Source organism: Crotalus tigris, unplaced genomic scaffold (genome assembly GCF_016545835.1).
Source record: "Crotalus tigris isolate CLP2741 ecotype Arizona unplaced genomic scaffold, ASM1654583v1 scf7180000017850.1813134, whole genome shotgun sequence".
Taxonomy (NCBI): Eukaryota; Metazoa; Chordata; class Lepidosauria; order Squamata; family Viperidae; genus Crotalus; species Crotalus tigris.
Window position 1 is genome coordinate 1,162,622 of NW_024096672.1, and position 72,089 is coordinate 1,234,710.

General features: G+C 39.0%; 2 protein-coding genes across 5 annotated transcripts; one reads left to right on the forward strand and one right to left on the reverse strand.

Moving 5' to 3' along the window:
• Positions 1-542: 542 nt before the first annotated feature.
• On the reverse strand, positions 543-30,095 carry ALG12 (ALG12 alpha-1,6-mannosyltransferase). 3 transcript variants are annotated; one of them, XR_005556720.1, is made up of 11 exons: positions 29,444-30,095; positions 25,307-25,488; positions 24,152-24,284; positions 23,804-23,977; positions 22,978-23,172; positions 20,308-20,411; positions 16,477-16,700; positions 15,071-15,240; positions 8,899-8,974; positions 7,547-7,784; positions 1,003-1,133 (listed from the first exon to the last, which is right to left on the reverse strand). XR_005556720.1 is itself a non-coding variant. In XM_039343431.1 (10 exons), the coding sequence occupies exons 1-10, from the start codon at positions 29,613-29,615 to the stop codon at positions 896-898; spliced, it is 1,668 nt and encodes a 555-aa protein (XP_039199365.1). In that variant the 5' UTR covers positions 29,616-30,095; the 3' UTR covers positions 543-895. The 3 variants fall into 3 exon arrangements, 2 of the variants coding, with proteins under 2 accessions (XP_039199365.1, XP_039199366.1); XM_039343431.1 differs by lacking the exon at positions 7,547-7,784 and having other exon boundaries at positions 543-1,133; XM_039343432.1 differs by lacking the exons at positions 7,547-7,784; positions 8,899-8,974 and having other exon boundaries at positions 925-1,133.
• Positions 30,096-30,144: 49 nt separating this feature from the next.
• Positions 30,145-52,017, forward strand: CRELD2 (cysteine rich with EGF like domains 2). 2 transcript variants are annotated; one of them, XM_039343434.1, is made up of 10 exons: positions 30,145-30,163; positions 32,208-32,290; positions 35,966-36,076; positions 38,893-38,984; positions 44,841-45,017; positions 47,067-47,162; positions 47,839-47,922; positions 48,453-48,548; positions 49,066-49,206; positions 51,520-52,017. In XM_039343434.1, exons 3-10 carry the CDS (start codon positions 36,030-36,032, stop codon positions 51,570-51,572), a joined length of 786 nt encoding a protein of 261 aa, XP_039199368.1. In that variant the 5' UTR covers positions 30,145-30,163; positions 32,208-32,290; positions 35,966-36,029; the 3' UTR covers positions 51,573-52,017. The 2 variants fall into 2 exon arrangements, with proteins under 2 accessions (XP_039199368.1, XP_039199367.1); XM_039343433.1 differs by lacking the exon at positions 30,145-30,163 and adding an exon at positions 30,452-30,677.
• The last annotated feature ends 20,072 nt before the right edge of the window (positions 52,018-72,089 follow it).

Here is a 72,089-nt window from a genome sequence, read left to right on the forward strand (position 1 = left end):
AGCGTAGTTAAACCAGTTTTACAGGATGGTATTTCTTGCATCAAAGTCAATTTGCACCCTACTTGTACTATGTAAAGGTACACTGATGAATGATTTTAAGAGTTATGTAAGATATTTTTTTGCATATATTCAATTACAAGTTGTAGATCATCCACAATTATACTTTCTAACCCATTGCTTTATCTGGCCACTGAGAACAGTCAGTATAGCTGACTTAAATAATTAGCTATATATTTAGAAATTACCACTTAAAAACCTGTAAGGAATTAAAACAAATGGCATTTTTGACACCCAGCATTATTTTTCTTGATTTATGCTTGGCTGTCTCTTAATATTTCAAGGCCAACTTAACTTTCCCATAACACTGCTAATGTTTACTCCATAACTGATAATTGACAAAGGAAACCTGGTCAAGGAATGTTATCGGGATGACAATATGGGCTTGTATGCAAATATTGTCTATGAGCAAAACCGCCCAACAGATAAAAACAGAAATAGCATCCATTGATTTCCAGATTTTGTTGAGCCTAATGACATTCAGGTTTAGGTATAAGATTTTTTTTTTATTGACATATGAATTTTATATTATGGTCCAAAACAGCACATTATGCTATTTTTCAACATGATAGAAAACAATGTGAAAACATTAAACCACATATAGTGTTACATAAAGACAACTATTTAGTAGATTTCCTATATAACTGTAGAAAAAAGTCTTGAATGTATGTACTTTGTATTGAAATATAGCTGGCATTACATGTAATATATATTATATGAAAGTTTTTCAGGTACATGAAATGAATAGGATCAAATAGTATTGATCTTTCATTGACATGTCAAGGTTTTGAATCAGTGCAACACAACTTAGGAAAAACTATTTCAAACTTGTTAACGTTTATTTTCCAAAAGAAACGGGGAGCTTTTCCAACAATACTAGTTTGGTTTTCAAATTTAAAGTAATAGGGGGCAGTGCCGTAAAATTCAACCCAATTCCACTGGTGCCAGGAATATGCACAAGAACTTTGTGAGTTGTCTTGTAATGTGACAGTTGAGCTGAATTCATCTCCATAAGTACATGTGTATATAAGAGCATAAGTGGGTCGCCTGGTTTGAGGTCTTCCCTTTTATCATATCTGTAAGAGAATGAACAGTGTAAGGTAAGAAAAGACTTGAACCATATTTCATTCAAGAGACTTAGGTTGTGGCCAAGCAAGAGGAAGGATCATTATGAAAACAATATAGGAAACAACTATGAAGCAGAAAATAATTACATAGAGCAGTGAGGACTCTTAAAAGAGCATTTGGTAACTGAATGGTTGAGAGATTACTTTGTCAAAGAACCTGATTTTTTTAATACAGGATCATGTTAACCATGGCAGAAAATAGGAAGGTAATACAGTATTAAACTACTTAAAGTAGTTCCATCGCCGTTGGAACAAATGGCAAACAAGTTATACAGCACAGAATGGGCACAGAAATAGGTGATTTAAGAATTTGGTGGTTCAGAATCATTTATTAGCCACAAAAGCAAAAATACTACAGGTAATGGAATGCTATACAAAAAGTAAAATAGGCCTATGGAATGGGACAGAGCTACCCCCAATTGTAGCTATGGCAATCAGAGGAAGACTAGTGATGGCCAGATGAAATCTAGTTAAATAAAGTATGTCTCTTGTATTACTTTCTAAGTTCTCTGTTATTTGAAACTAGTTCTCAACACCTACAGGTAACAGCCATACTGAATAGGATTTTGGGAGGTTTTCTCCCAGCAAATTATTTAGATCAGGGATGGCTACTTACAATCTTGGGACTATAAGTTGCCTCCGACCACTTCCTAGGACTCATTCTGAATGTAATTCCTGAAAACTGATGGTAGTGATAATGATTTTTAGACAAATGAAATAGCCCTCAAAATTTCTCCAGCCGCTTCCCCAGAGAAGGAAAAACAAAACACTTCCTCTCAGTTCTATGTGTACCACTCTTTACCCTTTGCAACCTTCAGATTGCCGACTTATTGACTGATAAGTGTGGCTCTCAGCAACAGTAGGCTAAGGAAAATGATTGAGAATTCAATTTCTCAGTACAATGCAACTCCCTAATTTAGGTAAACGCTTTTTTATGAGCAAAAGCTCCAATAAGCATTTATCTTAACAGAATAAGAGCTGGAAAGGATCTTAGAGGTCTTCTAGTCCAACCCCCTGCTCAAGCAGGAGACCCTATACTATTCCAGACAAGTGGCTGTCCAGTCTCTTCTTAAAAGCCTCTAGTGATGAATCACCCACAATGTCTGGAGGCAAGCTGTTCCACTGGTTAATTGTCCTCACTGTCAGGAAATTTCATCTTAATTCTAGGTTGCTTTTCTTGTTGATTAGTTTCCATTGTTTCTTGTCTTGCCTTCTGGTGCTTTGGAAAATAAGTTGACACCCTTCTTTGTGACAGCCCCTCAAATATTGGAACACTGCTATCATGTCACCTCAGTCCTTTTTTTCACTAGATTAAACATATCCAATTCCTTTAACTGTTCTTTGTATGTTTTAGTCTCCAACCCCCTAATCATCTGTGTTGCTTTTTTCTGCACTCTTTTCAGAGTCTCAACACCTTTTTTATAATATAGTGACCAAAACTGGATGCAGTATTCTAAATATGGTTTTATTAAACCTTTATAAAAGGGTACTAATACTTCACGTGATCTTGATTCTATTCGTGTTATTGCAACCTAGGATTGCAACGGCTTTATAATTTATATCTTACTTTATATAATATAATATATAATATAAATGTAATACTTTATATATTATACTTTATATAATAGAATATAATTTATATCTTACTTTATAAGTAATGTTATAATCCAATGGACTTAGTTCTCTAAGAACACATAAAATAAAAGCAATTTGTGAATTATATACAACTTAGATTGTACGCAACAGTCACTGGAGTTTCGCACCAACTGCCCAACTAATGAATTTGGAAAAAGAAAAAAATGGAATGAACCCATTACTTCGGTTTTGAATGGGGTCTAAACATTTAAATAACTATTAGCCACAACTACTGTTTGTTTCCAGAACAGTTTTGCAAGCCAACTGATTCTTCAATCAATACTATAAATTTCTAGAATGAATCTCACGTTCAAGGTCTTTAAAAACATATCCTTTGCAGCCTTTGGAAGCTCCCGTGGCTTAGTCTTTTTCACTGAAGCTCCTGTTACAGACCTTGAATGTCTGTATATGTCTTTCTGCTTCACTGGCAAGATAATTTGAGTGGGAGGAAAATTATTCCAAGCAACCTCTCTGTCTTCATGCACTGACTATCTCAGCGTCCTCCAACAGTGAAAAGGATGGAAGAGAAAAAATTTTGTGGAAAGAGAAGAGAGACTGAAGGAGCTAATAAGAGAGCCTGGTTGGCTGGCTCCAGTTAATTATACCAATTAATGCCTTCAGTCTTGCTTGGTATTTGTTCTGCTCTCATCCATCGTTTCCGTTTAATATTTATGAGCTCAAGAGCTACAAGATTGCCAAATTCCTGTCTGCCAACTTCTAGTCTCACTGAAGAACATATGCAATGAAAATAACATGGCATCTCTAAGCCCCTGGAGTATGCATATAAATGGCATACAATTTGTACACCACATTAAACTTGTGAACACATGCTGTATCTCATTTCCCCTGTCCCATTCATAGCTCAACTTTATTGGATGACTCCCTATGATTAAGCAAACATGGATGAGCACCATTCCTCATTAACACTAACTAAAATTTGCACTCAACTAATAAACCAGGGTTTCCAGTACACCAGAAGCAGTGGACATTCCATCTTCAAAAGTCACACTCCCTACTAAAGGAAATATATATTCACATAAATTAGAGTAGATAAAGGTGTGGTGCAAAAACATCTACAAACCAACGAATAGCCATGCTTTAACATTCTAATCAGACATGGTGACTATTCCGTGTTTTTGTATTACAATTAACAGAGAAGTGGTGCATTCTGATTAACCTAATGTAATTATTAAGGTAAGAATGTAGTATATGCATTCACATTAACTAGCTGGAGTAGTTTAACATGTTGTGTAAATGTGGCCTTAGAGGGTAGTCCAAGGAACCTCTTTTCCAGCATCTACAAAAATCTCCTCCAGAATTTCATATTAGTTACCAGGTTGATATGTCAGCTTTACCTTTTAATTGAAAGAAGGACTTTGGGCTAGCTGCTGGGTGAAACTAAGCAATTGGCGAACGCTTCGGGCAGTGCTTCCCTTTGAGTAAGCTGTTATTAGAATACAGATTCTCTTAAATATTATTCTAACATTCCTGACCTGAATAAATCCTTTCATCCCAAATCAAAACTTGTAATGCTAAGAACATCAAGCTTGGCCAGAATCAACTTTTATGTCAAGCCTACTGCAGTCCATCTTCAAAGCAAGGCAATAAAATGTCTGTAATTTCTTAAGGTTTTGCTATGCAAGAGAATTAAACATCAGATGGCTCCAATAAGCTCTCAATTTATTTTGATCATCAAGACTTAATGAACATGCATAAAAGAATGGTTCTCCTATAGATCATCTCAGATCAACATGAAAGGCTATTTGAGATCCTCTAAGGCAGCTGAAAGTACTTACTCCTCTACTTGTATTGTGTCTACACAGAATGGGCTACAACTGATTTTTTTTATTTTGTGAAGTATTTCCTGCACCATGATATTCAGGCAATGTGGATGGATAGCCAGAACAATTGGTAGCTCACTTTAGACAATTTACATCACTACTTATTGAGAATAAAGAGTTATCTGGATAGCAGTCACTGAATCAGATTGTAAGGATGTAACCTTAGAAATCATTTGTTGTCTTATTTTGTATTCTTTTCGGTTACAGACTCCAAGGAGAATGTGTATGGATAAGGACTAACAATTGCTTATTTGTTTGTTGCTCTCTTTTAGCTGATTAAACAAAATAGAGGTTAAGAAAAGTGATGAAAAATATCTTGTGAATTGGAAGTACAAACTTTTGCTTAAAGGAGAGCCAATTGGTATAGTGGTCAAAGCACCAAGCTAGAAACCAGCAGACAGTAACTTCTAGTTCCATCTTAGGCACAAATCCTAGGACCAGTCTCTCTCAGCCCCAGGAAGAAGGACATGGCACCATTTCCCCCAAAAAATATTCCCAAGAAACAGCAAGGATTGGTCCAAGAGTCAATACTGACTTGAAGGCACCAAAAGAACAAAACAAAAAATCCTCTCAACAAACAAACAAACAAACAATAAAACCCATTCTTGACCTACAAAATACATGCATTTCAATCAAACTTTCAGCCAAGAAATTGAATTGAAACTGTTACGAACACCTTAGTGCAGTGGTTCTCAACCTTTTTAATGCCGCGACCCCCAACCAGTCGTAAGTCGAGGACTACTCAACTGGTGCAGCACTGTTTGCAGAATGGGACTTTTGGCGGGTTCAGCAGGGCAGAGACAGCCTGGACAATTCCTATTGGCTTTTGAAAGCCAATAGAATTAGACTCTATTCAAGAGAGTCTATTCTATTGGCTTTCAAAAGCCAATAGAATAAGAGGGAGTAGTTCAGCTAAGGAAAAGGGGGAAAAAAATGGCGGACTGCATTGTCTGGCGACCCCCGTGAAATGGTCGTTTGACCCCAAATGGGGTCCCAACCCACAGGTTGAGAACCACTGCCTTAGTGTTTGATCCACAACAAAAACTGAAACGTATTGCCCTACTGGTTCTCCCAGATTCCTTCAGTAATGGCATTATGCTGCATTGTTTTTGTGGTGGTTCTGATCCTTTCTGCTAAATCATGTGCAAAAAGATACTAGTGTCTCATAGGATATTATCTTATCTGGCATGCTCTTCAACATCTACATAAAATAATTAGGAAAGGTCATTTGGAACTTTGGTGTAGGGTTCCATCAATATGTTGATGTTACTGTTTCTACTGCTTCTTATCATCCAATTCTGTTACCTAAGTTCATTAACAGCTTGGAAGTATACAAATTGAAATTAAATCCAGGCAAAGCAGAGCTGAGGTTGGTTAAATGTAAACTGAATGACTGAGATTCAACCTTTTGGGGATGAGGCTACACTTCCCCTATAAATCAAGTAAGGAATCCAAAGTGCCAACCTGCTCCTTGCTGCCAACTGGAATTGCAAGTGATACCCCTATTGAGAAAATTTGCACAAGTAAGGCTCATGACTCAGCTCTGTTCAGTCCCAAATGGGTCAAATTTGGGCACCCTAAGTTCTATGAACTTGCATAGGTTAGCCTGGAAAAATCAAACAGAAGTTGTAACTAATGGAAAATGCTGCCAGAAGGCTGCAAACCCGTGCAAATTATGGAGGTCATGTAGTATCCATGCTAAAACATTGCCTATTACTTATAAGGCAAATATTGTTGGTGGTTAACATTGAGGAGCATGACCAATCATTAGGAGCTACAGGAAAAGCCTTTCTGAAAATGCCCTTTCTGACAGAGATTGATCTAACTTGCATGTAGAAAAAGGCCTTCTCCTGAACCGCTTTCAAGCTCCCTCTGGAGTTGCATTTAATCACCACGATTTCAGTATATAGAAAGGCAATAGAGGCATATCTTTTTATCCAGGGTTTTATCTTTTAATTAGTTTAGTATTTATTTTAATATTTTTATACCTTTTTAGCTATCTCAAATGCTTACCTAAACAGAAAGAGAAGTTATAAAACAAATAAGTGCATTCTCACTTGATTTGCATATATTTAATTGATGACTGAGATTTTTGAATGAGTAGTACACCCTGATTTTGAAATGTGCAACATCGTTATCCCGATTTCTATTAATGTAATTTGGCAAGAACTATGAGCTCTTGGTTTTGTGTTTAATATTCAGTGATATGAAACTTCAACTCTGGGGTTAACTTCAAGTTTTTTTAACCTATGCACACAGCAGTATCCCAGATTTATATTAATTGGAAAATATCTTCCTTTGATGTTTGCAAAAATCTAATAAACCATTTTAAACATCTGCCTACAATTCCAAAATTACTTTGATTTCATAAACAAAATATAAAGAAACCATAAAAAACTTGTTTTTAATTGTTAGTTTGCCAGGAGGTAGTTTGAACTTAGGTACATACATTGTATAAAAGAAGCAGCTCCTTATTTGAAACTAACCCTGACACACATAAGTAATTTCTGACACACCCCTCAAATTAAAGGGGTTCTGTTTAAATATAAATACCCTTCGTCTAATAAACACTCTGGAATACAGAAAGCAAATGTCCTTAACTAGGACAAGAAGCTATCAAACCATGTACCAGGCTGGGCAGAATTTTGATGCCTGGTGGCCATATTTAATGTTTTGGAGTGACAGGGCTGGATAGTGATGAAAAAAATGGACTTTTTTTTCCTGTACTAGGTTTGCAGTACAATGGTTGTGTTTCCCACCTCAAAATGGTCAGAGTAATAATGAAGTAATAGAGGGCTATAGAGATGAACAAAAACTAAGTTTGGAGGCCACACACTACACATTTCTGCCTCACAGAAGCTAATTAAATTTAAAAAGGAATCCTACCCAATTAGAGGTGGACGATCTCTGACCTTTCAAGGATGTTGCTGAAAATTGATGCCTACCATCTTCCACTATAGGTTATGCTTATTAGGGCTGCTGGGAGTTGTAGTTCAGCAATGTTTAGAAGGTCACTGGTTCTTTTACTTTGATCTATATAATAGGGTCTCAATTTTTAGATAATTTGCATGTTGATTCTTAGTGTATGCTTGGCACCTCATCTTCACTGCAAAGAGAAGGACTCCTAGGAGACAAGGAATATACAACCTGACCTTTACTTGAGCCTTGCTGTTGAATTCCAGTGCAACATTCTAACTAACTAAAAGCTTGAATAATAGTAGCCCTGAACACACAAAAACAAATATAAGAGCAAGAGATTATCATGATGATAATTTCATTCATATATAAAGAGGTGTCCAACCTTGACAACTTTAAGACTTTTGGACTTCAGTGCCCAGAACTCCATCACTGGCTGGGAAATTCTGGGAGTTGAAGTCCACAAGTCTTAAAGTTACCAAGGTTGGACACTTCTGATATATTTGTTGTTGTTGTTAATTGCGAAGTCATGTCCGACCCATCGCGACCCCATGAACAACGTTCCTCCAGGTCTTCCTGTCCTCTATCATCTTCTAGAGTCCATTTAAGTTCACACCTACTGCTTCAGTGACTCCATCCAACCATCTCATTCTCTGTCGTCCCCTTCTTCTATTGCCCTCAATCTTTCCCAGCATTAGGCCCTTCTCCAGTGAGTCCTTCCTTCTCATTAGGTGGCTAAAGTATTTGACTTTCAACTTCAGGATCTGGCCTTCTAAAGAGCAGTCAGGGTTGATCTCTTCTAGGACTGACCGGTTTGAATGCCTTGCAGTCCAAGGAACTCGCAGGAGTCTTCTCCAGCATCATAGTTCAAAGGCCTCAATTCTTTGGCGCTCAGCCTTTCTTATGGTCCAACTTTCACAGCCATACATTGCAACTGGGAAAACCATGGCCTGGACTATACGCACTTTTGTTGGCAGGGTGATGTCTCTGCTTTTTAGTATGCTGTCTAGATTTGCCATAGCTTTCCTCCCCAGGAGCAAGCGTCTTTTAATTTCTTGGCTGCAGTCCCCATCTGAGGTGATCTTGGAGCCCAGAAAAATAAAATCTGTCACTACCTCCATTTCTTCCCCATCTATTTGCCAGGAATTGAGAGGGCCGGATGCCATGATTTTGGTTTTCTTAATGTTGAGTTTCAAGCCAACTTTTGCACTCTCCTTCTTCACCCGCATCAAGAGGCTCTTTAGTTCCTCTTCACTTTCTGTCTGATATATAACAAATTGCTAAAAATTATCTTTCTTACAGACACAAACACAGAGACTTACTTCCAATCCAAGTTGACTTCTAAAAATCGAGACACACCAGTCTGTGCCGCAGCCCCATCAATGTGGACAGAAACATCTTCAAAAAAACAAAAACAAAAATATGTGAAAGCAACGAACAATTCCAGTCTATACTAATGGGCAAACTTGTGGATTTGTATTTATTTTTTTATATAGATATTTTATTAAGTTTTTATCATTACAAATCTTTAATGCTTAATAAACAAATATGTCTGGGTTGCATAGTAATGAAACTTCCATTTCTACTCTCTACTCCATTTTTCTAGCTATTTGTAAAAATTATCCCATGTTTGAAAATATTCTGTATCTTCTTTCCCTTTCATTTTCAATGTAAGCCTATCCATTTCCACACAATCCAAGATTTTACTAATTATGTCTTCTTCCAATGGTGTTTCTTCATTTTTCCAATACTGTGCAAATATAATTCTCACTGCTATTAATACATGTAATATTAAATTTATACATTTTTCTCATAGTTCTCTGTGATTATTCCTAAAAAAATAATTCTGGCTTAAAATTTACATGTTTTCTTAACATTTTCTCTAACCACATATGTATTTTTGACCAACATTTTTTTGCTTTAGGGCATGTCCACCAGAGGTGATAGTATGTGCCTGGCTTTTGCCTACATTTCCAACAATTACTAGACTTGTTTTTAAACATTTTTGCTAATCTTGCAGGTAGTAAATGCCACCTATAAAACATTTAATATAGATTTTCTTTATAAGTAGCTGCCCTTGTTATTTTATAGTTTCTTTCCCACAAGTTTTACTATTTTTCTAATTCTACATTGTGCCCAATTTTTTTCCCCAAGTTATCATTGTTTAACTTCTTCATCTTCCATCTTCAGGTTTAACAAAAATTTATATAGTTTCTTAATCAGTTTTTCATCTGATGACAATAGTATCTGGTCAAACACTGTTTGGTTTTTATAAAAAACATATGTTTTAGCATCTTTTTTGTATCTCATTTGAAAGTGTGGCCACCATGATAGCTCAATACCCTGTTCTTCCAATTCTTGTTTAGTTTGTAATTTTCCATCAGTATTCAAAATGTCTCTGTATGTCACAGGTTTCTCATAGTTGATTAGATTTGGGTGTACAAATGATTCCATTCTCGAGATCCATCCTGGTATTTTCATATAAATTTTCATTTTTATCTTTTCCCATGTCAAAAGCAAGACATTTCTTGTATAGTGATTTTGAAAGTATTTATGGATTTTGTTCTTCCCATACCATAGAAAAGCGTGCCATCCAAGTTTTCTAATTGGGATTTCAAGTCATGAATTTCTTCCTTCATTTTATCAAAGTTATCTTTCGTCTCTTCATGATTTCTCTTGGTGTCTTCTTTGGGTGAGGCAATAGCTCCTGGATTAGTTGTAGTGTGGTTTGCATTTCCTTCTGGAAGCTGTTGATTTTTTTCTTGCTATAACATTGTGTCAACTGATCTCTGATACATAGGACTGGAGGTAGTAGAAGATGGCACTGAGGATGTTTTTTTTTTCTAATTTTAGCTAGATTAGGAACACTCATTTTTATTCCCATCCTCCAGACCTTCTCAGTTCTAATATATTCCCCAGTTATCAATCTTATACAAAACCTTCAATCTTATAGTCAGTATTACAATATATCCTTTAAGTTCATTTCAAAAAATTCTTGTAGTCTTTATCTGTGGTCTCTTGTAATCTAATCTATTAGACTCCCCCAAACGGGGAGAAAGGAGAAAAGAGAGTTTGTAGTCCATTTCTGTCTTTCAATCTCAACTCCAAATAATTATTCAAAAGTCCAGCATTATCAATCAACTCCAATTTGTAATCCAAAAAGTCCTGTTACATAAAGTTAATAGTCCACAAGACCTCTCCCAAAGGGAATCACCAAGAGTCAGCTTTCCTCTGTCTCTAGATAGTTCTTGAAAATAAAGATCTATAATCCAATAGGTTCCCCATAAAAAAAGAAGAAAAAGGGGGGGGAGAAAAAATTTATAATCCACTTTTGTCTTTCAGCACCAACTCCAAGCAGTTATCCAATAAACCAAAATCATCAGTCAGCCAAGATTTATAATCCTCAAGGCCTTACTATTCCGAGTTAATAATCCATAAGGCCTCTCCCAAAGAGAATAACCAATTGTCAATTTTTTTCTGTCTCTGAATAGTTCTTGATACTGCAGCTCAAGTGATGTTTATAATTCAGGAAAGCCAGCTAGCTTCAGAGTAGTTTATATTTATAATCCATCCTGCAGAAAAACAGTCCAAAGAGTTCCTCTTCTTTTCCAGCTGCAATCTGCAAGGCTGAGAAGTTCAGGGACATCAAAGAGCCTAACTTGCTATCTCTGTCTGAGTTTCAAGCAAAGGTCATTCTTTCCAGAGTACAAAACAAAACAAAACAAAAGTCTTAGCGCTGTTCCTCTTTTCCACCACTAGATGTCACTAAAAGTCTATCTTTCAACCAGGACTTATTTCTCAAGAGTTCAGTCTGATATTTTTCAAAGCAAATAAAGTTTCCAAGATATTTTAAGTCTCCCAATTTTTTCAATGTTACAACTTTAAATTATTTCCAATTTGGTTTTATAATCTGACTACTTTTCTCCCCAAATATGTTAAACTGCCGCCGTTTTTCTAGGGGGAAGGGCACCAAGAAAACCCCTACCCCACCATCTTGCTTCTACGAGCTTTGCCTTTTGGGATTCTTTTTTCCAGGGAAATTTTTTAAAATAGTAGAGCAGGAAAAAAAATACTCTTACCCAGTTCCAAATGCATTGCTTAAATTTTGCTAGTTGGTGCTTTTTTCCCTGGCTGTCAGTAGCTGTCAGTCTTTCACCTGCCTTTTCAGAGGGCTTCCTCAGATTGAACGGATTGACTGCCGTCTCTCCGTGATCTATGAAGGTCCCCTCCTTTTTTGTCGCCTCTCTGGGGTGACTTTAGGCCCTTTTCGGGGGCCCAGCAGGACAAAATCGAACGTGGAAGGCAAAGCCCTGCTTCCCTGTATCTGTCTCACTACAATGTGAAACCGGAAGTCATCGAATTTTGTATTTATTTTATTATTTGAAAAAATCCTACTGCAAAAATAAGACTGGGTCTTATTTTCAGGGGATGTCTTACGCACTTACCTCAGCACTGCCACAACCAGGCCTTCAACACCCCAACACCTGTTGCGCCACTGCCTGATTTGTTCTGCGGCTGCTTACAGCAGGACACCATTTTGCATGTTGCTCATGGTAGGACGCCACATGGCGCATCACGCTTGGTGCCACCGTTCACGGTAGGACGCCACAGGGCACACTGTGCCCGGTGCCACCGCTTGCAGGATGCCATGTAGTGCATCGCACCAGTACTACAACTCATAGCAGGACGCCACATGGTGCATTGTGTTGTGGCACATGTGAGCGGCGGCACTGATGTGATGCGTCACATGCCCTCCTGCCATGAGTGGCGGCACCAGCATGACACACCATGTGGCTCCTACTGCGAGCACCCACCAGTAAACAGAGGTAGGCCAGCAGCCACGCAGACTCCTGCTAGATGGGGCTATTACTGCTGGTGCCGCTGCTGCAACATGAGGCAAGGTAAGTGTGGGACATGGGAGGCTTGACTGTGGGGCCCTGAAGTAAGCAGGTACAGGGTACGGGGACAGCTCCACCCCCCACTCTAGCTTGTATTTTACATTTGTGCCTCGCCCCATCTCCATCTTAGGCCCAGTACTCTTCAATATCTTCATCAATGACTTAGATGAGGGATTAGAAAGGGAACTCATCAAATTTGCAAATGACACTAAACTGGCAGGAATAGCCAACACTCCAGAAGACAAGCTCAGGATTCAAAAAGACCTTGACAAACTGGAACAATGGGCCCTATCCAACAAAATGAGTTTTAATGTGGAGAAAAGCAAAGCTGTACATTTAGGCAGGAAAAATCAAGGATATAAGTACAGATTAGGTGAGACCTTAAAAACAGTAACTGTGAGAGGGATCTTGGAGTCCTAGTGGATGATCACTTGACTATGAGCCAGCAATGTGCAGTAGCAGCCAAAAAAGCTTATACAATCCTGGTAGAATCAAGATCATATGAAATATTAGTACCACTTTATAAAAACCTAGTGAGACCACACCTGGAATACTGTAACCAATTTTGGTCACCATACTACCAAAAAGATGTTGAGACCTTGGAAAAAGTTCAGAGAAGACCAACTAAGATGGTCCGAGGCCTGGAGACTAAAACATATGAAGAATGGCTGCAGGACTTGGATTTGGCTAGCCTTAAAAAAAAGAAGAAGAAGAAATAGGGGTGATATGATAGCAGTATTCCAGTATTTGAGAGGCTACCACAAAGAAGAGGGGGTCAAATTATTCTCCAAAGCACCAGAGAGGGTAGGACAAGAAACAATGATTGGAAACTGATCAAAGAGAGAAGCAATCTGGAATTAAGGAGAAACTTCCTAACAGTGAGAACAATTAACCAGTGGAACAGTTTGTCTTCAGAAATTGTGGGTGCTCCATCACTGGAGGTTTTTAAGAAGAGACTGGACAGACACTTGTCTGAGATGGTATAGGTTCTCCTGCTTGAGCGGGGGGCTGAACTAGAAGACGTCCATGGTCCATTCCATTCCATTCCCATTCCTATTCTATTCTACCTCATACAACCAGATGGCGGGACGGAGTGGGCAGGGTCTTAACTAGGGCTTATTTTGGGGGGGGTAGGGCTTATATTAGGCGCACATGTAAAAACAAGCTAGGTCTCATTTTTCAGGATAGGTCTTATTTTCGGGGAAACATGGTAAATTCCAAACATGAGTGAAGTAGAAAGTATTGGCTGGCTACTGTACTGGAGATGCTTGGTGTCGAATTAATATACTTAAAATTAATAGGGTGCTCAACCTAGAATTTAATCCATTTTTTAATGAATTAAAGGAACAGCTGACATGAGGGAAAAAAAGCAAAGCACCGTCTAGTGACTTGTTTACTCATGGAGTGCCTTTGGGCCCCAACAAAATGAAAACAGCACTTTCAGTGGAAGTTATCTCCTGCTCATGCTTTCACTGGAAAGAGGCCCTGAAACAGCCATATTGAACATTCAAAATACCCCTCAATTGTCTGAGAAGACTCTTCGCTGAGCTCACCACATGCTTGCGTGACCCTTGCAATCCCTTCCTATATAACTTTGTAAAGGCTCTGCTAAGAATGACAAACCTTTCCCATCACCTGATTGCCAACTGTCAAAATACTAGGATCAAATAGTTAGGACTGTGGTCATCAAATGAAAGTGGCTGGAAGACTTAGAACAGGAAAAGGAAAGCAATTCTTGCACAGATTGAAATAAATCACTTGGATTAAAAGCAGATTGGATATATCCAAGCAGGGCAAGTCTACTAAGGGATAATACTTAGTGTCATCTCTTGGTTGTGGGGGAAAGGAGGCATGATGTCTCCAAATACCATTTGCAGGGGAACAATAGAAGGATATGGCTAGCTCTCTATTGCCTGTTTGTGAGCCCCCAGTATAATATGAATTATATGGCAATGCCTATCTGAATGTAAGAAAATCTTATATTCAGATAGCCTTGCCATATAATTCACATTATAGTGCAAGAGTGCACACACTCTTCTTGACATCACAGTTAACAATCTCTGTTCTCACTACTGTAACCATCATTAACGAAGCTAATTTGATAATGTGTACCAACATCATGCTCTCTTTACGCCACTCAACATAGGTAAAGCACTACAGCTTTAGGGACTATGCTGGCTGGGGGAACTCTGGCACTTGAATCCACACACCTTTAAGTTGCCAAGGTCGAGAAACACCATTCTCTGCTATTAACATTCTATTCCTAATTGCCTTTACAGCATCGCTCCTCAATTCCACAGGGGGTTCAAAATGTACACAAATGTGTAATTAATAGGGCTTTCCAAGTTATTTTGCTTTCTGGGCTGTGCTGTCCTCCTCACACCTTTTCACCCTATCACAGATCACATCCTCAAAATGGGAAAAGGCAGAATAAGGCTTAAAAGAGCAAGCTTTAAGACTGTTACTTTATCTCTTGAAACCTCACAGAGTGCCAAAACAAAAAATGGCCCATGTGTTTAGTCCCATCCAATCTGCAGAAGGGTCTAAAAAAAGTACAAGACACAAGATGGCTTTTCATCAACCCAGTTTTACTCACCTGCTGTTGGAGGTACCAGCTGGTGTAGTTTTTGCATAGCAACTCCTCCAGGGTAATTGAAGTGGGACACATAGAGTGATGTTCCTGAGTAAGCAGCATTAGCGAAAATGTGTGCTATAACAAACAGAGTGCCTAATTTGTATAACCATGATTTCTTGTAATTGTTTAGACTGTGAAGAACAGAAAAATAGTTATTTAGTGGGCACAATATATCCAACACCAATACGCAGCTGTTAAAACATCACATTGAATGTTAGATTACATGAATTGTAGATGTCATTTTATATTGTATTAAACTTGTTTACTTTTGGAGGCAGGAGCCCTGGGATTACATCCTACATGCACAGTTTTCCTTTGAAATTTGCATTTTCATCTTCAGTTAAGTATGATTCAGCATGATACTCAAACTCTCAACTGCAATTAACCCTAGCTCTAATATACAGGTCAAAGTCAACCTGATTTAGAATATTATACATTGGTCTAGTCAATTTATTTAGGTTGATATCCCAAAGATGCTTTTTCAGGAGGCAAGTGGACTTTCTTGTTTTTTTCTTTGAAGACGTTTCATTTTTCATCCAAGAAGCTTCCTCAGCTGAAGAAGCTTCTTGAACGAGAAGCAAAACATCTTCAAAGAAAAGCAACTGCCTCCTGAAAAAGCACCTTTGGGATAACTATGACCTGGATGACTGAGAATCTCCATAGTCATTCGGTTGATACTAAACCCTGATTAGATAGACATGAAAGTAAAACTTTATAATCATGGAAGTTCAAACTTTTAGTGCAGGGGTCCTTAAACCCTGGGCTATGCACCCCATTGAGAGCTGGGCCATGCAAGCAGTGGGCAAGGGTGCAAAGCTTCATTTGCACATGAGCGGGATTAGATTGCACACCCAAACCATCCCTTCCCCCTCTCTGTCACCGATCCATGGAGCCATAAAGGCTGGGGACTGCTGTTTTACTGGACTTTAAAGAGCAACAGGGGGACAGAATTTACTACATATAATATGCACTAACAAAATGAATTTGTTTTTATGGGGATTTTTTTTCATCCTTTGTAAAGACAGAGATTAGTTTGCTGTAGTTTAAAATTCATAGTACTAAACAGCTTGCATATTTTCTAATCCAAAAGGTCATGGGAAATTTCACTGTTAATGCATTTTACATCTTATTCACTAATTCACTCTCATCAAGTCTTAAGGCCAAGTGACTGATGCCCTGAGGGAATGACAAAATAAGAATCTTTTATTCCAAGTCAGCCCTTCCCAATCTGGGGCCGACAAAATGATTCCCAGAATTCCTATCAAGGTTATTTGGAGAACAATGTGATAGACAAACTAGCAAGTGATGAATAATGAAGTCCAGATCTTGAAACAGAAATTAAATATAGTACGTACAAGTACACTTACATTCGTGAGCAGCCTTTGGCAGCCACTATATTCAAAACTGGAATTGTGTATATTATAAACCGCAGCTCTTTGTGTGGGAGAAAGGAATACAAGGAAATAAAACCAAGTGAAGGTAGAATTAACATCCAACATCTTCGATCTACTGCTCCTAGTGGTAGAAATACAATACTGCAACCCAGAGCCCGAGGCAAGGCAGAGTAAAAATACCACAAGAAAGGGGAGGTCTTTAAAAAGACAGTTAAGGATTTTTTTTGTTGTTGTTAAAAAAAGACTATTTGAATTAATAATTTTCTCAATGTGGTGTCTTCTACATTTCTAAAATTGTTTAGGAAAATGTCACATAGCTACTAGAAACTTTCAAGAAAAAAATACCTGTTTTTCAACATTTTCTTATGTTTATGCTTCTTTGCTGCATGAATAAGGTACTTTATCATACATAAAATTATAAAATATATTCAGTGAGATACAAAATCACTTCTTTCATTTAATTCTTGTATGAAAAAAAGTAGAAAGCATATATGCCAATGCACCCACACACAAACATTCCCCATTCCCAATTCTCATCCCAGATACCCCGAATTTGTCACTGAAAAACTTGTGATTTTATGTAACCAACATAACCACACAATACACCGTGAGAATAAAATCACAGGGCTTAGCAGAATTTCATTGTTTGAGATACAATGCATCTACAAATTTTGAACCAAGGTACTTCAAATGGGCTAACTTTAAGAATGCAGCCAAAATCTGAGACCCATGACTTCCAAAGGAATGAAATTTGGGGAAGTTGTGGCTATGCAGTGCTACTAGCTGCTGTTACACTGCTGGGCTGTTGCTGCGATCACATGATCTTCATTTTCAACATTCTGTGACAGTTTCCCAGCCAGTCTCACAACACCTCATACCTTCTCCAAGGCAGCAGCAGATACTTGCTGGCAAGGGAAAGGAAGGGAGAAAGGAAGGGAGAAAGGAAGGAGGAGACAGACCTTTTCCAGGTGAGTGATCTGCATCTTGGAAGCTCCCTAAAGCAGTTTCTCCCCCCCCCCCGTTCCGTAAAGGGCTTTCAAGTGGAGTCGGAGCTGTGTGTGAGTTCCGGCACCTTTTTTTTTTTTAACAAAAAAAGCACTGTCCCAAACTATGCCGCTCACCCACGTGACCTCCCCAACCAATATGGTATCTCTGGTGCATACCTATACACCCTTCCCAATCCATGCAATACCTCTTGTGCAACTCCATTTATCCCCCATACACCCCATAGTTCCCTTCCCCACCCAGCAACCACCACGTACCAGTCTGCAGGTCTTGCAACTTCCTGCTGGCTTCCTCACTGACTTTTTCCTTATGAAGTAAATGAGGAAGCTGGCAGGAGAGGGAGGGAGGGAAAAAATGACAGAGAGAGGGAGGGAGGAAACGAAGGAGGCAGGAAAGAATGGTAAAGAAGTATCTCTGAACTGATGACCCAAGAGTGTGCAGGTTGTCCAGTAAATTTTAAAATTGCCACTGAAAACAATGAAATAATACTGTAATTAAGCGTGCTTAGTGAAGTCTTGCCCCTATCAACAAACATAGAACTGAGACCAGCAAAAAACAAACAAACAATGGCATTGCTCTCACTTTAACCAATCTATAAATATAAAAACATCTCTTTTGCTGTTAAACTGAAGCCTTTTTCATAATGATCATAGCTAAGAGCCATGGTGGCGCAGTGGTCAGAATGTAGTACTGCAGGCTAATTCTGCTGACTGCTGGCAGTTCGGCAGTTCAAGTTTCACTGGCTCAAGGTTGACTCAGCGTTCCATCCTTCCAAGGTTGGTAAAATGAGGAGCCAGACTGTTGGAAGCAATATGCTGAGTCTGTAAACTGCTTAGAGAGGCACTGTGAAGCGGTATATAAGTCTAACTGTTATTGCTATTACTGTTGGACTTGGCAACCCAAAAAGTTATCAGTGTAATTATGCTATCGGCTATGTACTGTTCTGCCTTATGTACCCATTTCCATTTGGAAATTTGTCAAAAAAAAGGCATAACACAAGGTTCATGAACTGAATAATGCACTTACATTTGACAACCAGCCTCCCCCCCCCCAAAAAAAGCAGAAGACATGCAAAAATAACAGGGATTTTATTGGAACCTGTGAACTCTAATTTTCAATTAGGAAAAGGTAAAAGAAAAGACATACATACTAAGCAAAAACCAGCACACAGTGATGTTTAAGCTTTTGAATGTTCAGTATTTTTCCATGAATACAATCTAAAACATGATCTAACTTCTACACAATTCCTAAAAGTGGAGAGAGAGAATGCAATTAAACAAGGCACAAACATTTAAGCACCACCATATGTTTACTTAATTCATCCTCACTACCACCCTGTCTATTACTTCATCTTATTGCAAATGACAGCAAAGATGGATCTGTGCCTCCTGGTTGCATTCGCCAATGTACTTTCTAGATCAGCGGTTCTCAACCTGTGGGTCACGACCCCATTTGGGGTCGAACGACCATTTCACGGGGGTCGCCAAACAACGCAGTCTGCCATTTCCCCCCCCCCCTTTTCCTTAACTGTGCTACTCCCTTTTATTCTATTGGCTTTTGAAAGCCAATAGAATAGACTCTCCTGAATAGAGTCTAATTCTATTGGCTTTCAAAAGCCAATAGGAATTGTCCAGGCTGTCTCTGCCCTGCTGAACCCACCAAAAGTCCCATTCTGCAAATGGTGCTGCAAGTTGTCTGCAGCGAAGGCGAGCTGTCTGGAAGTTTCCACCCCTCCCTGCTGAGCAACTACTAAAAATGTAAGTAAAAGAGGGCCAGGGGTGGGAGGTGGGAGGCTGGTGGGCGCAGGGAGGGTTGCTGGCGCGTGTGGAGCCCAGCGGGTGCCTTATCTCCCTTGGACTGGGCTAGCTGGTGGTCCAGCTGGTAGTCGGCCTGCTCCGTCTCTGCCGCTTGCCAGCTACGCCTCGGCCACGCAGGGGGCGGCACCACGCATGCGCAGCGCTCCCGGGCAGGGAAAGTTCTCGACTTATGACTGGTTTAGTCCTTGACTTACGACCGGTTGAGTAATCCTTGACTTATGACCGGTTGGGGGTTGCGGCATTAAAAAGGTTGAGAACCACTGTTCTAGATCTTCCTACTTTGGAGAATTAAAACAATAACAAGCACGCTGGCTGAGGAATTCTGAGAGTTGAAGTCCACAAGTCATAAAAGGGCTAAGTTTGAAGAGCCCTGATTTAAAGGCTCCAGCTTTTAACTCAATAAGAGAGAAAGTCTTTTTTTAAAGCTGTATAAGAGTCTCCCTATTCTGAGCAAACCGAAGTTTGTAGCACCAATAATGCTCATGTCCTGTTTATAAGCGATCACTTCTATGTCATTTTGAAAGTGACGAATCTGGGCTGAAAAACAAAATCAATATTAACTGGGCTGAACCATGGAGCCCATCACTATTCTCTCCATTCCAATACTCACACTCTGGAGGGAGAAAGTATATATCCATCTTTTAATATAAAAGGAGCGTTCTATAGAAGCTGAAACCTTGCATGATAATTTAATTTTCTACCACCAAAGGTATCCACAAATCAGTAGAATAAGATAAGAAATGTGGAATCAAGTGTAAGAAATAGAAATGGCTAAAGATATTTTGTATTTGATTCCATACAAATTACAATTCTTGCTATGACTAGAAAGTGATGTGGCTTGGAAAGGATGCAAAATAAAGAGTTTTACGAGAAAACTTTTTACCTCATCTAGTTATTTGAAGTTATTCCTCTCATATTGTGAATATTGAATTCATTTACATTGTGCTACAGAATTTTGCTTCCTCCGTGTTTAAAAGGATACTCCCCAGTTGGAGCTTTTATTTAAGACAATGTTATACCAAAGTACCTTTCCCTCAGGCCACAAGAGCTGCTTCCAAAACACAGAATCCACACCCACTGTGAGTCCTAAAAGGAGAAAACAGCCAAAAGTGAGGAGCTATGCAGAAATCATTTAAAATAGCAACAATGTTGGTTCAACATGCCTTGGAATCAATAAATATGACGGCCATTCCAGAACTGGATGGAAATCAGCCTATTATCTGAAATATTGATTGGAGTGCATAGGCTGCAGAATCACAAGGCTGTGACTTGAAAAGGGCTCTAATTACTACCCCTTCTGCCTGAAGTTAAGAAATACATTGGTTTGATTTCACAGGATTAAAAACATGGAGGCAAGGTCCGCCATTCAGATAGGATTTTGGGAGACATCCAGAGCCACACTTGGAATTTTCAAGAGAGCCTCTATGTGCAATAGGACTGGCTAATTCTCTTTTGCATTAAGCAAGATATATTTCCATCATCTTCTTATAAGCTAAGTAAGTCCACAGGCTAAGATGATCTAGTTGCACAACTGATGAACAAAGGGCAGGGTCCCACAAAGGGCAATAATTGCACACTAAACCGCAGTGCAGAATTTTTACTTACACTCAGCTTTTGAGTAATGTAACATGACCCACAGTCCAAAAGTAGTTGATAAGACCAAGAAAATAGGTATCATTTATTTAAAATTTAATATAGTTATGATTAATTACAGTTAAGATTATTATTTTCCAATCATACAATCAATAATTTTCCAACTCAAACATATCAAAAGTAACAATTTAGGAACATTTTTTGGAGATCTTTAGGGGTCACATTCAAGCCCCTCAAGGACAGCATGTGGTCCTGGGCTTCAGGAGATGTATTTCTGATGCAGTCTACATGCTCATCTTATTCTACCACCGGCATAGGCAATAGGTATGCCCTTGAAGTTATGGAAATTATAGTTTTACATGACTAAATGATGCCAAGACAGTTCTACCCACTCTAGGATTTGGAAGAATCTTGAGTGTGCACATAAAAATATCAATTCATCATGAAAACAGTTTATCAGTCAGGAGTTAGGCATGCACACTAAAATGGATTATTCAATATTCCAATGTTCCCATCCATATCACCTTTTTCTCATATAATGGTCAGATTGAGATAAGCAGAGCCTTCCTTATCTGCATAAGCTTCCTTCCTGCACATCTGGGATGGGCAACTTTCCCAAGATCAGGATCATAACTGTCTCTCATGAGCTGCTGGAGCCTTGCAAAAGATATTGACAAAAAAGAGAAAATGGGATAGGTCTGATTTTTGGGGGGACGTGGGGGAGTTCATTTTTTTAGTGTTTCTGGATGGAACTGAAGCAAGAAAACTTCAGGAGGAAAACCATGCCTAATTCCACTCTTAAAAACTCAGCAAATGGCCAAAAGGTATGCCTTTCAAACCCATGTGCATGTTAGCCGAATACTGATGGTGCTGTTTGGGGATGCTTTGGGGAAAGAATTAAGAAATGGGATAAATTTCCTGTATAGATAACTCCCATTGCTATCCCCAAATATCAACTATTTTGCTATCAAATCTTGTTAGCAAGATCTCAGGTTACTATAAATGAGCTGCTGAAAGACAAGTTATACAAATAAATAGAAAAATCCACTGAATTGGAAAAACTTTTTTTTTAAAAAAATGGTAAATATGCATGTGTGTGTACACACACACACACACACACACACATATACACATACATACACATACAGATACACACACACAGTGTATATGTAGTAAAATGGCTAAAGGCAGCAGTCTAGAAACTGGTAGACCAGAAGTTGCAGCTCCATGCTCAGCAAGCAATCAACTGGATGACCTTGGGCCAGTCACTCTTTCTTAGCTCTAGAAAGAAGGCAATGGCAAACCACTTTTGAAACTGTTCCAAGAAAATTGCAGGGACTTATCTAGGTGGCAGTTTCCCATTCTTGGTCCTGCTCTATCTGAGATAGATAAGTAACATGATACTTTCTATGATGATAAATCTATATCCCATAAGCCATAACCGGCTTGGTCAGTAATGAAGAATAATGGGATCTCCAATCCAACAATACCTGAAAGTCCATCTCTGATATAAAATATGTAACACAGGACCAAATCACCTTAAATTATAAATCACTTAGCGAACACTTAAAGTTCTGATGTTCCTATCTGGGGGGGTTCTTACAACCGAATTCAAAGCTTTGACCGTAGGTTCCCCCGCTGTCACATGACTGCATGTTGGGTATTCAGCAATTGCATTGTATTTATGGCCATAAGTAGCATCCTGTGGTCATATGACCAAGTTTTACAACAGTTTTGCCAAAACCACAGCATAACAAAACCACAGGTTCGCTTAATGACTGTGATGTTCATGTAGTGATGATTCACATGCAAAAAAGGTCATAAAATCAGGTCAGTCATGATTATGACTATCATGAGTGACAACTGTGATGGACAGGTTCCCTTATGGTCATATCTTGTATATCGCTCACAGTTCACGTATTTTAGTACATGTCAATTTTAAATTGATTCCTCTCCATCTTTTAAAATGAGATTAAGAAGTAATGTAATTTAAAATTTTGCAGTGTAGGTTTAGAATAGCCATTTCTGAAGAAAATCCCACTAATTCAAAACCACTTACCTAACCAAAAAGCCCCTGCAGGAACAGCATAGAAAAACATTTTCGTAATGGAGAGTTTTTTATTAAATAGAGTTATCAGCAGCATAAGGCCCAGGAATATGCAAAGCTCTGCTCTGAAGACAATGATTGCCAAAGCCGAGAACCAAATAAACGGGCGGTGCTTTTGTTGTATCCAAGATGTAACTGCTAGTAAAACTGATTAACAAATGAACAGAAAAATCAGGTATTAATAACTTAGCATGTTAATCGCGATCAGGATCTAAATATATCAAAGCAATTAACAAATCTACTACATAATCAAAATCAAACTTTCAGTAAACTTTAAATTCATTCCCATTAAAGCATATGGTTGGATCATAAATTGCACCATTGGAAGAGAATAATTGGAGGTGGGGGGGTGCACATAATATTTTAAAGAGAGAGTTCTACAGGTTGGAGTAACGATCTCAACTCAGTTGGGTTAGAATTTTCTGATTTATTTTACCTTTGTGTTTAGGAGTGGAGCTGTTTCTAAATAATATTAAGCCTATTTTAGTTTCCCCCCCCCCTGGTATTTTACGTTTCTGATTTTCAAAAATTTTGGTGGGAAGAGGCTTCAAAAAATGTCTGGGTGGTCTCCCATCCCACAGCTTGGTGGGTTTAGGCACTCCCGTTCTTCATTTATACACATCAGACACAGAGTGCATTTATATCTGCTGACCTTCTCAGCTGTGGGCAAGAGAACATCTCAAGCCAATCACAACCCCTTTTACTATGTCATTGTGAACACTGCTTTACCATTATTTACTGATCAAGGAAGGTTTTCAAAAGCATGCTCAGTACTTACCAATAGGCAGTGCAAATATATTGGGGAGGGTACGAGTGCAGTAAAACATCAGGTGGAATTGAGTAACTGATATTAGGCAGAAAATCTGGGATACAGTAAAACCAAACTGCTTTCTCACTTCTTTGTGTAGCCGCCATAAGGCATAAATCACAGTCAAGCCTAGGGTTCCTCGGACTGATGGCAAAATAACATGAATAACAATGAAAAATCAGCTTTATTATCCGTAATAGAAATAATACCAGGTAATGTTCACGTCTAACTAACTTTGACTATATAACAGTATTAGAAATTACAATGATTTACAATACAATAAAAACACCCATAAAGAAAAATGGTTCCATCTCATACCTATCAGTTGGGAGTAGAATTTTGACATTTGTAAAAGGGACAATATATAGATAGCTGGACTGGAAAGAAGAGCAATAAAAATTGGACCAAGGAATGTTCTTGGGACAACTCCAGGAAATTCATGATGATCATACTGCAATAAAAAAAAATCCACAACACAGGTATATAAAGTATATACAAAAAGAAATTCTTTCATGTTATTATATTTGTTCTTTAGTTAAAGCAAAGATGATTCAAATTAGTCATCAATGTGTTTGCTCCAAAATTCATAAGACCAGGAATGTCTTTAGAGGAATAGTTACTGGGATTTTATCTGGGAATAAATAAAGAGGTTCTACAGTTTTTTTGTAAAGATTTTTCAGAGGTGGTTTGCCATTGCCTCCTTCCTAGGGCTGAGAGCAAGCAACTGGCCCATGGTCATCCAATTAGATTTGTACCTAAAGTTGAATTAGAACTCACAGTCTCGCAGATTCTAGCATGATTCCTTAACTACTTCACTAATCCTTCTTAGTTTAATGTCTCACTGCTTTGTTAGTTCTTCCAATTATGGAAACAATCATAGAAATTTAAGTAATATTTATTTGGAACACCAATTCATAGAGTAAAGTTCTTCACATGATTCCAATATCAATAGTTCTAAAGGGTTACATAGAGATTTTTTTCCCCTAAGGTGGAGATCAGATCTTCAGTATTTGAGTCCAAGAATCAGTTGATCTGTAGATTGTGCTATTAATTTTTACTTAATTGGAAGCATTGCAGCAAAATATGTTATTGGCAGATAAAGTGAGCAAGATAACAGCAATGGTGCCTCCGAAAATCAAAAAGCATGGGAAATTCTGAGAATTACATATATGGGTAATTGGAGTCTACACATGGCCTATAGATGGCCTAGTCTTTTTTTAAAAAAAATATACTCGATGAACAAAATACTAGAATTAAACACTTAATCCTGGATAATTTCTCAATCAGATAATCCAGCTAAATAATTAGCTATTGTTTCTAATTCTTCTATATTCATGCAAAAACATGTGACAAGTAATAATAATAGAGCATAATAGAGTATTAGTATAATTACAATCATTAAGATGCTACTGGCTTTGAAAATAACTCAGTAGCAAACTAAAAACAGAACAATCAGAAAATAACAAGATTTACCTTATCTAATTCCAGCTTTTCATACAAAATGTCATGTATGGCTTGTAGATTAAAGCTCTCCTCTACTTTTGTAAATGGGCACACAACTAAGTGAATGAAGGCAACAGCAACGATCAATAATAGCAGCCATGGTTGCCCGCGGGATGGTTTCTTCTCAGCCATTCTGGATCTAAAATTCCCATCTACATTGTTAGTTTAGAAAAAAATGAGAATGAGAAAAAATATCTGCTGTAGAAGGCAAACAGACATTGAGCATATAGCAAAACCAAAATCAGACCTGAGTAAGCACAAACATTTTACCTGTCAGTAAATGCTTTTACTTATTTCCTGAAGCTCAATGAAGCTACTATGTTTCCCCAAAAATAAGACCCGGTCTTATATATATTTTTTGCCTCCAAAAGAGGGACTGGGTCTTACTTCTGGGGGGTGTCTTACCTTAGGACCACCACAGCCAGGCCTCCCACACCCCGACACTTGTCGCGCTGCTGCTTGACCATGTGGCACAATGTGCTGTTGCTGCTTTAAGGGGGGATGAAGCGGCCCTTTACCAGTAGAACCACCACAGCCAGGCCTCCCACGTCACACCAGTGCCGCTGCTCATGGCAGGAGGTTGCACAGCGCTTTGGGACATTGCTATTGTTCACGGCAGGATACCGCATGGCACTTTGGGCCATTTCCGCCACTCACTGCAAGAAGCTGAGCGGGTCTTCAGGTCATTGTTGTTTCCGAGCAGCAGAAATGGCCTGAAGAGCTGCTTGGCTTCTTGCTGTAAGTGGCGGAAACGGGCCAAAGCACCATGCGGCATCCTGCCACAAGCGACGGAATGCAGCGTTCTGTCATGAGCAGCAGCAATGGCATAAGCGCTGTGCAACCTCCTGCCGTGAGCGGTGGCACTGGCGTGACGAGCCACATGGCTTGACAAGTGTCGGGGAATGGAGGCCTGGCTGTGGCAGTCCTACCAGTAAGGTAAGCGGTACGGGGCGCATGGGGCAGCTTTACCCAACCCCAAACTAGAGCTTACTTTTGGGGGGGGCTTATATTAGACCCACACCCACACATCAAGCTGGGGCTTACTTTCAGGGGGGCTTACTGTTCCGGCAAGCAGTGCTATCAGCTGAGAGATTCGGGATGCTGAGTTCTTCAGCTGAGTTTCTTCCTGTTTGGGGACCCTAAATGGGCCAGAAGCCGCCCCGGAGAGGTGGCAATGAAGGAAGGTAGACCCAGGGACCTAGGAGAGATGGCGGTCTCCCCGATTGTCCAGGAGAAGCCTCCCAGAAACCAACAGGAGAAAGGCTAGCTAACTCCATTGTCTAGCCCCAGCTGCAAGCAAACGGAAGTCAAGAAGCTCTACTTAAGCTGATTATAGGCACAACATATTTTAAACATCATACCACCTTGTTCTTTCAGAAAACATAATGGATCAATCGTCATTATTGTCCTATTATTGGAGATAATGCAGAAGCTACAGTTGGTCCAAAATATGGAAGCTTTGGTAATTACTAGACAACCAGTGATCCATTGGCTCATCCTTTCCAATATATGTAATAATGTGGATTAAGGTATTATATTTTGGAGCAGGGGGACAAAGATTTACACTTAGTTGTGAAACTTGCTGTCTGACCTTGGGCCAGTCACTCTCTCAATCGAACCCATCTCACAGGGTTGTTGTTGTGGGGAAAAAGAGAAAGAAGGAATATTAAGTATGTTTGCTGCCTTTAATTACTGATAAAGTACCAAAGATGAGACAAAAATGGAAGGAAGGAAGGAAGGAAGGAAGGAAGGAAGGAAGGAAGGAAGGAAGGAAGGAAGGAAGGAAGGAAGGGAAGGAGGGAGGGAGGGAAGGAAGCTGTTTCCCCTTCTCTCATGATCTTCACTAGATTCTTCTTTCTCCTCACCCTCAGCTGGCCTGTGGAACAGCCTGTCACTTTACTGGGTGGGGTGGGGAGGAAGCCATGGACCTGGAGAAAAACTAAACCTCCATCCCCTATTCCAGAGGTGGCACTCAGAGCCCTGTCTGTGGTCACACGCGCTGCCACCGCCAGCAGCTCACATAGGTCCATTAGGCCACCGCCGGTGCCCTGAGCGGCAGCCCTGCCCAGCACAAAAGAGGTGAAGCGGCCAACTAGCAACCTTGAGTAAGGTGGTAAGAGCATGCCAACGCCCAGCAAGCCAAAGGCCACCCCAAGCAAGGAAAGCCAGATCCCCATCGGCACCATGCCCCCCCAGTCCCAGCTAAGATTGGGTGCCTTTCCCCCATCTCTGTTGGGCCTGGGCAGCCATGACGCCAATGGGGATTTGCCTCTGGCCTAGACGTGCTCTACCACCTCTATGTAGGGCTTCCTAGCCAACCACTTCATCTCCTTCATGCTGGGTGGGCCTGCAGCTCTGGGCGGTGGCTTAATGGACCTGTGCAAGTGGCTGGCAACCGCGGTAGGTACCAAGGTGTGCAAGGGGAATGTGCTCCACCTGCTGAAAGCGCATGGGCTGACAGAATCCGGCAGCAGGGGCTGCATGGCCCTTGGCCTGCGGGTGGAGTGCATTCCCCTCGCGCACCTTGGTACCTACCATGGCTGCCAGCCGTTCGCACAGGTCCATTAGGCCACCGCCCAGAGCTGCAGGCCTGCCCAGCATGAAGGAGGAAAGGCGGTCAGCTAGGAAGCCCCACGTAGAGATGGTAGAGCAGGCCCAGGGTAGCAGGAAAAAGGCCACCCCAAGTGGGGAAAGCCGGATCCCCATTGGCATCATAGCTGTCCAGGCCCAACAGAAGATGAGGGGGGAGGAATGCAATCCTAGCTGGGACTGTGGGGCCATAGCGCCAATGGGAATTTGGCTCTCCCCGCTCGGGGTGACCGCTCAAAGTGGCCTTTGGCTTGCTGGGCATGGGTGTGCTCTACCATTTCTAATCAAGCTTGCTAGGCGGCTGCTTCACCTCCTTTGTGCTGGGTGGGGCTGCCGCTCTGGGCGGCGGCCTAATGGACCTGTGCAAGCTGCTGGCAGCGGCAGCCTGAGGCAGAGCCATGGTGCATCAGGTGCATGAGGGGAACAGGCTCCAGGTGTGGACCAAGGGCAAGATCTGTGAGGGGGCCGAGATGACCAGCAGCAACCTGCTCTCCAACCGCAAGCAAAAACAGATGGGACGGAACACAGGTGTCGGGCGGTCTGCATCATGTGCCTCCCCCCGCTGCTGGAGGGCTGCCCTGGTATTGGCATTGGGCTGCGGATCCCGAGTGCACTGGTCGAGAGGCTGGCAGGCTGTGGCCGCTGACAGACACCACTGGCCTCTATGCGCTCACTGACCTGTGTGGGAACCAATGATGTCAGGCAGCAGCCATCCCAGCACCTGCCTCGCCTCACCCCGCAGGACGTGCCTCTTCCCACAGCCCTACCCTCCAGAGACCCCCCTGGATCTCCCCCAACCCTGCCCAGCCACAATCATTCCCCCCCAGCAACATCCAGGTGGCCACGCTCATCCCAGCCACGCCCCCAGTGCTCCCCTCAGGGCACAATGCTGATGCAGCCTTGGCACTTTGATAAATAAGTGGGTTTTGGGTTGCAGTTTGGGCATTCGGTCTCTAAAAGGTTTGACATCACTGCCCTACTCCACCATATCCCTCTTCCTCCAGGCAAGTAAGATTCCTTCATTATTTCTTAAACAAGACATCGCTTGAAGGAAACTTGAGATAGATATTTTAAATGCAAAAGTGGAAAGGAGAAATTCTTTTTAATGGAGTTGATTTATCTCCTGCCTTTGCTCAAGAGTTTAAATCAGACAAATATAGTACTCTTCTCCATTTGTTGATCCCAATCATCCTGAGAGCGAAGCTGAACTGAGAACGAGAAAGAGGCTCAAGTTCCCCCAGTGGGCTTCCGTGGCTGAGAACGCTCTACCTTCATCCCATTTCCCTCAAGTCTTAGACACCCCACTTTTAATTTCTCTGCCAGCATCTTCTTCACCGGAACTCTTTTTAAATCTGATTATTCCCATGAAGGCGAGTCTCCCGCGTCTGCTCCTTCTTTCCCCACCTTCCTCCCGATGCAACTGAGCAGCCCAAACGAGAGACCCACGTAACCCTCCAGGGCCAGCCGGGAAAAAACCAGGCGCTTCCACCGCCCTCTTTCCAACCCAGCCGGACTCACCCGGAAGGCGCCCACGTGGACTCTCCCGACCGATCCCCGAGATCACGTGACACTCCTCGGATCCAGAGGCAGGGGGCGGGGCCGGCTTTGTCACGTGATTTGCCTTGCTCGGAGACTTGCACTGAAGTTCCCCGTAGGCTGCGCTTTTCCTTTTTTTCCTCGGGGGCCGCATCGGAAGAGTTAATGAGAAAGGTTCGCTGGCTTTTCTCCGTCCCGTTCCTTTAATCGGCAGGTTCTGCAATGTTCTCGGATAGGAAGAGATATCATTTCCTTCTGTCACTGTCCGGACTTGACCTGAGAGGCGACTCCAGTGAATTGGGGGTATTTCTTGCACTTCGGGCCGGCCCTCCCCATCCCTCCCTCTCCCATCAAAAAGTGGTCATCGTGAGCCCCGAAAGTCTGTTTCTTAATCTGTTCTCTCTCGTTGCCAAAGTGCAGAGCTTCTTTATTCCTTCATCCTTCTTGACTGACCTCTGCGCAGCGTCCTGGCATTTTTGAACGAATCCTCATTACTGGCAACTCCCTGAGTGAAAGATCCTTGAAAAGAGAGGGAGAAAATAACGCTCCGCTCAACCATTCTATGTCCTGTAGGAAGGTTCTTCCCTTTTGGGGGGGTTTATTTTATTATTACGATGGTTTCTGTTTATTTTTCCCTTCTTTATAGGCAGCCAATGGGACGTTAGTTATCCTAGAAATTGGGATGTTGGCAAAGTGTATTGGGTGAGTAACACACTTTCTGCAACGGAACAGATTTGCATTTACGGGAATGACCTCTACTTCTTCGCTTTAAAAACAAAATTCTAAGGAATGACGTCACAAACCTGAAACTAGAACTCAACGTGCATCTATGGTTCAGTTCCTAGCTCTTCGCTTTCCTTCTTTACCCCTACGTGGAATGCTCATTGGCTCGGAGCGTGGCGAGCTGCGATTGGGCCACGTGCCCTGCTTACTGGCACGAGGGTCCCCACTGTGGGCCGAACGATTGGCTGGAGGTGAATGTGGGCGGGCCTAAGGCATAGTTCTGAATGAGCCCGGAGCAGAGCCGGCTTTTGGAGCAGGAGGGCTGCTCGCCATGAAAGCCGGTTGGGCTGCGTGGAGATGGCTGGAAGCTTTTGCTTTCCTCATCCTCCTGGCTGCCTCTCTCCCGCCCGGGTCGCTGGCTCTGGGCACCTCCGAGGAGAGGCTCCGGCAGGCCTGCAACACCTGTCGAGGGATCGCCGACCGATTCACTCAGGTGGGAAGCAGGGAAACTGGGTACCTTTTCTCAGCAGCTGTAGGTAGGCAGCTAAGTGTAAAAAGGAGGGCGGAGTGAGAGACCTTAACTGAGCCTGGCGCGTACTTTAAAATAGTCCAAAATAATAGGGGAAAGTTGGCTTTCCCCGCCCCCCTCATTAAAACTAGTCCTTTAAAAATTCTAGCACCAATAAGTTATCCTGTGCGTTGGCTTATTTTTAACAGCATTATAGTTAGGGGTGTGTCCTAACAGGTGGGCTTCAGCATTAACCCAAGGTGGTGAACTTTCTTAATGTTTCCTGCGTCCTGTTTTCCTCATAACAACAACCCTGTGAGGTGGGTTGAGCTGAGACCGGCCCAAAATCACCCAGCTGGCTTTCATGCCTAAAGCAGACCTAGACCTCACAGCCTTCTGGTTAGTCCTCCACTTATAACTATTCATTTAGTGATCATTTGAAGTTAAAAATGGGGGGGGAAGTGATATGACCATTTTTCACATTTACAACCGGTGCAGTATCCCCCCTCATCATGTGATCAAAAAGCAGACAATCGGTAACTAGCCTGTATTTATGACATGGCACTTTCTATTGTCATGTGATTATCATCCCCAGCTGGCTTCCCAACAAGCTAAGTCAATGTTGGGAGCTAGGTTTGCTTAACAATGGCATAATTCACTTAACAATTGTGGCAAAAATGTAAAACAACCGCTTTGCTACCTGTACTAGCCCCTCTACCAATGCACCAAACTTGCTCTCATGTTCTAGAAGCGTTTCTTTAAAAAGTAATCCTTAAATTTTAAACCATAACAGAAAGCATTTGTTAAAACCTTAACTCTAACCCTAATTCAATTTTATGGTGTTACTGATAGGGATATGGATTTATAGTTAGGCTGGTGCATAACGTGTGAAAATCAGATTCCAACCATTTAAAAACTCAAACATGTAGTACCTTAACTTATGACTTGAGAAAATATTAGTTGAGAACTGTACAAAATTAGAATTCTTTCATATTGGGATTAATTATTGGAAAGAAGAGTACTGTTAGGTGCACTGACACCAATGAAATTTTGAATTGCTGTTTCTGATTTCAGAGCATGCTGATAAAAAGAGTGCTTTCAAAAATGCTGCTTAATATTTGCCGGTTTGGGTGCAAACAGGTAGAAAGAGCAATAATCTATCAATTAATAGGGGTTAATCTTCATATGGACTTGTATGAGCTTTCAAAAAAGGGTAAATTAATTCATCTGCAGAGTAATACATTTCTGTATTGCATGTACACTTTCTGTAAATATTTCTTACCAGACCTTGATATAGTAAACTGTAAAAATAAAGTAACCTGTTGCTTTCAGATTTCTTTAAACTATTCTTCAGAAACAAGGAACTAAAAAAATAATATTTGTTATTACAAATATATAATTGATTATAAAGTATAGTGTACTGTAGGCTAGAATATATATTTTTAAAACAAATGTCTGCTTTTGGTAAAAACAATATTTTGAAAAATGTCATTTTATCAAACTTGTGTTCTGAAGGGTCTAACAGACACAGCAAAGAAGAACTTTGGAGGTGGCAACACAGCTTGGGAAGAAAAAACATTATCAAAATATGAATCAAGGTATAGCATATATTATTTTTCTCAGTGTGCTAATAGGGTTTTCAGTGAGCAAGATCAAGATGCCTGGGACTGAATACAGTATATAAAGCAGAAATGCTGTTAATTTAGAGTTATGTACCTGACTCTGAAGACAGTAGGATAGCAAACATACATTTCACTTTCATGTTGACATATTTAAGTTTGACCCAAGTATCATCATGTAACCTGGCCCATACTGTAGTTTTACATTCTCAAATCCAACACAAATATCACAGCAACCGGAAAAAAAGAGAAATTTGTACATGCAAGGATACAAGCTTTAAACAAGTCCAGATGTTGATGTTAGCTGCTGAAAATATCTAAGCCTGGAGTATACCTTTCCTTCAATGTTAACTCTGCATAATGCTTCAGTCTGTTTGTTGGTTTGTTCAATTTATTTGTTGACTGTCTCACCATGGGGCTACTCTAGGCGGCTTACAAAAAAAATGGAAAAAAATGTAAACATAACAGTAGTAAAGTAATGAAACAATAGAATAATAAAAAGAAAACTGAGTATACAATGATATGAGAATAAAAGATGGGCAGGTGGGGAAGCAGGAAGCAAGGAGAGAGGTGGGGTTTGCTACCAGTCTAGTAGCCACTTCCAGTGTGGTACTCCCCCATTAGATCCCTAGACCAATCAGCAGAGCCAGATCTTTAGGCTCTTATGAAAGGTTAGGAAGGTGGAGTCAGATCTCACCTTGGAGGGTAGGATGTTCCAAAGAGTGGGCACTATGGTAGAGAAGATTCTTCTTCTGGATTCCAATAGTCATTGTTCTCTGACTGGATCCACAGTAGGCCCTCCCTGCCAGCACAAATGGGGTAGGCTTGTTTTAGCAGGATGAAAGTTCATCACATAGCCTGGACCTATGCCATTAAGGCTTTTAAAGGTCATAACCAACACGTTGAAATGCATCCAGAAGTAGACTGGTAGTAACTTCAGTTTGGGGACCAGAGGTATAATACGGGCCATTGTAGGGACCCCAAAGACTGCTCTCACTGCTTTACTTTGAACCAGCTGAATCTTCCAATTGGATTTCAGGGCTAGCCCTGTGTAGAGCACATTGCAATAGTCCAAACGAGAGATTATTAGGGCTTGAATAACTGAGTGCAAGGAATCAAAATCCAGATGCATAAGCTGGAGCTGTGTAAAAGTTTCCTAGTCACACCCCATCAGTTGTTCTTCAAGCAGGAGTTGTGAGTCCAGAAGAGCCCCTAAGTTGCAAACTGGATCTGAATGGGGCAGTGCAACCCATTCAGAACAAGGAGGACAAAAACTCAGATCTTGAGGTTCCAGGCACCCAAGGGTTCTTTTGCCAGGGTTCTTGCAAGGTTCATCTGAAGCCTGTTGTCCCCCATCCATGTCAATACCATCTCCAGACACCATGAGAAGGTAAAGACAGAAGCACTCAGATCACCAGGTGTAGAGATTGTAGAACTGAGTATCATCAGTATACTAATAATATCTCAACCCATGATAGTGATGATCTGATGGTCTCATCCAGCAGCTTCATGTTGATGTTAAATTGGAGAATAGAGAGTACCGAGCCCTGCAGTATACCACAAGCGGGGGGTGGTGGATCACTCACTCCCTATCAACATCTATTGGGACGAGCTCTGGAGAAAGGAGCTGAAACAGTGCAAAACCGCCGTCTATCCCCAACTCACATAGCCAGCCTAAAAGGATCCATGGTCAATGGTATCAAAAGCCATTGAGAGGTCGAGGAGAGTAAGAATGTTTGCATTACCTTCGTCTTGTTCTCACCAGAGATCATAAGTGCAACAAACTGTCTCTGTCCCATAGCCAGGCCTGGATTCTGACTGAAGGGGGTCCAGAAAATCTGTTCCAGCCAGAACCTTCTGAAGCTGCCAAGCAACCACCTTTTCTACCACCTTCCCTAAAAAGAGAAGATGAGAAATTGGACAAAAGTTGCCCAAATACTATAGGTGGGGTCAAATGATGTTTTTTTAAGGAGAGGACTAATCAGGCTCTGGGAATGGTCCTGGTCCCCTCTTGCAGTGAGGAATTTATCATTGTACGAATCTACCTGCTAGTCACCATTCTGGAGGCTTTCACCAGTCAGGAGAGACAAGGGTCTAATTGACAGGTAGTTGCACTGACAGTGCAGAGGGTCCTGTCCACTTCCTTAGGGCCAACAGGATCAAACTGTTCCCAACTGTTCCCAGGTCTTACTGGGCAAGACCTGCTCTATGCATGGATTCTAACCAGGAACGAATCTGAGTGATTTTATATGACATGTGTTCAAAAATTTTTCTTCATGGCTCTGTAAAGAAATACATAAACAGATGATTTCCCCTTCATTGCAAGTATGAATATTTCTTCCCCTATCCCAACTCTTTATCTATAAACAAATTTTTAAAGCCATGTCAATCCTGATATAGGCAAAAATCCATTAAGGTTAACAGATAACAGTATACTAATTTTAATATAGATCAAATAAGCTAACTTCCATTTATTTCTAACAATCTTGATCTTTAGTAGCATCAATTAATGTCATAGAAATCTTTTCACTTGTTCTTTGTCCCTTCTCACAAAATTCTTTAAAATTTTTTACAAGCCTCTTTTGTAAATCCAATATTTAAAAATTTATTGGGTCACTTTCTTGATTTGCTGTTTGCATATCCCTATTGATTATTAAGACATCCATCAGTTTCTTTTGCTTGTCCAATGTAACATCTCCTTCCATATCATCCTTGTAGCCTGCCATTTTAAAATCTGCTTTCAAATCAATCTTGATCTTTGCTGTGAGGTGAGAAAAAAAAGAAGGAAGGTTGTTTTCTGGAATTCTTATCTGTCCCAGCCCTTACAATCCTCAAATCGCAATCCCAAATTTTAAAAAACTATCTGTATTATGTCATAATGAACATATATATTTATCGGTGGTTCTCAGTCACTCAGTATGTATTAACAGTAGCCTTGGAAAGGATGTGATAGCCTGTAAGGCACTTCCAACCATGACAAAACATTGGTCTCCCCTGTGGTCATGTGATTTGGATCTGTGTGCCTGACAACCTGTTCATACTTAGGGCTTGCACTTCATGATCATGTGATTGCTATTTGCAATGTTCTCTGCTGGCTTCCCCTGAAAGTCTATGGGGAAACGATTAGCGTTGCAAGGTTCCCCCTTGTCTCCAGGTACTGCCTGAAAGAGCTCTTTAACCTTTGTCACAGCCAGTGGCATAGTACAGTGAAAATATGCAACCCATTCATTGGAGAGAGTCCCACAAGGACTTGTACGTTCAATTTAATTTATCAGTCTGCTGATAAGGAAAAGAAGACGAAGGTGGCTTGTTGCATTATGTTGATGTGTCCATTGTAGGTTAGCTGTGTAGCTGAAAGCCTTCCATGCAGGCAGTTTCCTTTAGCAGAGAGCTCTTTGCAAAGTTTTCCAGTCTTGGGATGCTGAACATGTTATTACAAGCTTAAAATAATTGATTGATTATTTCTTTGTTTGTTTATTTGTTTTTCATGTTTGTTTTTCATGTTCCTACAAGGACATTATAGTTATAGATTATATAATATTAGAAGTTAATAGCAACACTGTTGATTTTTTTTAGACATGGGCTTTAATTTTTATAGACACTTCAGTCAGAAGTCAATAAATCAACTCCTTGGGTTTTTTTTTTCCTCTCTAGTGAAATTCGTCTTGTAGAAATTATAGAAAATCTGTGTGACAGTAGTAACTTTGAATGCAACAACATGGTAGAGGAGCATGAAGAACATATAGAAAATTGGTGGTTCAAATGGTAAGTAAAATTACAATAATATTTAAATATTGGCTGTAAGAAGTGCATGGTAAAGGTAGGAATTTTTTAAAACATATAATCTAAAGTAGCATTAAATGCATTAAAAGCCCATTTTGAGCTGTAGTTTGATAACATATTTTCTCATTTCGTTGTTAATGATAAGGCATGCTTATTTGCTATATACTTTAGTTAAACCTACATGAGTAGGATAAATTTGTTGTTGCTGCAAAATTTGTGTTGTGCCAATGGTTTTAAAATGTATAAAACTATTTTCAAAGATCTTGTGCAGCATAAAAGTAGATTGCATTTAGTGCCGCTATTTCACCCCTTCTCCCCCCACCTTGTTAAACAGTATTATTCAATGCCCTACAGAATTTTTGGACTACTACTTCCATAATTCTTCAGCAATGACCATGCCAAAGCATCTGGAGGGTATCTGGTTGGCTATATCCATTTAGGGTGCAAACATCTAAACAAAGCAGATGCTTTATGAATGACACAGTATAGTGAAAGTATACATCATGTTCGTTGGAGTGTCCCGTTGAGACATATATTTCCAATTTATCAGTCTGCTGATAAGGAAAAGCAAGTAATGACGGCTTATTGTGTTAAGTTGATATGTCCATTGTAGGTAGACTACCCTGAATTTTTGCATCATCAGTGGATGGATATAATCATTCTTGAAGTTTTGTGAACAAACTTCAATATCCTGCAGAAGCCTGGCATATTCTTTATTAGTGGCATTTAGTATTGAGATTTCCATAATTGTTGCTATATATGGTTGCTAGATGCTACAGTAATGCACGTGATAAGCATTCTAGACATTATTTCTTAGGATTCCATGATAAGGTTCTTGTTAATTCCAGATCACATCTGCTCCATTTGCAACTAAAGAAGAGAATTTATCTAACTACCAGCCCTGACAGCACTACCTGGGATCAGAAGGGCAAGTTGTTCTTCCTTGTTTATCATCACTTAGCTGCAAATCCAACAAACCAATTTTTGGTCCTGAGATACAGCTACATTTTGCTCAGTATTTTTTGTTGAATACATATGTTCAGGGTTTTGGTGTGTGTTTGTGTGGAACATGCATTCATACTAATTCATTCTTTTACACATTTGTAATGATACCTTGCCCTTGATTAGTGATCCCTGGTTAAGTTAGGTTAAAGCTTCTCCCTTGTCCTCTTCTGGTGATTTTGAACTTAATGACATTTTCATAGACTCCACTGAGAGACAAAGGTCTTCCCATGTAATATCTGTAACTGGTTTTTTTTTGTTTTTGTTTTTGTTTTGTAAAATTCTGCCGTTAAAGATTCTTATGCCAAATAAGAGGAGGTTGTCATTTGTCTCCAGCTGCTGCTGCAAAGCTACTGAAAACTTTAATAATATTTTAAATATGAGAGGGGTTGAAAAGATATGACTTTCTTCTCAAATGAAAGTATCAACAGTTAACTAATGATCAGATTGTAGCTTCAATTTAAAGTCCCTTTATTATTTAAAAAAAAAAAAAAACTTCTTGGACCCAGCCCTTTTTCTTTTTGCCTGAAAACCTCTGACATATTCTATTCTCTCCCACTTTCTTGCTGTTCTTAGGTCAAAGTTCCATAATTTGGTTTCTCTGCTCAGTTTATATACTATAGATAGCCACCGAAAATCACTCCAAACAGCAAGATGGGCATATATAAATGTAATAAATAAGTGAAAATATTGTTGATACTAAAGGTAGATCTTTTCACTGCTAACTCCAGCTTTCTGCTCTTTCCTTGTCCTTTTTAACTTTGCTGCCATTTTTCACACAGGTAATAATTTTAGTTTAATATGCCTTGTGTTTCTAAGACTATGTCCTAAATTAGTTTTCCTCCTATCTCTTGGGTATCTTGTTCAGTATTTCACTTGTTGAACCCCTGGTCTGTTGCATTCTGTAGCCTGACAAGGTTTTATTCCAAGATCTCTGAAGTATGATAGCTAGTACAGTTAACCTCCTAGTTGTAGAGTTAGAGTTATGCCTAACTTTGATGCTTAGAGTTAGGGCTTAGATCAAATACTGCAACAGGTAGGTTGCAAATGGATACAAACAGAGATCAGTCAGCAATTGAGAATACAAGCTGCCATTAGCACCAATCAAAATTCAATCTAGCTATCCACTATTTGTCATTGTTTTTTTTTAAAATATGGCTGGAAATAATGATGGGTGTAGCTTAATGTCCAGGTGGGTAATTATAGCATCTGATGCTCTGGTAGAAAATTGTTGTGCAAGTTCTCAAAAATAATTGCACAGAACTGGCCAGTGCAGGTACAGCTTTAATAGTTGTGGTACAATGTGTTTCTTGCACCAAGAGAAGTAAGGTTAGCTGGTCATTTTGCTCCCCTTAAAAGTAGGTTATGTTGCAGTTAAAAAATCAAGCATAATAATTTAAGACATTAGATTCTTAAACCATTAAGAGTTGTTTTACAAATATCCCATTGTTCTCAAATGAATTGATTTGTTATAATGAGGTAGGAAACAGTTGTATTGTAATACCCTGGTTCATTTGTTCAATTGCCAATTGCTCACTTCTTTATTCTGGATCAGGACACCAAGCTATATGTGTAGGATGCTACAGGTTGAAATGGCAGAGCAAAAATGGCTGACAATTCATAATATGTACACATCTTACATGGTGTTTACATTATTGCCTTTTGGAATTTAATAGCAATTTGTAATTGATCTTTTGATCTCTTTTTGCAGAAATTAATGTTGGTGTGTAACTTGCACAGATCAGCATGAAATTTATGAACAGATGTTATCTTTATGAATTATTTTATTCTTACAGGAAGAAGAAATACCCTGATTTGTTTAAGTGGCTATGCATTGAAACAATTGAAGTTTGCTGCCCTGCTGGAACACATGGACCAGACTGTGTTGGTAATTAAACTTGAATAGATAAATATTGGAATATTTCAGATTAGTAGAATTGAGAACTTTTAATGTAGATAATTAAGCTTCATTTATACCATCAATGTTGTGAATTCTGCAGAAAATCAGGTTTTTGTCTAGAGATAGGCTAGACATTGAAAGTCATTGAATGGAATCAGTTAAATGAACTGCTTTAAATACGTTTTGGAAGGATTATAAAGGATGCAATAAGCAGCTAGATTTCTAATAATAGCATTATTTAAGAGCAAGGGGTCAAGTCAGATACATCATTAGATGTTTTATCTTCTACGCTAAGATGAGGGAGCTGGATTTTTTAAAATATTTTTAGTTGTTCTGTGCTTGCGGAGCAAAAGAAGAAAGCAATATAAAAATGACATGTTACTCAACAGTTACAAGATAAGGGATGGGATAGGTGAATAAAAGTTGGAGTTATCCAATGGGAAGATATGTGGGATGTCTCACCCCACATATTAGATTAGATTAGATTAGATTATTTATTGTATCAAATTTATATGGCCACCTATCTGACACGCCAACTATTGAAGCCAAATATAAAAACCAGGTAAACAATTAACATAAGTAAAATCAAAATTGCAAGAGAGTTAATTAGAATGTCATATGTGGTACAACGAATGTGTGGGTTCTCTATTGTCAGGGGATCTGCAGTCCTGTTTAAAACAACATTTTTGAGGGCTTTGCAAAAGTCCTACAAGGGTTGGGATAACTTCACCTCAGATGGAAGGATGATCCAGAGGGCAGGTTGCCTTGGCAGAAAAGGCTCGTCTTCTGGGTCCCGTCAGATGGACCTCCTTAGCAGACAGGACTTGCAACCTGCTTCTTCTACTGACCCTGCTAGAATGAATAGAATTGGTGAGAGGTAGTCCCTTAGATAACCTGGCCCCCTGCTCTGTAAAGGCTTTAAAGCCAGCACCTTGAATTGCTTCTGGAAGCAAACCAGCAACCAGTGCAGCTCCTGGAGCAGACAAAGAAAAAGATCCTTCTAGGACCACCATGACTCCCTATGCATTTTGCACCAGGTGATGCTTCCAGATAGTGTTCAAGGGCAGCCCCATGTGTAACACATCCTCCCTCTGGACCCAACCAGCTCTTGGTAATATGTATCATGTCAGCCTCTCATCTGCAGTTAAATCACAGATGAGGGAGGTTTTATTATAGCCTAACCTGGTGTTCAGTAGCAACACCCAAAAGCCAGGGCCTCTAAAGGTCTGCTAATCAGCAACTTGGCTTGAAGCTTGCGAGTCAGAACATAAAGACAGAACAAGGCACTGGGATTCTGTTTCCTGAGAGTGGGCTGTCCCTGGTGTTCCACCACATCTTGCACCTTACCCTCCTATATTTGTCAGCACCATGATGTTCTGTCCTGATCACATCTCACCCTTAGTTCTCAACACACCCCACCAATTTTCAAAATGAGGGATCCCCAGATTGCCTTTATATGATCACTCATTTTATCCAAAGAGAAGAGAGAACTGAATTCTCCGGGCACATCAGCTTGTGCTCTCAGTGCCATGGAAGACTCAGAAGAACACCTTCCCTTCCAGAATTAATCGGTGATTGGCTGTCCTACGAACTGCTCTAACCCTCTGGCCAGGGTCACCCTCCAATCCACCCTACACACACACACACACACACCTCATTCCCCATGATTCTCACCTTCAAGAGGATGGTTGGTTTCTAACAGGAGGAAACCCTGCACCTTTCAGGATGTGACTTCTACAGTCAAAGACAGAGACAAAGGGGATGAACTGTGCCAGCCTTCTGGTACCAGGACATTGCTGCCCTTTACTCCTCAGCCAGTACACTCCTTCTGTTTCCCCAAAGGGAAACAGGCAGTCCTCAAACTCCTGATTTGCTTCGTAGTCAGTTTTGTGATCCAATGATTAAAAGACATGCGGCATCCTCCTTCACCACAGGTCACGTTTTACAACATTGCAGAAACACACCTGAGCAATTCTATCTTTGCCAGCAATGCAAAGTCACTTTTAGTCTCTAGCCTGTTGGCAGAAAGCTCCCACTGTCACAGCCACCCAAACTTCCAATGGCAATGCTGTGCATTGTGCCCATAGTTTTTCCTTCCCTAGATGGACAAACAGTGGCAAATTCCCTGTGACAAAACTCCTCACAGCAGCACCCATAAAGTTCCCAATGTTGATAAAAGTCTGAGCCAGGGAGCCAGAGACTATTTCACCCCTTCAATATCAGTTGCCCAAGAAGGAGTTCAACATACATGCTCCAAATCAGATTTGAGACAACCCAAAAGAAAGACCAGTGCTTTTTTTTTTTAAACAATTTTTATTATTTTTCCATTTTACACCAACAGAAGCTTAAGAACCAGCGTGGAGATATGGTGGTCAATTACAAAGAGAAAACAATAACATTATATGTATACAATTCACACAATATTTCTTAAAACTTTCCTCTCTATCTATGTAGAAATTATAATCAATTAAATTCAAATAAATTCATTAATATATCTAAATATAAATTTCCTTAATCAATAAAAACTTTCAACCGCTCAATATCAATATAATAATCAAATTAATACACTCCTATAGCCAATTCATTCTTTAATATGTTGCTATATATAAATTAAATGCCTAAATCAAAACCAACGCTCTCTATCTATTTAAATTATTGGAATCTCAATAGTACATTTCTAACACAGATTTTCATTAAGTTGTTGTTGTTAATTGCGGTCGTGTCCGACCCATCGCGACCCCTTGGACAACGTTCCTCCAGGTCTTCCTGTCCTCTACCATCTTCTGGAGTCCATTTAAGTTCACACCTACTGCTTCAGTGACTCCATCCAGCCATCTCATTCTCTGTCGTCCCTTTCTTCTATTGCCCTCAATCTTTCCCAGCATTAGGCCCTTCTCCAGTGAGTCCTTCCTTCTCATTAGGTGGCCAAAGTATTTGAGTTTCAACTTCAGGATCTGGCCTTCTAAAGAGCAGTCGGGGTTGATCTCTTCTAGGACTGACCGGTTTGAACGCCTTGCAGTCCAAGGGACTCGCAGGAGTCTTCTCCAGCACCATAGTTCAAAGGCCTCAATTCTTTTGCGCTCAGCCTTTCTTATGGTCCAACTTTCACAGCCATACATTGCAACTGGGAAAACCATGGCCTGGACTATACGCACTTTTGTTGGCAGGGTGATGTCTCTGCTTTTTAGTATGCTGTCTAGATTTGCCATAGCTTTCCTCCCCAGGAGCAAGCGTCTTTTAATTTCTTGGCTGCAGTCCCCATCTGAGGTGATCTTGGAGCCCAGAAAAATAAAATCTGTCACTACCTCCATTTCTTCCCCATCTATTTGCCAGGAATTGAGAGGGCCGGATGCCATGATTTTGGTTTTCTTAATGTTGAGTTTCAAGCCAACTTTTGCACTCTCCTTCTTCACCCGCATCAAGAGGCTCTTTAGTTCCTCTTCACTTTCTGCCATTAGAGTGGTATCATCTGCATATCTTAGGTTGTTGATATTTCTCCCGGCAATCTTAATTCCAACTTTTGATTCATCTAGCTCTGCCTTTCTCATGATGTGCTCTGCATATAAGTTAAATAGGCAGGGCGACAGTATACAGCCTTGCCGGACTCCTTTTCCAATTTTGAACCAATCAGTGGTTCCGTGTCCAGTTCTCACTGTTGCTTCTTGACCCGCATATAGGTTTCTCAAGAGACAAATGAGATGATCTGGTACTCCCATTTCTTTAAGAACTTGTTTCATTAAGTATATTGCCAGATATAAATTTCATTAGTCAATAATCTTTTACGAAAGCTCCTTATCTATCCCAAAGATCCTGTTTTAAACTTTATTAATTTTTTCAAATATTTAAATTTAAGCTAACCTAATTATTTAAGTATTTCAAGGCCCCCAAATTTCTCTTATTTAAAGATATTAGCTCCAAAACTGAATTTCTACATTTCTCAACTATATTTCTATTCTTTTTCAATAATTTTCCAATTATTAATTCCATCTCATTCCAAAACAAAAACCACAAATGGGAAAAGAAAAAAAGAAAAACACACACAAAAAAGAACACATATTCTTGCTATACTTCAATATTAAATTCTAAATCATTTCATAATAGCCTTCCATTTAGCACAAACCAAATCCAAAACAGTCAAAATCGCTATAAAACCTTTACCATCCATAATTATCATCTCAAATTTAATATTTTTATCTTATTCTGGGTTTCCTTCTATTCCAAATAGGTTTCCATAGTCAAGTCTCTAGTTCTGCAAATAGCTCTCCCATTGTCTCCTGCCACACTGTGCATAGGAGCAAGAGATCTCCCATTATCCATTTTCTTAGGCTGGTATAAGAGTTATAGTCATTCTGAAAAGCTCGTGCCAAAACATCATTTCCTGTCTTTTTCAATGTTACATAAACTTTAGTTGGAGTCCTTTTTTTGGTATGGTCCTCTTTAGTCAAGTTTTGTTCTTCTTCCAATAGTTTTCCTCTCTCAGAAAGTCAAACGATATCTGCAAATCAGCTTGACCTTCTGAAGTAAGCTCCTCCATTTCCATATTATAGGTCATCTGACTATTTATATCAAGGCTTATTCCAAGTATCGATTGCAAATCCAATTGTACATTTGCTTCTTCCGTCTCAGTAAGCTGAGAGCAAGTCTTTTGAATACAAACTACAGTTTCACTTAAAGCTTGTGCTTGACTTTGTCGATGTAAAGAAATCTACTTTTTATGAGCAATTATCATCTCTGTGTTTTCTAAGATTTTATCCAAAATATATTTATAAATAGAGTCTGAACGGGTTTCCTCCATTTTTATCATATTTGAAGATATTCTCTTTTTGGGGGAGACTATATTTAAACACAGTCATTCAATATCCATGTCCTCCCAAGTTTCTTAGTCTATTTCCTTTATGCAAGTTTCAAGAGAAAAGAAAAAAAATAGAAAGAGCGATACGTAGTTTCAGCAGAAGATGTCCCCCAACGAGTACTCAAAGTTAATCAAATAATCAGTCTTTTCGGAAAACATAAAAAATAATACTCTCCAAATGCATAGCCTCTTAAGTCTCTCTAAAAGAAAATTTTTTGGGGCTCCAAAGTATTCAAAAATAGAATCAGCCATTAAAACAAAAATAGGTTTCGTCCTTTTCTTAAGCTTCTCCTCCCCCCATTTAAAACGTCGCTTCAACAAAAAAGGGAATAGTTCCAGAGAAAAAAACTTTTCAGAGGAAAAAAAAGAAAATAGAGGTAAAAAAAAAATCTCACCGAATCTTCCACAGTGGGTCTGCTTGCTTAGATGATCTTATGGCTTACGGTTGGCACAGCTAAATGATCGGCCATTTTATTGGCCAATCTTTACCCTGTTGGCCCAAAGGAGATACTCGGTGCACAGAGGACGCCGTCGCTCCTCTGAAACTATCTGAGAAACCTCCTCAATGGTAGACGCCCCTCCAGAGTGTCTTTTCGACCCTCTAACGGGTCTACCAGCAGGGGAAACTCGATTGGCAAAGGGACGATGCCCTTCGCTCGACCGCAGCGGCATGTAACCGGAACCGGAAGCCCCAATGCCAGTGCTTCTAACCAATCAACATGTTTTTACAACTTTACAACTCTGAACATCATTTATATATTGAGGAGTAGGACTAAATGTTCCCCTTCTGTCAGAGCCTGCAAGTGCTTATTAAACATGTTTGAATATTTCTGACACTTTTAGTTAAAACAAAGATGAAATTTCTTGATGGGTTTCCTATTCATCATGAAACTTACAAATAACTACTAAGACTAAGTTACAGCAAGAGAAATGGTAACAAACATTTTGTTTTACCTATGATGTAAAGGTTAACATGTTCTACTTATTTGAAGCTTGTCGTGGGGGATCAGAAAGGCCTTGCCATGGAAATGGTGATTGTGATGGAGATGGTACTAGAGCTGGTGATGGATCATGCAAGTGCCAAAAGGAGTATCAAGGAGAATTCTGTTTGGACTGTTCCGATGGATACTACAACTTTTACAGAAATGATACACATTCTGTTTGCACAGGTATGTTTACATGCTTATATATTATTCAGTGTGAGTGATTAAATTAGCATCTTTGCTTTCATATATTCATACACTTTGTAGTAAATACTTGCTGGATATTGAATATACATGTAATTATTATACGAAATGAGATAAAGTGAGTACATAAAATCCAACAGTTCCATTTAAGTCAATTTTATTAATTCCTTTTGTTTAGGAAACTTAACTTGTGTTAGCACCACAAATGCGGTATAGTACTGTAGAGCCTAATAATCATTTCAGTTTGCATAGTAGCTACTGGTTACAATGTTATGGTGACTTAGCCATGTATTAATAGGCAAGTAGGCAATTTATCAGTTTACTGTAATTAATTGTGCTAGTGATAGTTTTATATATTTCTAAAATATAACCTTTGATTTAAAAAACTCATACACCTGGTTTTGAGATTCATGCCAAATAAGAGAATATATAACATTTAGGATTGAACTGTAGAGTCCTTTGTGCCCTCTGAGCTTGCTTGCTTGTTTTCATACATTTCATTATGAACTAGATGACCTCATCATTGTTAGTGAGCGTGGGTTTGCTCCCTGTTTATATACAGTGCCTTGTCCTGCGAGTGTTGGTGGGGATGTGGTTTTCTCCTTGGTAGGTTAATTAAGCTCAGAGAGCATCAAGGACCCCTGTATTGTTTTCTGGTATTAATCCTTGCTTATCTTGATATTGGCTACTGGAGGGGATGTGTTTTGGTCCCCAAAATAAAAGTAGGTAATGAGGCAGAGAATGATAAGTTCCATGATTCTTGTATTTTGAACTTAGTGTATTTGGCTAGACCAGGATTTTTGTGTGTTCTGGAGTCATGGTTTGTTTCAGTTGCTCCTTGAGGTTATCTATGCTGGTATTTATTTATTTAGTTTGAAGTGAGTATTCATGATCATCAGCCAACTTTTAAGAATGAAATATTGAGTTAACATAAAGAACTGTTCTGCCTATGTGATTTATTTATTTATTAATAATATTTTCAAAAAGTTCTAATTTGGTTGGGTTTGTATCTATCAGTTTGAAAATATGTCACAAATACTTGTGAACATTAAGGGCCTGCACAGTGTTGAAGAGTATTGATCCCCAAACAATTTAGAGTGTCAAATTGACAGGGTAATAGTTCATAGATAGCCTACATTGGGAAATAACTTGCTTATAAGTCACAGGTAACATACATCATGAATAATTGGGACCATACATTTATCTTTTCTGTGCTGAAGGCCTGAACTTTTAGCAATAAAAAGAGTGAGAATAACATGGTCATCCTATATTGAAACCGTTGTGTGCACACAACACACATAACATAGCACAACAGACAAACATATCTGAAAAGATAGATACATATATACAGTAAGGGAAATATTATTTGATCCCCTGCTGATTTTGTATGTTTGCCCACTGATAAACTATCAGTCTATAATTTTAATGATAGGTTTATTTTATTCTCACTATTACAATAAACCTACCATTAAAATTATAGACTGATCATTTCTTTGTCAATGGGTAAACGTACAAAATCAGCAAGGGATCAAATATTTTTTTCCTCTTACTGTACATAGATGTGTTTTATTCTCCACCCCCCATTTTAGTCCTGTTAATAAAAACAAAAACAGGAAGGCAAGACAATGGAAAAAGAGGAGGATCACGGTGGCTCAGCTTCCATGAGCTTCTACCAAGTGTTCTGGAGGTGGGACTGGAACGTCCGTCTTGAGCTGATATGAACAAAGAATCCTGACTGAGATACAGTGGGAAGAAAGAAAGCAAATTATGCTGTACACAACAAATCAGAGAAACGTTTCAAAACAGTGAGCAAGAAAGAAAGAGCAAAGTGATCCTTTTTTCCTCCTGTATATTTTTTTGAGCTTTAAACAGAACTATAACATTCCTATTGCAGAAATGACTCAGAAATGGAAATAAAGTCTGGAAAAAAAGCAATATTTTGTACAATTTCTTTGTTTTTTATTTCAGTTGCAAACTTTTTAAAGTTATATATGTCTATAACAATCTTGCACATGTTGCTTCTCTTAATAGCTTGTCATGATTCATGTAAAACATGTACTGGGGCAACCAATAAGGACTGTAAAGATTGTAAAGAAGGTTGGCTCAGAAATGAAGAAGTCTGTGTGGGTAAGAATGGCTATGTCATACTTTTTTTAAAAAAAAACCCTGCCAAATAATTTATTAATCTAAAGGATGAATGATTATCTTCTCTTTCTCACATGCACTACAGTTATTTCTATAGTGCATCTCTTCATATCTCAAGAAGGAAAGTTCTTAAATAAAGCAAAATTGTAGATCTGTAGCTTATTCATATCAAATTCTCCTAACTCTGCACTTTGTAAGATAATAGCTTGTATTTTTCAATCATAAATAAATTCAATTCTTTAATGGTTAACTATCTAGTTTTAAAATAAAGGCAAAGATGGGAGGAGAATGTACTATTAAATGATCTGCAGTTTTATTCATTAAATATTGAGGAACGGATACATTCACATATTGTAACTATAATTTGTTAAGCAGCCAGAACTAGTTTTGCAGGTAAGAGATGTATTCACAGTTTATCAGCCTATTTCTGATTCATTTTACCTCCTTTTCCACTATTCCTGTTTGTGGAACATTTTGTTCTTAGAAAAGAAAGAAGGTGTACAAGTGTAAACAATCCTAAAGATGATTTAACATTTGATTAAATGTAATACAGTACAATCTATATTTCAACACTGTCTTGCACATCAGATTTTTTTTTAAAGTTTTGAACTTTTCCATTCCTCTGGCTGTAACCTTTAATGTGGGCTCATTTTTTTAGATGTGGATGAATGTGCAGTAGAAGAATCTCCTTGCAATTCTGATCAATATTGCTTGAACACAGATGGTTCTTTCTCCTGCAAAGGTTTATAGTTTTAATATTTCTAAATAAATCTTAATATATGGAATGCTTATTTGTTCTTCATGAATAACAAAAGTGCCAACTGGTTGTTAGAAATTAAATTCTAAAAATAATTAGTGGACATTCACTTAATTTCAAATTTAAATGGCACTACATTTGACATTTAAGGCTTCACATTGCATTGTGTATGCTCTTTCTGATTTTCCTAATACGTTCATTAAATTGAAAAGATTTCAATGCGGGAACATGGCTGAGGACCCAACTTAATGCAAATATTTTTATACAAATACCTTAGTCATGAGTGTTAACTATTGCCTCATTAATTGCGTGTCTATTAATTTTACATTTTCTCTAGCTAACCTTGCCTATTTGTCATCTTAAATGTAATGACTTACTACTATATATAAACATGCAGCAAACTCCACACTCTCCCCAATTATGTTATCTTGTGTAATGAAATGTCTCCAAGCAAATAATTAAGCTCAAAAAAACCAAGAACTCCATTGTAATGGCATTTCTATTTTACATTTTAGCATGTGATCTCAGCTGCTTGGGATGTACAGGAGAAGGGCCTAATAAATGTAAAAGCTGTGTAACTGGCTATGAAATGAAAGAAGAAACATGCACAGGTTAGATTATTATAATGTCATGGATATACAACAATTTTTAAATTGTTAATATAATTTAATAATTCACCTGTTGTTGTTAATTGCGAAGTCGTGTCCGACCCATCGCGACCCCATGGACAACGTTCCTCCAGGTCTTCCTGTCCTCTACCATCTTCTGGAGTCCATTTAAGCTCATACCTACTGCTTCAGTGACTCCATCCAGCCATCTCATTCTCTATTGTCCCCTTCTTCTATTGCCCTCAATCTTTCCCAGCATTAGGCCCTTTTCCAGTGAGTCCTTCCTTCTTATTAGGTGGCCAAAGTATTTGACTTTCAACTTCAGGATCTGGCCTTCTAAAGAGCAGTCAGGGTTGATCTCTTCTAGGACTGACCGGTTTGAACACCTTGCAGTCCAAGGGACTCGCAGGAGTCTTCTCCAGCACCATAGTTCAAAGGCCTCAATTCTTTTGCGCTCAGCCTTTCTTATGGTAATTCACCTGCATATTGTTAAATTTCATTTTACCATACATTTTTGTAGATGTAGATGAGTGCTCACAAACTGAAGAAGTGTGCACAAGAGAAAATACCAATTGTATTAATACTCCAGGAGGTTACAAATGTATCTGCTCAGAGGGCTTTGAAGACAAAGATGACATCTGTGTTCCATCTATCAAAGCAGGTGAGTGGTCATCTTTCCAGTGGGGTTTAGTGGGAAGAGTGGTGTAGTAATAATTACTGATCCAAACAAAGTTTCAATGTTCTTATATTTCCCTTTAAATATATTTTGGGGCCGGGATTGGGGTGGGGTTAGGGTTAGGGTTTTTTTTAAATAACATTCTCAATATTTAGCAAACAGCATAATGTCTGGGTTCATGTATTTTTTTAAAAAAAAATGAGTAGTAGTTAATTATCATAAACAATATGTTAATTAATCGCTCACTGGTCTTTTTCTTGCTAATATAGTATATGTTCAAAGTTAGATATCACATTCCTTTCTCTCTAACTCGTTTTTCTAGCCATTGATAGAAATTATCCCATGTTCTAAAATACACGGAGTCTCCTTTCTCTTTTATCTTTAAAGTCAATCTGTCCATTTCTGCACACTCTAAAATTTTCTTAATTAATTCTTCTTCAGTTGGTAAATTTTCATTTTTCAATGTTGGGCAAATACAATTCTTGCTGCAGTTAGTACATGTAGAGTTAAATATATAGTCTTCTCATAATTTATTCCTATTATTCCTAACAAAAATAATTCTGGCTTAAAATCTATTTGTTTTTTAGTCATTTTCTCCGATCATAAATGTATTTTTAACCAAAATCTTTTTGCTATAGGACATGTCCACCAGATATGGTAATAAGTACCTGGTCTTTGTTTGCATTTCCAACACTTGTTTGAAGTATTTTTAAATATTCTTGCTAATCTCACTGGTGTCATATACCATTTGTAAAACATTTTATATAAGTTTTCTTTATATGTCACTGCTTTAGTTAATTTAGCATTTCTTTCCCATAACTTTTGCCAGTTTTCTAATTCTATATTATATCCAAAGTTCTTTGCCCATATTATCATTATTTCTTTTACTTGTTCTTCCTCCATCTTTAAGCTTAACAGATATTTATAGAGTTTCTTAATCAACTTTTCATCTGTTTATAACAGTATCTGGTCAAATTCTGTCTGTTCTTTATAAAATCCTATTGTTTTAACATCATTTTCATATCTTGTTTGGATTTGCAAATATGGCCACCATGGTAGATCAATACCTTGTAAATCTTGTCTGTCTTTCAATTTTCCTTCATTGTCCAAGGTATCTTTATAGGTCACAACTTTGTCGTAATTAATTAAATTTGGGTAAGCAAATGCTTCCATTGTTGAAAGCCATCCAGGTATCTTGATATAAATTTTCGCTTTTATTTTTTCCCATTCTAAAAGAAGTGCATTTCTTATAAAGTGGTTTTGAAAATATCTATGAATTTTATTCTTCCCATACCACAGAAAAGCATGCCAACCAATTTGTAGGTCATGCCCCTCTAGTTATAATAATCTTTTGTCTCTAAGCATTATCCATTCTTTAAGCCCTGTTAAAATAGTTTCTTGGTAGTATAAGATCCAGTCCAGCAGTCTAAATCCTCCAATTTCGATTCCTGGTATCTTTGTTGGTGTTAAACAAAGTCATAAAGACCAAATCCTGCCATGAAACCCGTCAGTAATTTTGTACTAATAATTCTGTCAACCTAAGTTAGCCTTTTCAGCCTGCTGTTCTCCAGCTAGAGTGGGAATTCTGAGGTTGGTCATCCAATATGGAAGGCACTACATTAAGAAGACAGGTTGGTGAATGCTAAAATAAGGTTGAGAACAAAAGCAAGAGTTGGGCTGAGAAGATTGTGTCATGCAATATTACAGACTAGTATCTGTCTACCAAAAGTATTGGGCTAGAGATTCAGCTCTCCAAATTTATTTAAGCCATGATTGAATCTCAGCTGAGGTACAGTCAAGTTCAGCTGGAGAAGTGTATTAGCAATGGAGCAAAGAATTCATAGTAAGGATTTCAAAAACTTAGATTGTACAATCTGTAAGTACCGACATCTTTATAGATGCAACATTGTGAGCTATATAACAGAATACTTACTGATGACAGTATATATTCCTATCTGCATTATTCTCTTAGTACTGATGTATTGGATTGACATTCATATAGTTTTAAAAAGAGAATATATAGATATACCGGCTGCTTAAAAAAATTACAGCATGACCTCCACCTTATGCACAATATTTCATGTGCTTTTAAGGGCTTCCATTTCTCCTTCCAGCACAAGAGTAGACAAGGTCTCTCTGGAATGGTATCTTGCCAACATAAATAAAAATAGACCACTGCCCTCCCTGGGTGCATCAATACACTTTCTACACAAGCACTGGCACTTCTGAATACTAGGTAATAGCAGTAGTGTGACTGCATAGGAATTATATTAAATTAAGATTCATTCATTTTGACAGAAGAGAAAACATCAGCAAATATAAGTTCACCAGATACCCATGAAGACTTATGATCTACATTCCAAGATGAGACATCGATATCTAACCCTTAAGTTATTGAACTGAAAAACCACTACCCAAGGTGATATGTAAATGGTGTTATATAAGTGCAGGTTGCCAGTATGATTCTCTTTGGAAGTGAATGATAAATTGTCCTTAAAATTGCATTTCTGTACAAAGTAAGAACAACGACTACTTTTTATACAGGCGTTACACTATCCTAGTAGAAGTGATTAGTGACATTTGCTTAAATCGAATGGATTGTGCCCATTTCAGCACTATTTGTCATTTGTGGAGCAATAGAAAACTACTTAGCGAACAAAAGACTTTTAGATGTGGACTTTTTAAAATGCCTTTTTAATGTTGTAAAAGAAGAATGGCATTTGGAAAAAAATGTGTAAAATCTGATGGTCAACTTTGTCATTAAAGATTTATTGTGTCTGCTTTGTATTTTCTATAGACTTTGTGTGATGTTCATTTTTAGTTCTCAAAATCATTTTTATGTGTCTAAGGCTATTATTCATCATTGGCAGCTCATGATACCAATGTACCTCGTGAATTTAAGACTTCAGTTTTCTATTGTGAAAATGGCAGCTCTAAATTTCTATTGGAATAAGCCTCTGTCCATCAAAAGAGAAGAAAATATAATCTTTAGGAACAAATGAGTACCTAACTCTCCGTTACATCCATTAAGTTAGAAAACAGAATGTGATATATCTTAATTTTCAATTGCCTTTGCACTTTAAAAGAAAATGTGTAGATGAATTGTGAATTACAGGTAAGTAATCATCAAATATCATCAAAAATTTACAATCCCACAAAAAGATTTTAGATGTGTTTAAATACGGTATATTTAAATTCATAGTGAAGTCTAATACAGGAACATTCTGATCATCATCTTTCAGAAATTAAATAAGCTGTTTATGTGATCAAAGATCTAAGCCAGCTTTGTTCCTGCAGCCAGCTATACGAAATCATTAAAATGCTCCTAGAAGGCCAGTTGTCAGCTCATGTATCCTCTGAATCATTTGCCTGCTTCTGGTGCAGCATTTTTATGCCTGGGGATCACATCTGGACTTTGTGACATGTGCTGGGAATGCAGGATGAGTAGCCAGATCTACACTTTGGGTCCTTGGGTGCTGTATTGTGGGAAGGAGATTGTAGGCAGAAATGGATACTGTAAACCACGTGAAGTCATAAAAAACCTGTTTTGTTTCTTTGCCAAACCCTGCCCACAAAATATTCAAGCCTTAATATACACTTTTCAACTATTCTCAGAAATGAAAAAAAAAATAAAAATTTCTGTCACGTTCTGTATTGGGAGCAAATGAGGTGTTGGGGGTACCATAAATCAGCTCTGTGCTTCAGAAAAGTAAGGTAAATGGTGAAATGCTCGTCCAATTTACATTATGATACTGTATATACATGATCAAGATAAAGGGATACACTGTTCCAGATGAAGCAGAGGTAATTCATAGGTCTAAATGATACCACTGTCTTACACAGTTATGCTATTTTAAGTATTCTAATATTTAAAACAATGTAAAGCAACCAATTTAAGCAACCAATAAAGGAGAATATTTGTAGTGTGGTTGAAATGAGGAGTCCTTGTGCTCTCTGAGCATGGTTGTTGTTGTTTTGCAGATATTTCATTCCATTGATGATGTTATCTAGTCTGGGTAATAAAATGTCTGCAAAAAAGCAATCAAGCTCAGAGAGCACCAAGGACCCTTCACTCTTAAGCACATAGATACTTAAGTTTCCACAGATAAATGTAACAGCAGCGAAGTATATAGCTGAACTGTTCCTTCAGTATTATTGCAGAGAAAATATTTTCATCTAGCTTTGTTTTCAGTTCAGCACAATTAAGATTTATGTTCTTTGCACACTTTGGTTCAACATGTGATTTACATTCATAATTGAGAAGTCCCTTTGCTAATAAAACTCAACTAAAAGAAATCTTGATGAAATGCAGTGCAGCCGTTAAATATTTTCACTTTTAACCACCAGGGGGCATACTTCAGTTGTTGCAGACAATTCTGAGAATATAACACTAATGCAACGCTAGCAATACAGCCTATTTTCAATAAAGGAGAATCTGAAGAGATTGTACAACTGAGATGACAATTGTTAATTATGTGGTTTTTATAATACAATTAGAAAAATATATAGCTTAGGGACTTGTTGCCATGGTAACTTTCTCATATCCATTTGCAATATTTGCCTTAATATAATGATAATGTAAATGCAGGCAGAGTGAGCTGGATCAATTCCTAATGCAAGTTAAAAGTTGTTACTAATGTAACATTCAGCATGTATTAATTGGCTTCTATTTATTGCTGTTGGCCCATAATTTCCCATTTGCCAGGAAAACAAATCTGTGGGACAGAAATGTGGATTGCCTTTTTAGTAGTGCATGGTGATACTTACCGTAATTTCCGGTGTATAAGACGACTTTCTAAAGCCTGAAAATCTTCTCAAAAGTCAGGGGTCGTCTTATACGCAGGAATATACGGGTAGCTGTTTTCTGAATTTAAAACCAATCTGCCCCCTAGTGGCCAGCCCTATTTTTTTACAGAAATAAGCACTAACAAGACAAAGCTTTCTAGCAGCAAAGGAGCTCCTATTGTGCTCATCTATAAACAGAAATTCAATATTGTACTGTATTTTCTGGCGTATAAAATGACTTTCTAAAGCCTGAAAAATCTTCTCAAAAGTTGGGGGTCGTCTTATACGCCCAGTCGTCTTATACGCCGGAATATACGGTATACACCTTTTCTTATTGTTCCATCTCTTACTATAAGCAAATCATTAATCCCAGAAAAATTGTTCCACAAAATTTATTTGGATATATACTATGCATCCTACCCTATTCTATTCTTCTAAACAAGTGGGATTTAAAGTCCACACTTATATTTAGATAGTTATGGTCACAGAGACTTCGATCTATAAAGGTTGATGGTTGAGTCCAGAAATATACATGTAGCTATTTTAAAGATAAATAAAGGTCTATTTAGACCAGTGGTTCTCAACCTTTCTAATGCCGCGACCCTTTAATACAGTTCCTCATGTTGTGGTGACCCCCAACCATAAAAGTATTTCCGTTGCTACTTCATAAGTGTAATTTTGCTACTGTTATGAATCGTAATGTAAATATCTGATATGCAGGATCAGATTCTAGACTCCAGAAGATAGAACCATCCAACAAAAGGAATTCCTACAGGTTGTCCTCAACTTACGACCATGACTGAGCCCAACATTTCTGTTACTAAGCAAGGCAGTAGTTAAGTGAGTTGCGCCCATTTTACGACCTTTTTTGCTGCAGTTGTTAAGTGAATCACTGCAGTTATTAAGTTAGGAACACAGTTGTTAAATGAATCTGGCTTCCCCATTGACTTTGCTTGTCAAAAGATTGCTAAAAATAATCACATGACCCTGGGACACTGCAACCGTCATAAATACAGGCCAATTGCCAAGCACCCACATTTTGATCACATGACCAATTGAAGGAAAAGCAGCAAGAGAATGGAAGAAAGGAAAAGGGTTATAAATAAAAAATCAGAACCCCTGTAACATTTTGTGGATGAAGTGAGGGGTTACGTGACTACTTTTTCATAGAAGTTTCCCAAAACATAAGGATACGACTTTACAGCTGTCCCAGATTCCAGCTATTTCATTCCCTCCTTCCAACATTTTCACCTTCCACTGAGCGTACTTGATTCTTATCTAAATGTTTTCTGACAAGTCCCTCTCTCATTGCATTTCCTTTTTCCTAACAATTTCTGGCAGTGGAGTATACACTTCCCCAATCAGAGCCTCGCCTTTATTAGTTTATTTATTATTTATTTTATTAGTAAAATTTATATGCCGCCCAATCCCTAGGGACTCAGGGCAGCGTACAAAATTAAAACAACAAGTATAACAATTAAAAATAAATACATTCACATAGCATGTCCCAATCGAATCCCGCCCCCACCCCGGGGACATCAACCCCAGGCTTGCCGGAACAGGAGAGTTTTAATAGCTTTCTTGAAGGCCGGCAAGGTGGGAGTAGTTTGAATCTCGGGGGGAAGTTGATTCCACCACGTCGGAGCCACCACAGAAAAGGCCCTTCCCCGAGGGCCCACCAGCCGACATTGTCTGGCCGACAGGACCTGAAGGAGGCCCAATCTGTGGGACCTCACTGGTCTCTGGGAACTATGCGACAGTATGCGCCTTTAAATGGCTTCCTTTTATTCTGCCTCCAGGCGGGAGGCAGAATAAAAGGAAGCCATTTAAAGACGGGAAGAGGGAAAATGCCGAGGTTGGCTTGCTCCCGATTCACGACGAAAAAGGCGAAGGGAAGCTCACAATTCGGGCTGGCAGGCAAGCAGGCTGGCTTGCTGGCTTTCTCGCCCACGCCAACTCCCTTCTCTTCGCTTGCAGCTGGGCGATTCCAAGTTTAAGCGCAACTCCTAGCAACCCCGAGGAAAATCCCACGGATCGGGGTGGGGAGACTCAAGGTGCTTGCAACCCCCCCCCCCGCCTGGAGACAGATAGAGGAGCGGTGTCTCGGTTCCTAAGACCATCGAAAATATGTGTTTTCCGATGGTCTTAGGTGACCCACAGGTTGAGAACCGCTGATTTAGACCATTATTCTGTTCCCAAGGTGGACTGTTAGATTCCAGTAAGAAGCCCAACTAAGTCCTGATCCTGTTCTGTAACACTGCCATCAATATATTACAGTATTAATATATAGTTATAATTAATATCTTATCAATCATTTTTTAATTTTGACAAAGGCTTCATACATAATAGTTTAATAATAGTTGAAATAAATAATACTTTTATAGCCAAGATGCCCTAGCTAGGTCTTTATAATGAGATTATTTTACCCAGATCTTTTTATTAAAAAAAAATGGATTATCTTTGGTTTTACTTTTTTTGAAAGCAAAAAAAAAAAAAAAAAGATTTTTTAAAAAATCTTTTCATGTCTCCCCATAACTTCTGTTTAATAAGGAAACCTGGACTTAAGGGTAATAAACTAATGTTTGCCTACGCAGATTTTAACATTAAGAGTTGTTTTTTTTAAAAAAAAAGTTATAGATAAGTTATATCTGCTTTCATATACATCGTTTGTTACTTGGAACAAGTGATTTTTTTTCTATAGGCATCTGTTGAAAATGAGGTGACAACTCTTTTACTTACTTTTTAAAAACCTGGCTCTCTCTGAACTCTTGCTCTAAAAATAATGCCTTTGTAGGATGGCATTAATCATTTCCATCTCACAACTGCTTTAATACTTTTTTAAAAAAAACATTAAAGTTTTTGGACTTTGTGTGATACTGCTTGCATCCCAATGTCCATACAAATTGGGAATACAAGCTTATGTGAATATACATAGAAATTAAACTAGAGGGAAATTATATTTCTTCTAAATTAGTGTAAAGGTACAAGATGTTACAAATATTCTGTAGTTTTTGACCATTAATAGAATATTTATAGAGGGCATAAATGTATTTACTGTACAAGCATAATGTCGCTTTTTATCCTTTCTCTTGAATACAAAACACATGCTAAAAATAAAACTCTGTAGTGAAGGATTTGTGAAAGTTCAAGTTAAGTTACATGATTTAATACTACAATAATGATCACTGAAACCTCTTGTTACTTTTAGGGACCAATTAATGACACATCTTATAACCAGTTGCTTAATGACAGTTCAACATTATGACACACTTCCCCAGAGCTACTTACCACCTATTTTCAAAGTTACAATGGCCATCCCCTAACCCAGGGGTCTTCAAACTTGGCCCTTTTATGACTTGTGGACTTCCATGTTTGAAGACCCCTGCCCTAGCCTCATAGTCATGATTGCATTTTGGGACTTGGTTACTAACTCCTTTTCATTGCTGTTTGCAGGGGCCCATAGTCACATGGCTGATTTGTGATTTTCATTTTTTTGCTGGTTTCTGGCATTTAATTCCAGTTTCCAGCAAAAAAAAAAAAAAAATCCATGGAGAAAAATAGATACCTAATCTCTGTGGCATTTACTTAATGACTACTGCAAAAAAAATGTCAAAAAAATTGGATCCATTCTCCTCATGACTCAACTTGCAACCTAACATCTTATAATTGTAATTCCAGGCTGTTATGCTTATAAGAGGAGGATTACCTGTATTTTCAGTACTTCCAAGGGCTTTGCTGTTCTGATGAGTCACAATCTTGGCAAGATACAAATTTAAGGTGAGATTTGGGGGAGGGGGGCCCTCAGGAAAGCTAAGAGGAAGGTAGTGCAATTGCTCTGTTTCTTTGAAAGATGACCTAAGAAGAAAAAGGATCAGTTTATTTGCTAATGACTAATGTGTTAAAAATCTAAATGATCACTCCTGTTCGCTCGGTTTACAATAAGGAACTGCAAATTAATTCCACTGACCTGTCAGAAAAGATTAAATTGAAAGAAACAATCCATAAATCTGTGTATTATTTTTCTTTTTCAGTGCTTTTTAGGTTAATACCGTTTAATAATATATTGAACAATTTATGAATTTTAGGCAGTCAGGATCAAAATCCTTACTGTTCACTCATTGTCTAAAGAAAATAATAAAATGAATTTGTGCTTTTGGGGGGGCTCTTAGTTTGAGGGTGACTGTTAGAGGGCGCTCTGGCTTGCCGAAGTCTATTGTGCTTTGCCATGGCATAGGAGTGTATTGTTCCACATTGATAATCCATTTCACAGTGTCTTCTGTACATACACAAAAGCCACTGTTATTGAACAATAGCAATAGCACCCAGACTTATATACCAGGATCCTCTTTTCACTGAGCTTCGAAGGATGGATGGCTGAGTCAACCTTGAGCTTGTCAGGATTGAACTTCAGACTGTGGGCAGAGTTTTTCTACGATATTGCATTCCAACTATTCTAACCCAAAAGCATAATTCTTAATTCATAATTCTTAGAGAAGTAGGAAGCTTGGTGGCAGCTTCAGAAGGAAGCTTTGATCAATAGCTGTATTTGCTGGATTAAAACTGGGTGGTTTAAGTTCTTGTATCTGTAAATTAGTGTTCGACTTGCACATCATTGCCCACCTTCTCTCTCACTCCAATTTGCTGGGTTCAGATCATTTAACAAGCAGCTGTTCTACCTGAGCTGCTGAAGACATTTGAGAAGCCCTATTTCAGCTCCCTAAACATGCAGAATAACAAGGATATTAAGAAAAGATTGATGTATAAGAAAGAACATGGTTTCTGTATCACTTTAAAATGGTTTTTAAGATCTTGAAGAAGGGACATTGAGGTAGGTTTAGTTTTGTTTGAGCTGAGAAACAACCATAAACTTACCTTTAAAAACTCCATAAAAATACTGTGAGATTCAGACACATTAAAAGATCAAAACTATATAAACTGGCTGTTATTTTGGATTTCTACTGATACACAGTCTTTTTACTTATATGTACTGGTAAAACCATTTTTTGCAATCTCTGAATAATTTCATTTTGTAAAATGCAAAGCTAAGGACAAAACACTTAAAATTTTCTGTTTGAATATTCCTACAGCTGATGAATTGAGGGTCTCCCCGGGAACAGCGAGGAGTTTGACAAAAAAGCGATCTGGTATAGACTTCGGGTTATTAAACAATCATGATTCGAAGGATTGGAATGCCACGTGTAATTCCACCGGCGATCCTGCAACTAACTTCACTAATGACATTTCCCGTTTGAGCTGTTATTGCCTTGGGAACACAGGAGAACAACGGGGAGATGAGAAGCCTGTTCGCTATAATCTTAGAGCTTCCACACGCTCCTACAGACATTTGAGAGGAACGACTCCCCGTAGGAATGCACAAGTCATGACCGTAAGGATTCCGCCTCTCTCCTTTTAAGGAAGATTGCATACCCCCAAGTAATGAGCGAATACACAAACAACAGTGAAGGGACAGCCCCCTCGGAAAAAGGGGTCAGCAATCAATTTGTGGGTGCCACGAATTCTGTAGAGGGTGTTAAAATCACCCCCATTGAAGAGAAAATAGAAAGGGGAGTTAATAAAGTGATACGAAGGATCGGGAAACAGGATGATGTAAACACAATGGAATCTTGGGCTACAGAGGATATAGTTTTGAAAGAGGATCGTAAACAAAGAAATAGGGGGAGAAGAGAAATAGGGAGTACCAAGAAGGAGGATGAGGAGAATAAACAACATAAACACAGACAGTGCACATCTAATTACGTGGAATTAAGGAGTTCCCCCGACTTACAGTTATGCAAAGAAGGGAGGAAGGGCTGCGGTACCAGCACAAGTAAGGAAAGTGAGGAAATTACAGCTTGCAACACAGAAACTATGATCAAAACGCAGGTGGATTGGCTGGGACCCATGACGAGGTCAAGAAGCCGGGCGCAAAGAACACCACATCTATAAATAGCTTCTCCCATCGACTGGAGACTACCCTGATGATGCTGGCAGATGCCAGCAAAAGCTTGGTTTTATTCTGGTTTTATTAAAACTTTTTATAGTTTTATAACTTCCTGGTATTCGTATATTTTATTGTTTAATATGAGTCTACCCAGGAATCACTGTTTTGTTTTTAATATATATATATATATGTATATATATATATATGTGTGTGTGTGTGTGTGTGTGTGTGTGTATATATATATATATATATAACATATATATATATATATATATATATATATATATATATATATATATATACACACATACACACACACACACACACACACACACACATAGTATACTACTCTGATGTGCACCATAGGTTTGCAGAAAAAAAAGTCTGGAATCTGGTTTTAATAATTTTTATCCTAATTACTAAAGCACCTTTTACAAATACGCATTGTAAGCTGAGTAATCAGTGTTCAAATGCAAATATCTTTTTCTCTCTCTCTCTCAGGAAGCTACAATTTATTAGTAATAAAATGCAAGTGTGCCAGCTCTAATTTTAATGAACACTTTGCTTAATTTTAGTTTATTAGCTAGAGATGGAGGGAGCGTATTAGGGAAATAGTATGGAAAGTGATAGTTTCTGTTATCTAATTTAAATCCTGTGTCGAGCTTTTTGTCTATTAAAAAGGAATATAATCCCAAGGGAAAGTGAGTGATATGAATCATTTTTTCCACTGTTAAGTATATGCCCCTTCAAAGAGGAAAAGCACACAATGAACTTGATGCAGAAGAAGCATACATTTTTCAAACAGATCTGCATTGCGGTTTCTGCTAGCCAGAGAGGAGCAAGTCAAATGTTCTTATTTTTAACTGGTGATAGTTTTGGCAGGAAAACAGAGAATCTACAACTGGGCAATAGAGACCAACCCCTATTCTAGAACTTCTAAACAATTCTGATCTACAGAAGTGGGATTTGTTCTCTTTTTCACTTAAGCTTTTATACTGTACTTGCATTTCTTCTATCCTGTTTTTGCAACCCTGGATAGAATAAAGAGGAAGGTATTTAATTCTGTGAACGCTGAGCTTCTTGACAAAATGCTAGGAGAGAAAAGTCATTGCAAAATAGAGCAGTTTTTTTCTCTACATCTACTGCAGTAACCAGAATAGTGCTGCAATAGGAAACAAAAACTTCTCTATGTTATTTTCTAATAAGCCTCCAATTAATTTTCATAACTGATATATAAGCAAGCTTAATTAAACAGTAATGTTAAGCCTTCCCATTTACTTCTTTGTGGTCTTCAAAGGTGCTAGTAATTGTAGATTTTGATTTATCCTACTTCTCCACTGAAAAGCTTCTATTTCATGTGTGGGAGTTTGATTCAAAAAAATATATAGGGAAATACCATTTTGTAGAGAGAAATTTTCCAGAGTCTCCTCATCCATAAAGTTCAGGCAACATCAAAAATGTTATTCAAGGTTTAGAGAACTTCTAAAATTGTGTGGCAGGCGGCAAATGGCTTAGTGGAGAAGTCAAAATATATTTGAATTGCCTGGTGAAAATAGAATTCCTTTTCCATTCAAATAACACGACTGGGGGGAGTTTCTGTTTTCATTTGGTAGAACTTTTGTTTCCTTATACTGCCTTGCATCATAATTTAGAATTAAGCAATGAATGACTATTAAAGGGCGCTTTCGCTCATCCTGACCAGATCTGGTGGCTTTATGGAAACTCTTAGCAGAAAAATATCATTTTTTTTTAACAGTGATTATACCTTTCATCTTCTTAAAAGAGTTTATTTCTGTCAGGACTAATATGCTGGTCTCTCTCAACACAGTTTTTCTCAAACTTCAAAAACGTTTGAAACTCAACACAATTTAAAATCTCAGACTTTAAAAACTGGCCTTTTAAAACAGTCTTTTCCTTTATTTCCTCAAGAGCTTCCCAGACTTGAATAATGGACCCTATCTAACAAAATGAAATTCAATGTAGAGAAAAGTAAAGTCTAACACTTAGGCAAGAAAAACCAAAAGTACACAAATATAGATTGGGCAAAACCAGGCTTAATACTGGTAGCAGTAGCTGTTAGAGGGATCTTGGCATTTTAGTGGACAATCAATTAAATATGAGCCAGCAGTGTAGCAGCCAAAAAAGCCAATGCGATCCTAAGTTGCATTAACAGAGTGATTCGATCAAGATCACGTGAGGTACTAATACCGCTCCATAAAGCCTTAGTAAGACCACATCTAGAATACTGCACCCCTTTATGGATTACTGCCTTGTCGTGGCAAAGGGGCTTGCGTAACTCAATGAAGTTATAAGCTATGCCGTGCAGGGCCACCCAAGACGGACAGGTTATAGCAGAGAGTTCTGATAAAATGTGATCCACTGGAGAAGGAAATGGCAAACCACTCCAGTATCTTTGCCATGAAAACCCCATGGACAGTACTAAAAGGCAAAAAGATATGATGCTGGAAGATGAGCTCCTCAGGTCGGAAGGTGTCCAATATGCTACTGGGGAAGAGCAGAGGGCCAGTACTAGTAGCACCAGAAAGAATGAAGCGACTGGGCCAAAGCCGAAAGGACGCTCAGCTGTGGATATATCTGGTGGTGAAAGGAAAGTCCGATGCTGTAAAGATTTTTTCTCCATAGGAACCTGGAATGTAAGATCCATGAATCAAGGCAAGCTAGACATAGTCAAAAAAGAGATGACAAGACTGAACATCGACATCTTAGGAATCAGCGAACTAAAATGGACAGGAATGGGTGAATTTAACTCAGATGACCATCAGGTATACTACTGTGGGCAAGAATCCCTCAGAAGAAATGGAGTAGCCTTCATAGTCAATAAAAGAATAGGAAAAGCAATACTGGGATACAATCCCCAAAATGACAGAATGATCTCAATTCGAATCCAAGGCAAACCATTCAATATCACAGTAGTCCAAATCTATGCCCCAACCACTGGTGCTGAAGAGGATGAAATTGACCGGTTCTATGAAGCCCTACAGCACCTTATAGAATTAACACCAAAAAATGATGTCCTTATCATCATGGGGGATTGGAATGCTAAGGTAGGAAGCCAAAAGATAACCGGAATAACAGGCAAGTTTGGCCTTGGAGTACAAAATGAAGCAGGGCACAGGCTGATAGAATTTTGTCAAGAGAATACGATGGTCATAACAAACACTCTTTTCCAACAACCCAAGAGACGGCTCTACACATGGACATCACCAGATGGTCAACATAGAAATCAGATTGACTGTGTGCTCTGCAGCCAAAGATGGAGAAGCTGTATATAGTCAGTAAAAACAAGACCAGGAGCTGACTGTGGCTCAGATCATGAGCTTCTCGTTGCAAAATTTAGGCTTAAATTGAAAAAAGTAGGGAAAAGCACTAGGCCACTCAGGTATGAACTAAATCATATTCCTGCTGAATATACAGTAGAGGTGACAAATAGATTTAAGGAATTAGATCTGATAGACAGAGTGCCTGAAGAACTATGGATGGAAGTTCGCAACATTGTACAAGAGGTAGCAACTAAAACCATCCCAAAGAAAAAGAAATGCAAGAAAGCAAAATGGCTGTCTGAGGAAGCTTTGCAAATAGCTGAGGAAAGAAGGGAAGCGAAAGGCAAAGGAGAAAGAGAAAGATACACCCAATTGAATGCAGAATTCCAGAGAGTAGCTAGAAGAGATAAGAATGCCTTCTTAAATGAACAGTGCAAAGAAATAGAAGAAAACAACAGAATAGGGAGGACCAGAGATCTCTTCAAGAAAATTGGAGATATGAAGGGAACGTTTCATGCAAAGATGGGCATGATAAAGGACCAAAATGGCAGAGACCTAACAGAGGCAGAAGAGATTAAGAAGAGATGGCAAACTACACAGAAGAACTATACAAGAATGAGCTTAACATCCCAGATAACCACAATGAGATGGTCACTGACCTCGAACCAGACATCCTAGAATGTGAAGTGAAATGGGCCTTAGAAAATCTGAGCAACAACAAAGCTAGTGGAGGTGACAGTATTCCAGCTGAGCTATTCAAAATCTTAAAAGACGATGCAGTAAAAGTGCTACACTCAATTTGCCAGCAAATTTGGAAAACTCAACAGTGGCCACAGGATTGGAAAAGGTCAGTTTACATTCCAATTCCAAAAAAAGGCAACGCCAAAGAATGTTCAAACTATCGCACCATTGCACTCATTTCACATGCTAGTAAAGTTATGCTTAAAATCCTACAAGCTAGACTCCAGCAGTATGTAGATCGAGAACTACCAGAAGTACAGGCAGGATTTCGAAGAGGCAGAGGAACTAGAGATCAAATTGCCAACATACGCTGGATCATGGAGAAAGCTAGGGAGTTCCAGAAAAACATCTACTTCTGCTTCATTGACTATGCTAAAGCCTTTGATTGTGTGGATCACAACAAATTGTGGCAAGTTCTTAAAGAGATGGGAGTACCAGACCATCTCATTTGTCTCTTGAGAAACTTATATGCAGGTCAAGAAGCAACAGTGAGAACTGGACACGGAACCACTGATTGGTTCAAAATTGGAAAAGGAGTCCGGCAAGGCTGTATACTGTCGCCCTGCCTATTTAACTTATATGCAGAGCACATCATGAGAAAGGCAGGGCTAGATGAATCAAAAGTTGGAATTAAGATTGCCGGGAGAAATATCAACAACCTAAGATATGCAGATGATACCACTCTAATGGCAGAAAGTGAAGAGGAACTAAAGAGCCTCTTGATGCGGGTGAAGAAGGAGAGTGCAAAAGTTGGCTTGAAACTCAACATTAAGAAAACCAAAATCATGGCATCCGGCCCTCTCAATTCCTGGCAAATAGATGGGGAAGAAATGGAGGTAGTGACAGATTTTATTTTTCTGGGCTCAAAGATCACCTCAGATGGGGACTGCAGCCAAGAAATTAAAAGACGCTTGCTCCTGGGGAGGAAAGCTATGGCAAATCTAGACAGCATACTAAAAAGCAGAGACATCACCCTGCCAACAAAAGTGCGTATAGTCCAGGCCATGGTTTTCCCAGTTGCAATGTATGGCTGTGAAAGTTGGACCATAAGAAAGGCTGAGCGCAAAAGAATTGAGGCCTTTGAACTATGGTGCTGGAGAAGACTCCTGCGAGTCCCTTGGACTGCAAGGCGTTCAAACCGGTCAGTCCTAGAAGAGATCAACCCCGACTGCTCTTTAGAAGGCCAGATCCTGAAGTTGAAACTCAAATACTTTGGCCACCTAATGAGAAGGAAGGACTCACTGGAGAAGGGCCTAATGCTGGGAAAGATTGAGGGCAATAGAAGAAGGGGACGACAGAGAATGAGATGGCTGGATGGAGTCACTGAAGCAGTAGGTGTGAATTTAAATGGACTCCAGAAGATGGTAGAGGATAGGAAGACCTGGAGGAACGTTGTCCATGGGGTCGCGATGGGTCGGACACGACTTCGCAATTAACAACAACAAGAATACTGCATCTAGTTTTGGTCTATACGCTATAAAAAACAGGTTGAGACTCTAGGAAAGAGAACAGAGAAGAGCAACAAAGATGATAAGGGGACTGGAGGCTAAAACATATGAAGAAGGTTACAGGAACTTGGCATGGCTAGTCTAATGAAGAGAAGGACCAGAGGAGACATAATAGTGGTATTCCAATATCTGAGGACTGTCACTGACAGGAGGGGGGGGTCAACCTATTTTTCAAAGCACCTGAAGGCCAGATAAGGAATAACAGATGGAAACCGGTCAAGGAGAGATTCAACCTAGAAATAAGGACATTTTTTTCTGACTGTGAGAACAATCAACCAATGGAATAGCTTGCCTTCAGAAGTTGTGGGAGCTTCATCATTGGAAGCTTTCAAGAAGAGACTGGACTGCCATCTGTCAGAAATAGTGTAGGGTTTCCTGCTTGAGCAGTTGGACTAGATGACATACAAGATTCCTTCCAACTCTCTAATTCTAATTCTAATAATTCTAATAATTCTAATAATTCTAATAATTCTAATTCTAATAATTCTACTTCTAGACATGGTTCTTGCTTATTTGTCTAGCCCAGTCAAACTGGCTTAAGCTGTTATTCATTAAAGGTATAGTTATATTGAATTCTATTCAGAGGTAGGCAAACTTCTTGAGTCAGTGGGCACATTTGGTATTATGAAATGTCCTATGATAGAGACCCCCAACCTTTTGGGCACCAGGGACTGGTTCTAGGGAGAAAGTTTTTTCTGCGGACCGGAGGGGGCATGGTTTCGTGTGCTGCCTGCATCCAGCGGATGGGGCTTTGCTTGTTTGCATGGCCCAGTTGCTGGTGTGCTGTGGCCTGGTGCCAGACAGTGCCTGTCCTATGACATCCGCACAGAATGGCAACCATTTATCAAAAACCTGTCTGGTAAAAGTTATTCCCAGCTAAACTTTCTAGTCCAGTAGAGTATGTTTATCAGAACAGAACTTGGACTTTATTCCCTAAATAAAGCTTATCTTTATTATTTTTTTTCCCTCACAAACTTCAGAGTACTTTTAAAGCTCATACTCTAACTCAAATGTTTCTCTCTAAATTACACTCATATGTTCTACTGTATAGTAAATGTTATCCATTAATGTTTTACACATACACACGCACACACACTGGGGGGGGAGCAAAAATGAGAGCATTAGGGGGGAGAGAGAGAGATGGACATTGCCTTAAAAATTCTAAATGTATTGATATACATTAAGATAGAAATGATAATGATGTATTAGCTGGTCATTTTCAACTCTTAATGATCATATATGATGTAAATAAATATTTATTAATTGAATTTATATCGCTGTCCATCTTACAAAACATGATTCTGAATGGCATATAACAATTGAACAACAAATATAAAAACAGGCAATGTAAAAGTAAGAAATACAGATTAGAATAAAAATTATAAAATCAAATATAAGAATCCTAGGTAAAGGAAGAATAGGAATGGGATCCTAGCAGTGGAGCCATTTATATAAATAAATACATTTCATATAAAGATATAAATCAATAGATACAAAACATCTATTGATTCTTTGGGAAAAATCAATATAATTAAAATGAATATTACATTGAAATTAATGGACATTTTAAAAATGATTGTTAATGACAATGGGATTTTTTTCTAATGATAAATTACTGAGAAAAAATATATGACTGATAATATCTTTGTCCAAAGATATTAAAGGGAGTTTTGTCAGTCATATTTTTTTCTCAGTAATTTATCATTAGAGAAATATCTGATAGTCATTAATATTGCAATCATTTTTAAAATGTCCATTTATGATGGTATCTTCAATTTACCAGAATTTCTGTTTCAGCATTTAGTAGCCTAAACTGATAAAAAGCAACTCCCGATATCAAGGAATCAATAGCCAACAAGGGCTGAACATTTCAAGTAAGTGTTCCTCTTTGGTAACCATCTTTTCTTTTCTTTCCTTTTTTCTTTTCTTTTTTGAAAAAAGAAAGATTGCACCAGTGACTGATGGGGGGAGAGTGAGTGAGAGGGAAGCCATCAAGACATCTTCAATAAAAAGGCAGTTTTTTTCCCAGCAAGGATGAAATAGCTCCCTTCCTATACCACTTACCTATATTTTTGACCTTTGCTTTAAAGCAAACAACCACCACAATCTCATTTTGTAAGACACTTTTTGTTTTTTAAAAAAGAAAAATAGATTTAGGCTTGGCCCATCTTCCAATGAATTCTTGGGGCTTTTTCTGCAAATTCAAAGCAGTTTTGACATTCCAAAGTGAAGAGTCATTCCTAGCACACTTGTGTCATCATTCAAGAGGATTACTTAACATAAACTGCAAGTCTCTGCTGAAAATCACCCCTTGAACAATATACTTCTTTCTGATGATGATAAATGATCAGGTTAACCCCAGACTTTAATTGAAGAAATAGCCTAAGTATTATATATTAAATTACCAGACCTGAATCTCTCTCTCTCTCTCTCTCTCTCTCTCTCTCTCTCTCTCTGTATGAAATCAAGGACAGATATAGTGCAACTTTGAGACCTCTCTTCATCCTGTTATTGGCAAAAAAAAATCCTTTTAAATTTGAAAAGAAATTTATGAGGATGTGTTTATTGTAACTGTTGTGCCTCTTTGACTGGTGTTTCCAGCTTGTCTCTGTTGATAGTGGATGAATTGACTCTGTGAAATACCAAGTTCTACCTCTCTTTTTCAAAAGCGGAAAAACAAATCAGCTTGAGCTCTCGTTTGTTCTTGGAATTTGTAACCCATTCTTCAGTCTAAAAAAAACGATCCAGGCATCAGGGGTTTTGTAGGTTTTAGAATGCAAGAACATTCCATCATAAATCAGAAGATCAAAGTCACAGCTCTATAAATCACCAGACAGACAAAACAACAGCAATCAAAAGAGCCAATTAAAATAGTTTAAAAGCTGCATACATTTTGCATAATTAGTTGCTACTCTTTCATTAATGACAGGATGGGCTAGCAGAAGGCTCTGGCATACAAAGGTTTCAGTCATGTACTAGTGTCTGGCAACAGCTGGGTAGCCCTTAGCACAGAAGCACTATTTTTGAGAGTCAGCTCTGTGAGGAAAGAAATGAGAATACCAATTTTCTTTGATTGCTTGATGAGAGATCCAGATTTGAAAAGGAAGAGTAGTTAAGAGCATGGGTGAATATGCACATCTCTCCACTAGCATCTTCTTAAATAAAATGTATATTTCCCTGGAATCATGTGGCTATTTTAAGAAACTTCTTTGTGCCAACAGGGGCAAAGAATGTGCTCTCTGAATCACTTTTTCCCCTTCAAATCTAGATTTCTGCAGGGCACTATTCTTTAACTATTGGAAAAAATGGCCAGATTTACCATAAATGTCTGTACAATGCCACACATGTCTTGACTAATTATGTACCATAAAGTCAAAGTCAACTTTAGTGATCACACAGATAATTAATTTTCCAGGATTCCCTGTCCTCGACTTGATTCTTCAGATCTTCCAAACAATCCTTTCTAAGTCATCTAACTCTGCATTCTACCTTTTTCTTCCTATGGGTTTGTAGAATCCAAGCACCAGGTTTATTCTGGGCACTTGAACATGATGCTTGTTGGAAGGATGTAAAATGCACTCCTGCTTCTGACCATGAAGTAGCTCATGGTGGAGAAAACAGTACGCCAATTGACTTGAGGATGCCATGTGCTCTGGACATCCATTCCAGACTGTCAACCACTGGATTCCTTTTCAACAAAATGAGCTTTTCTGTTTTAGGATGCTGGCAAGTCCAGCAGGGCTTCTCTCTGAGTGGTCAATATAATTGAAAACAGCACACAAAATATACATTATACAAAAATAGGGACCTGCCCCAGGGGGAATGAAAGTCATGTAAAATACCACTACACAAGGGATAACATAATGGAACCATCAATATCAGTGATGGCGAACCTTTTAGGGACGAGTGCCAAACTGCAACCCAAAATCCACTTATTTATCACCAGGTGCCAGGTGGGCACGGCCCACTGGGTGGGCATGGCTGTGGTAGTCATTGCAGACTGGATGGGTGTGGCCAAGGTGGGCTTGATTACCTCAATGTTGTTCACGGGGATGGATGCCTGTGGGGGCCAGGCAGGGTTGGGGAGATCCAGGGGGTCTCTGGCAGGTGGGGCGGTGGCAGGAGTCTCGTCCTGTGGGGTGAGGCGAGGCAAGGTGAGGCAGGGTGGGGGGTGCCATTGTCACAGCACAAGGCAAGGCAGGGGCCGGGGTGGCTGCTACCTGACACCATCGGCCCTCGCACACAGAGGCCAGCGAGCGCAGGGTGGCCGACAGTGTCTGTCAGCAGCCACAGCCTGCTGGTCTCTCGACTAGCGCACTCTGGTGCTCCGCAGCCTGCCGCCAGCAGTTCAGAGAAGCTGCCTCTGAGCTGGAAGGCCAGCCGATAGCTGAGGAGGCGATGCAGTGGGTCATGCCCAGGAAAAGAAGAGCATGTGAGGCCAGGAGGGATGGGATGGGGGGGAAAGGAAACCAGCCATGCTGGGATGCATCCGGCCACGTGGGACCTCAGCGAGTTAGCGGGCGGCTGGTTGAAGAGGTACGATTGCCATCTCCAGGGCATGGTGTGCGTTCCCACAGAGAGGGCTCTGAGTGCTGCTTCTGGCACGCGTGCCATAGGTTCGCCACCACTGATCTATATATTTCTTCTCTGAGAACATATGGGAAGGTGAACTATATATACCTTTCTCATGTATTGTATATATCTCTTCAGGTAACACCACAAGTGCCAAGACCAGAATAGCCCCTAAAGCTAATGCACCATATAAATGCAGTGGTCCATGAGTTCAGTTCTCAGCAAAAGGTTTGAATTCCATAGAACATCATCTCGTTACTAATACTTAATGAGCCTCAAATAGGATAAGATCCATCACAAAGTGCTTGCATCATGTTGATCAATGTAACTAGTAAATGAGACAAACTTTCTACAGTGCCTTCCAAATGGATAGAACCGCAGATACTAAAATTCCACCAAACTCTTTTATCACAAAGGAAGCTAATAGCTAAAGGCTCCTCTTACCCTTTCTAATCCACCTGGATTATTCTCTATCAATTTAGATTGTTTTTCCAGGTGTGAGGCATTGTTTGAAGGAAAATTCTGGGATGCAGAAGTTTTTATTATCCAAACATGTCTATAGGCCAAGATGCATTTTTAGAAGTAAATATGAAATTGTATCTTTGCTTTGGAAAAATTATTCATAAAATTTAAATTGAAGGAATCTAAAAAAGCAAAACAGAAAACAAAAGGTATTGAGAAACAGGACAAAGACTTAGGTGAGTGGCCATGGGCACCTTGATGGGCACTTATGTTTCACAGCAGGAGTTCTTAATTTCAGAAACGTTAAGAGGTGTGGACTTCAAATCCCAGCGTTTCCCAACCAGCATCTTTTATGATTTCATAGCAACCTTTCATCTGGAACATATTGACTCATTCACGCAAACCTAGATGTTTACATAGTTTTTAGGGAAAGGTAGTGTGAAATGTTCTCTATTTATGCAATTTTGAGGATTTAAAATATTCTATAGCACCTCTTGTGCCTCCCAGCTTTAGTATGGGTAGCTGAAATAACTCTGTATTGTTTCTTTATTATCCCACCCTTCTCTTTCCTTTCCTTCCATGTGAATTTAGATAATAAATTGCTGAAAATAAGAAATCTGACCTTTGGTTATCTTTACGTTATGAAAACTGATGGCAAGCTGGAAATAAATTCATTACAAACACTGAAAGACACTGAAATCTGAGAACATTGTTAAAAATGAATTGCATACTGTTTTTTTTTGGGGGGGCAGATTTGACAGAGAATATTTGAGTGCTAAAATGTATATTAGAGGTTGTTACACTGCTTAGGTTTGTTGATTATTAATGATAAGTAGCTCACTTCAAATATGAAAGAAGAGGGATTGAAAACTGAAGAAAAAAATCCATATGCATCCAAATGAGGCTGCAAATTTTCAGTCTGATTGCTTTTTATAGCTTTTAAACTAAGCTATTTTAAATAGTACCACTGAGAGTAGTAATTGCGTTTTTATTATTATATTTGTTAAGTTTTGGTGTGGTTAATCAAACTACAATATGAGGATAGAATTTAAAACAAGAAAGCAGATACTTAAAGTCTGTAAGCAGCTGTCACTGTGTCCAGAAGGGTGTGAAATGTAGACAAATGTGCCATCTGAAAGAGATGCAAAGAAAATCACAACAGATGGAGAGCATCTGTACTGCGAAAGCTGCATGTTGTACAGAGAAAATTGTGGGGGCCTGAACATTTAGCTACAGATCTCTGTGACTTCTTTTTTTAATGGGCACTCTATTTCTATATTAACTCATCTGCTCTGTGTGTGTGTGTGTGTGTGGGTGTGGGTGTGGGTGGGTGGGTGGAGAGAGAGAGAGAGAGAGAGAGAGAGAGAGAGAGAGAGAGAGAGAGAGAGAGAGAGAGAGAGAATGTAAAAAGAGGAAAAAAAATGTGAATATGCTACCCACAAGGAGGTGAGTGTGACTTGTATAACCAACATCACCAATTGAAATCCCAAGCATGATTTGCAATGGATGTGAATCTCCATCTTGTTCTGAAGATAATAATTGCCTTCCAGAAAATTGGTTGAGAATTTTGGGACGTTC

What these genes read in the sequence shown, in the direction of transcription:
- ALG12 (XM_039343431.1), bottom strand. Translation starts at nt 29,615, where the DNA reads ATGCGGCCCCCGAGGAAAAAAAGGAAAAGCGCAGCCTACGGGGAACTT. An exon ending in TCCACGTGGGCGCCTTCCGG is followed by an intron (nt 25,489 to 29,443) that starts GTGAGTCCGGCT and finishes CTAACAATGTAG; the next exon opens with ATGGGAATTTTAGATCCAGA. An exon ending in GCCAAAGGCTGCTCACGAAT is followed by an intron (nt 15,241 to 16,476) that starts GTAAGTGTACTT and finishes TGTTCTTCACAG; the next exon opens with TCTAAACAATTACAAGAAAT.
- CRELD2 (XM_039343433.1), top strand. Translation starts at nt 30,516, where the DNA reads ATGAAAGCCGGTTGGGCTGCGTGGAGATGGCTGGAAGCTTTTGCTTTC. An exon ending in GAAAATTGGTGGTTCAAATG is followed by an intron (nt 36,077 to 38,892) that starts GTAAGTAAAATT and finishes TTATTCTTACAG; the next exon opens with GAAGAAGAAATACCCTGATT. An exon ending in AAATGAAGAAGTCTGTGTGG is followed by an intron (nt 47,163 to 47,838) that starts GTAAGAATGGCT and finishes TCATTTTTTTAG; the next exon opens with ATGTGGATGAATGTGCAGTA.